This window comes from Lynx rufus, unplaced genomic scaffold (genome assembly GCF_022079265.1).
Source record: "Lynx rufus isolate CCGP_SWC_20201006 ecotype Redwood Valley unplaced genomic scaffold, mLynRuf1.p SCAF_3, whole genome shotgun sequence".
Taxonomy (NCBI): domain Eukaryota; kingdom Metazoa; phylum Chordata; class Mammalia; order Carnivora; family Felidae; genus Lynx; species Lynx rufus.
In genome coordinates this window covers 79624184-79685131 of record NW_025814845.1, presented here as the reverse complement: position 1 = coordinate 79685131, position 60948 = coordinate 79624184, and the positions used below count along the sequence as shown (strand labels likewise).

Genomic DNA, 60948 nt, shown 5'->3' with positions numbered 1-60948 from the left:
GTTTCATTACGCTCCATAAAATATCCAAATGTTCCAATCCAAATTATTGAAAAACCCCTCATTCCCTTATAGACTTGCATTGGTATCTGTCACAAAGTGGGTCTTTTCTTCTGATTATTCTGTTCCCTTGGTCCATTTGTGCATCCTTGTGCCAATCCCACACTGTCATACTGCTATAACTTTGCACTAAATCTTGAATTCAATTGTTTTTAAGCTGTTTGTGTTTATTTATTTTGAGAGAGAGGGAGGAGAAAGCGCACGTGCCAGTGAGCAGGGGCACTGAGCTACCAACTGAGCTACCCAGGGGCCTCTCTTTTTCAAGCTCGATGGGTCTCCTCTGGTCTTATTTCTTGATACCTCAAAGCCAAAGTAGTACATCTTTATGGACCCAATGCCAATAAGACCAATTTTAGGTTACTAGTAATCAATTGATAGAGAAAAATATATGATACTTGAAAAGTTTCAGGCGGCAAAATCTCACCAACAGTATTTTAAATGTCCATAGTCCACCTACTCTCATTCCTTCGTTCTCTCCAGTCCAATCATGTGCAGAAAGGTACCAGTTTTTATTTTTTTAATTATTTTTTTTAAGTTTATTTTGAGAGAGAGAGAGATGGGGGGGCGATCATGTGAGCAGGGGAGGGGAAGCGAGAGAAAGAGAGAGAGAATCCTAAGCAGGCCGAGCGCGGTCAGCACAGAGCCTGATGTGGGGCTCGAACTCACAAACTGTGAGATTGTGATCTGAGCTGAAACCAAGAGTTGGATGCTTAACCAAGTCACCCAGGTGCCCCTATTTTATTTTTTATAAAGAGAAAGAGAGGGAGACGCTTGGGTGGCTCAGTCGGTTGAGTGTCCGACTTCAGCTCCGGTGACTATCTCACGGTTCGTGAGTTCAAGCCCCGCACCAGGCTTACTGCTGTCAGCACAGAGCCTGCTTCAGATCCTCTGTCCCAGTCTTTCTCAGTCCCTCCCCTGCTCACACTTGGTTAAAAACGGATAAACATATATATAAGTATAAATATATATAGATAGATAGAGCACAAGCGCCTGAGTGGGGGAGGGGCAGAAGGAGAGAGAGAATCTTAAGCATGTTCCACATTCAGCACAGAGCCTGACATGGGGCTCAATGTCACAACCCGAGCCGAAATCAACAGTTGGATCCTCAACCGACTGAGCCACTCAGGTGCCCCAAGGGACCAGTTTTTATTTATTTTTTACTTAAAAAAAATTTTTTTTTTAACATTTATTTATTTTTGAGACAGAGAGAGAGCATGAACAGGGGAGGGTCAGAGAAAGAGGGAGACACAGAATCGGAAACAGGCTCTAGGCTCTGAGCTGTCAGCACAGAGCCCTACGCGGGGCTTGAACCCGCAGACGGCGAGATCATAACCTGAGCCGAAGTCGGACGCTTAACCGACTGAGCCACCCAGGTGCCCCAGGAGCCAGTTTTTAAAGTGAGGGTTACTGCTTTATACTAGATCCAAAATTTCATTGTGAGAATAGTAGTAAGAAATGGAGGGTTAACAATATCTATTTAAAAAGCATGCAATAAAGATATAGGTAATAAATCCTCAGTTTTATCCCCTGTATAATCATTGGCCATACCAGGATCTATTAATAATGTATTGGGGGCACCTTGGTGGCTCAGTCAGTAAAGCCTCTGACCTCAGGTCATGATCTTGGGGTTCATGAGTTCGAGCCCCACATCTGGCTCCGTGCTGACAGCTCAGAGCCTGGAGCCTGCTTCAGATTCTGTGTCTCCCTCTCTCTCTACCTCTCCCCTGCTTGTGCTCTGTCTCTGTCTGTCTCTGTCTCTCTCAAAAATTTAAATTTTTAAACATTTAAAATTAAAAAATTTAAATTTAAATTTAAAATTAAAATTTAAATTTAAAATTTAAATTTAAAAAACATTAAAATTAAAAAAAATTAATAACATATTGAAGAATTTTGCATTTTTTCCCCCTGTGGTCACAACTGGGGCAGGAGGCTGTAGGAAGAGGACAGTGCTACTGACTTCTAGTGGGTAAAGGCCAAGAATGTTGCTCAACACCTTACCATGCACCAGATAACACTGAACCACAACAAAGAATTATCCAACTCCAAATGTCATACTGCAGAGGTTAAGAAACCCTGATCTAGATGATTACATTTTCTCTCACAGAAAGATCAGATCATCAGGCAAATAACCCACCCATTTAATTCTGCTATGGTACTTGCAAAATAAAAGAGAACAGCCAGCATGTGCCTGGCTGAGTGAATATGAAGTGGGAGGTGGGAGAGGTAGGATTTAAATGTTGGATAAACTGCATCCAGTTTACCAGAGATTAAAATCAAAAACTCAAAGGAATGGTGGTAATGTAGGCTAGGGGTCAACAGCACCTCTCCCATGGAGAGTAGAGAAAAGGTTCACAAACCGCCACTCTCTTCTGTGGGACACCGTTCTCTCCAGACACGTAATTGTAGCATTTACTATGTGGAAGAGGATGAAAACATGCCACCCCACTCTCCAGCTTTCCACAGGGAAATGGTTTTTTGGTGGCTCCAGTTTGATGCTAGTGTCTACATAAAAGTCTTCTCAGTGACTCTTTCTTCAATACCTCCTTATTTTGTTTCTGATCTTCCCCTCCCTCTCTTTCACTGGTTTCTTGTCTCTTCTAGCGTTTAGGCTCCAAGTTTTGGGAACCACCCATGCTTTTCTTTGTATTGTGTCATTTCTTTTAGCATACAGATACACCGTTACGTGTGCCATCTTAAAAAATAAAACCTTTGCTTGAATAATTTGTTTCCCTTTTCAGCAAAGCTCAGAAAGTTTTGTTTACTCATTATATCCAACTTGTTTCAATGTTTGCTTAAAGTTACTTCAATAAGGCTTAGCTTACCTTCTAACTTGTTTCCCTCCTTCCACCCTTGCTCCACAAACAGCCAGAACGATCCCTTAAAAATGCAATGCCTCTGTTCAAAACACTGCAATAGCTCTTCATTTCTTTTTTTTTTTTTTAATTTTTTTTTTTTTACGTTTATTTTTGAGACAGAGAGAGACAGAGCATGAACGGGGGAGGGGCAGAGAGAGAGGGAGACACAGAATCGGAAGCAGGCTCCAGGCTCCGAGCTGTCAGCACAGAGCCCGACGCGGGGCTCGAACTCACGGACCGCGAGATCGTGACCTGAGCTGAAGTCGGACGCTCAACCGACTGAGCCACCCAGGCGCCCCGCTCTTCATTTCTTTTTGAGGGCAGACCCTCATTCAGGCTCTTCCACGTGGCTGTTGGCAGGAGGCCTTAGTTCTTCACTGTGTAAGCCTCTCTTTAGGGCTGCTTGCGTGACCTTACAACATGTCAGCTGGCTTCCCAGAGAACAAGTGGTCCAAGGTGAGCCTGGGTGGCTCAGTCGGTTCGATGTCTGACTTCAGCTCAGGTCATGGTCTCACAGTTTGTGGGTTTGAGCCCTGCGTCGGGTTCTGTGCTGACAGCTTGGAGCCTGGAGCTTGCTTCAGATTCCCTGTCTCCCTCTCTCTCTGCCCCTCCCCTGTGTGCTCTGTCGGTCTGTCTCTCTCTCAAAAATAAATAAACATTAAAAAAAAAAAAAAAAGAACAAGTGGTCCAAGAGCAAAAAGGATAGAAGTCTTTTATGAATTAGGCTCAGAAATCACTGGACAGTGAGTTCCTTCACTGTGCAGAAGCTTTTTATCTTAATGAGGTCCCAATAGTTCATTTTTGCTTTTGTTTCCCTTCCCTCTGGAGACATGTCAAGTAAGAAGTTGCTGTGGCTGAAGTGAAAGAGGTTGTTCCCTGTTTTCTCTTCTAGGATTTTGATGGCTTCCTGTCTTATGTTTAGGTCTTTATCTATTCTGAATTTATTTTTCCAGCACTATTTGCTGAAGAGACCATCTTTTTTCCATCGGATATTCTTTTCTGCTTTGTTGAAAATCAGTTGACCGTGCATTGGTGAGTCCATTTCTGGATTCTCTGTTCCGTTCCATTGATCTATATGTCTGTTTTTGTGCCAGTACAACACTGTCTTGATGATTATGGCTTTGTAATACATCTTGAAGTCTGGAATTGAGATGCCTCCAGCTTTGGTTTTCTTTTTCAACATTACTTTGGCTATTTGGGCTCTTTTTGTTCCATACAAATTTTAAAATTGTTTGTTCTGTGAGGAATGCTGGTGTTATTTTGATAGGGATTGAATTGAATGTGTAGATTGCTTTGAGTAGTATAGACATTTCAACAATATTTGTTCTTCCAATCCATGAGCATGGGATGTTTTTCCATTTCTTTGTGTCTTCTTCATGGTGAATGGCTCTTTTAATGTACTGTTGGATTGATTTCCTAGTATCTTGTTGAGAATTTTTGCATCCATGTTCATCAAGGATGTTGGCCTGTAATTCTCCTTTTTAGTGGGGTTTTTGTCTGGTTTTGGAATCAAGGTAATGTTGGCCTCATAGTATGAGTTTGGAAGTTTTCCTCTTATTTCTATTTTTTGGAAGAGTTTGAGAAGAATAGGTAGTAAATCTTCCTTAAGTGTTTGGTAGAATTTGCCTGGGAAGTCATCTGGTCCTGGACTTTTGTTTATTGGGAGTTTTTTTGATTACCAATTCAATTTCATTGCTAGTAATTGGTCTGTTCAAATTTTCTATTTCTTTTTGACTTAGTTTTGGAAGGTTATGTGTTTCTAGGGTTTTAGCTATTTCTTCTAGGTTGTCCAATTTGCTGGCATGTAGTTTTTAATAATATTCTCATAATTCTTTGTATTTTTGTGGTGGTGGTTGTTATTTCTCCTCCATTTCTGATTTTGTTTATTTGAGATTTGAGTCCTCTGTCTTTCTCTCTCTCACTTTTTTTTTAAAATAAATCTGGCTAAAGGTTTATCAATTTTCTTGATCTTTTCAAAGAACCAGCTCCTGGTTTTATTGATCTGTTCTGTGAGTTTTTAGTAATAATATTTCATTTTTTACATTTCATTTTTTCTCTGCTCTATTTATTATTTCCTTACTTCTACTGGAATTCAGGTTTGTTCTTTTTTCCAGCTCCATTAGGTGTAGAGTTAGATTGCTTATTTGAGCTTTTTCTTGCTTCTTGAGGTAGACCTATATTACTATAATCTTCCCTCTGAGAATAGCTTTTGCTGCATTCCAAAGATTTTGGACCATTGTGTTTTTGTTTTCATTTTATCTCCATACATTTTTTGGGGGGGGGGATTCCTTTTTAGTGTCTTGGTTGACCCATTCATTGTTTAGTAGTATGCTATTTAGCTGCCATGTGTTTGTGTCCTTTCCAGATTTTTTTTTCCTGTAATTGATTTCTAGTTTCATACCATTGTGGTTGGAAAAGATGTATGATATAATTTCAATCTTTTTGAACTTATTGAGACTTGTTTTATGGCCCAGCATGTGATCTATTCTGGAGAATGTTACATGTGCGCTTGAAAAGAACGTGTGTTTTGCTGTTTTTGGATGGAATATTCTTTTTTTTTAAATTTTTTATTTTTTTTAATGTTTATTTATTTTTGACAGACAGAGAGAGACAGAACACAAGCGGGGGAGGGTCAGAGAGACACGGAGACACACAATCCGAAGCAGGCTCCAGGCTCTGAACTGACAGCACTGAGCCTGATGTGGGGCTCGAACCCACAAACCGCGAGATCATGACCCCAGCCGAAGTTGGACGCTCAACTGACTGAGCCACCCAGGTGCCCCTAGATGGAATATTCTGAATATATCTGTTAAGTCCACCTGGTCCAATGTTTCATTTAAAGCAATTGTTTTCTTGCTGATTTTCTGTGTGGATGATCTACCCATTTATGTAAGTGGAGTGTTAAAGTCCCCTACTATTATTGCATTACTGTCAATTTCTTCCTTTATGTCGGTTAATAGTTGCTTTATATATTTATGTACTCCTATATTGGGTGTGTAAATATTTATAATTGTTTTATCCCCTTGTTGGATTGTTTCCTTTATCATTATGTTGTGTGTATCTTTGTCTCATGTTACAGTCTTTGTTTTAAAGTCTATTTTGTCTGATACAGGTATTGTTATCCCATCTTTCTTTTCACTGCCATTTGCATGATACATGTTTTTCCTTCCCTTCACTTTCAATTTGTACGTGTCTTTAGGTCTGAAGTGAGTCTCTCATAGGCAGTTTATAAGTAAGTCTCGCTTTTTATTTATTTTTAATTCATTCATTCATTAAAGTAATTAATTAATTACAATTAATTAATTAATTAATTAAAATAAGCTTCACACCCAGCATGGGGCCCAATGTGGGGCTTGAACTCACGACCCTGAGATCAAGACCTGAGCTAAGATCAAGAGTTGGATGCTTAACCAACTGAGCCACCCAGGCGCCCTGGGTTTTGCTTTTATATCCATTTAGTCACCCTATGTCTTTTGATTTGAGCATTTAGTCCATTTACATTCAAAGTAATTATTGATAGGTATGTACTTATTGCCATTTTGTAACTTGTTTTATAGTTTTTGTAGTTCTTCTGTTTCTTCTCTTGTTCTATTCCCTTGTGGTTTGCTGGCTTTCTTTAGTGATATGCTTGGATTCCTTTCTCTTTATTTTTTGCATATCTAATACAGGTTTTTGATTTGTGATTACCATCAGGTTTACATATAACTTCTTATGCACATAGCCGTCTATATTAAGTTGACAGTTGCTCAAGTTTGAATCCATTCTAAAAGCACTAAATTTTTACTCCCCTCATGTTTTATGTATATGATGTCATACTTTTCATTCTTTTATTTTTTAACCCCTTGACTGATTTTTATAAATATAATTGATCTTGCTGCTTTTGTGCTTTAACTACCACACTGATTTTATAAGTGATTAATCTACTGCTTTTATTATGTTTGCATTTACCTGCAAATTTTTTCCTTTCATAAGTTTCTTACCCCTAATTATGGCCATTCTTTCCACTCAAAGAGTTCCCTTTAACATTTCTTGTAAGGCTGGTTCAGTAGTGATGAACTCCTTTCTTTTTGTTTGTCCAGTAGACTATTCTTATTTGTAGATTGTTTTCCTCTTAGCACTTTGAATATATCATGCTACTGCCTTCTGGACTTCTGCTGAAAAATCAGCTAATATACTTATGGAATTTCTTTTGTATATAGATTATCTTTTCTCTGCTGCATTTAAAATTCTCTATCACTACGTCTTGCCATTTTAGTTATTATGTGTCTTGGTGTGGAAATCCTTGGGTTGATTTTGTTGGGGGCTTTCTGTGCTTCTGGGATTTGTTTCCTTCCCCAGATTAGGAAAGTTTTCGGCTATTATTTCTTCAAATAAATTTTCTACCCTCTTTTCTTTCTCTTCTCCTTTTGGGCTCCTTATAATGTGAGTGTTATTATGTTTTTAAAATTTTTTTTTTCAACGTTTATTTATTTTTGGGACAGAGAGAGACAGAGCATGAACGGGGGAGGGGCAGAGAGAGAGGGAGACACAGAATCGGAAACGGGCTCCAGGCTCTGAGCTGTCAGCCCAGAGCCCGACACGGGGCTCGAACTCACGGACCGTGAGATCGTGACCTGGCTGAAGTCGGACGCTTAACCGACTGCGCCACCCAGGCGCCCCTTTTTTTTTTTTTTTTAATTTTTTTTGAGTGTTATTATGTTTGATGATGTTGCTAAGTTTCCTTTACTTATTCCCATTTTTTATTATTTTATTTTCTTTTTCCTGTTCAGATTGGTTGCTTTCCATTTGACCATTACTCTGAATTCCTTATCAGGAATTCTGCTTATCTCCATTTCATGGAGCTCTCTTGCTATGATTTTGTCTTGTTCTTTTATTTTGGACATATTCTTCTGTCTCTCATTTTGTGTAACTCTCTGTGTGCCTATGTATTAGGGAAGTCAATTACATCTCCTGATCTTGAAAGTAGTGGCCTTATGAAGACGAGGCCCTGTGATGCCTTCTAGCTCACTGTCCCCTGTTCACCAGAACCAGGCACTTCAGGGCTGTCTCCTATGTGGGTTGCATGTGCTCTCCTATTGTGACTGAGCAGCATTTGCCTTCTGTCCAGTTGGTTGCAATGGCCCACTTTGCATGTTGTGAGCATACTGGGGAGGGTTTGTTCTCTGAGCTGGTAAGAGGTCAGTCTGGGGCTTGTAGTTGGATATAGCCTATAGTCTACCAGATGCCTGCCCCCAGTCCATCTGTTGGACCTTCAGGGTTCTCTCCCTGCTTTATCATGAGACACTTTTGTTGGTGGGTAGGGTGGGCAGTCAGACCAGATGTCTGCCCCCGTCCACTGCTGAGGCCACAATCAAACAGGTGTGTGTGGTTATCTTCCCCTCTCCTTGGGGCTTGAGTCACTTTGAAGGGACTCTTGCTGATGGGATGGTTTGGATGGGGTGGATCTGCAGGAGAACATGGGCATAGGGTACATAGTGTTAGCAAAGTAGGTTGTAGGATGTTTGGGCCAGTTCCTGCAATTGTCTGGCTATCTAGTTTGGGCAAGGGAGAGAAATGTCACCCGCCAGCTCTTTTGTTCTTAGAGAAGTATTCTAAAGATCCTTGCCCCTCCAGTGCATGTTCTGAGATCAATAAATAAATCTTCTTCATGCATACCCCAGGCACTTTTTAAGTTGCTGCTTCTTAGCTGTAGCTCAGTGGGGTTATTTGTTATGCTGGCTTTTTAGAGGCTGGGACTCAGTTTCCCTATCGCTCTCCAGTTCTCTTAGAGCTAAGTCCATGATTTTCAATGTACCTGGAGTTAAGCTTTGCTGACTGTAAATACAAAGTTAAGTGCCACTGGTTTTCAAAGCCAAATGTTATGGGGACTCATTTTCCCCTGCAAGGCTTCCTTGCCTGGTGTGCCTGGTGTGGAGTCTGCTCCTCTCCTCCATGCCTGTAATGTTCCTCTCGTTTGTGGTTAATCTGGTTCTTGACTGCATCTCCAGACCTCCACTCTTTCTATATGACCTCCACTCTACTATTAATTGTGGAAAGTCGGTTCTGTCATTCCCTGGATTGCTTTCTGGGTTGGCTGCACTGATGTGGCTATTATCTAGGTGTGTCCATGAGATGGGATGAGTTTGTGATCCAACTGCTCCTCATCTTCCCAGGTTGGGTCCAAGATACATATTTAAAAATAGTTTTGGGGCTAAAGAAGAAATCAAAATCCAAGTTAGAAAGTACTTAAATTTGATTGTGGAAATACTATATTTTTAAATTTGTGGGATGTAGCTAAAATACTACTTAGAGGGAACCCTATATTAGAAGAGAAACAGGCTGAAAATTAATAAGCTAAATAGCCATCTTAAGATGTTAGAAAAGAAGTAAAAAGAGGTGTTATACATGAGAGCAGAAATTAATGAAACAGAAAGCAAACATACGAAATATAAGATTGACAAGCTAAAAGTTGGTTCTTTATAAAGATTAGTAAAATTGATTAATCTCAGTCTGATTAAGAAAGAAAACACTAATATTCAAGATCAGGAATTCAAAGGAGGATATCATTTTAGATCTTACAAACACTAAAAAGATAAGTAGATATTTTTGACAACTTTGTACCAATAAAATTGAAAATTTGATTGACACAGACAAATTCCAGTAAAAATGCAACTTGATAAACTTGTAGTAGGAAAGGAAATCTGAAGAGTCATATTACTATAAAGGACTGAATTTATCATTAAAAACCTATCACACACACACACACACACACACACACACACACACAGAGAAATATCCAGGCCCAAATGTAATAAAATATGAATTTTGCCCAATATTTAGGTAGAAAAAATCCAAATCTTGTAAACTCTTCCAGAAAATAGAAAACGGGGGGCGCCTGGGTGGCTCAGTCGGTTAAGCGGCCGACTTCGGCTCAGGTCATGATCTCACGGTCAGTGAGTTCAAGCCCCGCGTCGGGCTCTGTGCTGACAGCTCAGAGCCTGGAGCCTGTTTCAGATTCTGTGTCTCCTTCTCTCTGACCCTCCCCCGTTCATGCTCTGTCTCTCTCTGTCTCAAAAATAAATAAACGTTAAAAAAAAAATTAAAAAAAAAAAAGAAAATAGGGAGAAACTTTCAAACTTGTTTTATAAGTCTAGCAAAATCTTGAAAAAGTTGAAAATTTAGAAAACTCCAACAAGGACAAAATGGGAAAAGAAAATTAAGGTCAGCTTCAATTATGAACATGGATGCAAATATCCTAAACAAAATAATTTTAAAACAATTCAGGAAAATATAAAAAGATAATATATCATGGTCAAATTGGATGTATGTGAGGATTTCAAGGTTGGTTTAACATCAGAAAATGTGTTAACATAACTTACCAATTAGTAGATAGAAGGAGAAAAATCATAAGATTGTCACAAAAGATGCAGAAAAAGAATTTGATTAAATTCAATATCCATGATTTAAAAAGTCCTCTTAGTAAATTAGGAAGCAGGCAGCTGCCCCAATCTATCAAAATCTATCAAAATTTACAACAGGTTTAAGTTTAACTGGAAAAAGTGAAAAGATTTTCCTTTTCAGGTGGGAGAAAGAAAAGGGTGTCCACTTCTGTTCAACATTATATTGGACATCCTAGAAAGAGCAGTAAGTCTAGAAATAGAAATGTGTAGGAGTGGGGGGAAAATGTCATTATTCACTAATATTAATATTATGAACTTAGAGTTTGGCAAAGCTCCTGGGTTCATAAGCAGTTTATGAAGATCAGATTATATTTCCATATATCATTAACAAGCAGTTAGAAAATGGAATCTAAAATGGGCAATATTAGCATTAGCATGAAAAATATCTACTAAAACAGATCTTATAAAAAAATGTGTAAGACCTTTATGCAGAAACCTAAAAACACTACTGAGAGAAATTTTAACAGACCTAAATAAGTAAAGAGATGTATTATTTTATGGAATGGAAGATCCAATACTGTAAAGCTACTAATTTACCCAAATTGGCTTATAGATCTATAAATTTAATGCAGTCTTAGTCAAAATAATAACAAAAATTGTGTGTGTGAATTGACAAGGTAATTTAAATTGATACAGAAATAAAAAGCTAAGAATAGATGAGACACTCATAAAGAAGAATTTGTTGAGAGAACAATCAAGACATCTTTAAGTATTAGAAAATTTTAAAATATGGTATTTTGGCACAAGGATCAGAGAATAAACCAATGGAATAGAATAAAAAACCCAGAATAGACTCATGCATATGTGAGCACTTTATTCATGACAAAAGTGACACTGTATATCAGTGGGGGAAAGATGGTCTTTCAATAAATGTGTACGAAAAATTGATTATTGTTATGGAAAAAAAGAAATTTAGGCCCAAACTCATATCCACACACAAATATAACTCCAGATGGAATAAATACCTAAATGAAAAGCCAAGTAATGAAGTTTTGAAAATAATATCTTCATGGTCTCTGGCAATGGAGAAAGTTTTCTTAAAACACAAAAGCACTGAGGTTAAGAAAAGGATTAATTTGACCACATTAAAATTAAGAGTCTGTGTTGATAAGAAAAAACCTTTAAGATAGTAAAAAGGCAGTATTGAGTGGAAGAAGAAAGCAGCAACATATTTAACTAAGAACTCATAACCAGAATATGTAAAGAACCCTACAAAATTAATAAGGAAAAGGAAGGATAACCCAACAGAAAAGTGGGCAAAAGACCTGACCAAATCCACAGAAGGGATATCTGCATAGTTAAACCTATACAAAAGTGGAGAATCTCATTAATAATTAGGAAAATGCTGAGTAAAACAATGAGATAACACCAAATGAGATAACACTCATTATCCAAAAATGAGATAATCTTTGTCACTAGATTGACAAAGAGAATCCTGAATAATTAAAAAGTTCAAGAAAAAATGGAAGAGTAAAACAAAAAAAAATATTACATTGATAGAGCTAAATCCTACCACATTAATAATTACATTAAATATCAATGGACTAAACACTGCAGGTAAAGGATAGAGATTATCAGACTGGATTAATAAAGCAAGATTTACTCAATTATATACCATCTGTAAGAGATTAACTTTAAATATAAAGACAGATAGGTTGAAAAGAAATGGATAGGAGACATACCATACAAACAATAATTATAAGCAGGTTGGAATGGGTATATTAATATCAGTTAATATACCTGACAAAACTAGCATCACAAAGGAAGGCTACAGGGTAATTTCACACATCATTGAACAGACCTTAAAGAGAATAATGACAGTTAGAATCCAGTAGCACATTAATGCAGTAATAGTTCATACCCTCTTGGATTCATACCAGGAACACAAGTACAGATTAATAGATGAAGGGAGAGAAATGATAGGAGTATTTCTAGGTGCATATGGGTATTTTACAAATTTTAACATCTATTCTTTATTTAAAGAAAAAAATACCTTGTCTGGGAGAAGAATCCATTTCCAAGCTTCTTCAGGCTGTTAACATTCAGTTCCTTGTGATTGTAGGGCTGTGGTTCCCATTTCCTTGCTGGCTATCAGCTGGGAGCAGCTCTCAGCTCCCAGAGGCTGTTCATATTCCTCAACATATGGCCCACTCCATCTTCAAAGGTAAAAATGGCATGCCAGATCCCCCATAATACTTGGAATCTCACTGCCTTGCATTTCTGCTATCAACTGGAAAAAACTGTATGCTTTTATATGGCTCATGTGGTTAGGTTGGGTCCATCTAGATAGTCTCTCTTAAGGTCACTGATTTGTATCCTTAATTACATCTGAAAAATCCTTTTGCCATGTAGCCAATATGATCACAGGAATAACATTATGGGACAGAGAGCAATGAAGCTATTAGGATTCTGCCTGGAACTGAAGTTCAGAGGATCAAGGACAAGACTGGAAGATGGCATATGTACAAGTCAGCAGAGAGGTACCATGAAGCTGTGAAGAAATGTTAACAACACATGATTCTTTCTCTGTAATCAATCTGAGTGGAAAAAAATTGTTCTCACAAAGAAAAAGAGTTAAAAGATGAAAAAAAATGGGGGATGGCTGTAAGTTACAAATACTAAATTGCACATTTTTTGAACAAATCAATAATTATATTAATTATATGAAGACTATTCCAAAATTCTAGTCTCTCACCAAGATTTTTATGTGGGATAATTTGGAGATGTATATCTTAAAAACCTATAAAGCTTTCTTAAGTATCTCTCAAAAGTGGTTTCTACACAATAAGAAAACCCATCAAATTGGCAGTATGTTTGTTTTTCTTTTTCATAACCCATTGGTACAAAATGGGTCACTGAGGCTTTTTTCAAGGGACCAATGGAAGTCATTCTGCTACTCTATAATTAACCATTTCACAATATTAAACTAATAGGAAGTACTTGACTAATTTTATTCTGATACAGGACAATAATGCTACACAACACTTATTTTAAAACGTTAAAGCGTATTTTTTTTAAAGTAAGGTTTAATAAATTAAGGCTTAGATAAGTTTCTATGTGAAAAAAATCCATTTTATAGTATTAGGATTTACTAAGTAAGCACAGACATGTTTTGTGGAGAGCTTACATTGTATAGTGTATTATTTTGCATTTTAAGGATCAGTTGTCAGACACACGCCCAAAATAATCTCTGACACATAGTACCCAGTTCACAGTAGTCCAACCCATTATAATTTGATCCTTAGACACTGAGGATGTCAGTTTGTTACTTAGAAGCTATCATCTTTTTTTTCAACTTTTCATACATATAAACATAATCTGAATAACAATAGCCTGAGGAAAAGGCAATTTTCCCACTCCATCTATCAATTACAAGCCTCCCTTCCTTATTTATACACCTCCAAGATTTTAAAAAATGTTTTGATAATATCAGCTGGAAAAGCATGGAAATTAATAAGAACATACTCGTATCTACTTGGGTTTTCTCGGTTTCATTTTCATAACAGACTTTCCGTAATAATTTCCAAGGTTTCTATGAGGTGGAAGAAAGGCAGAGTGTGATCATAGAAAGCGCCCTATATTGGACCCAGGAGGTCTGCATTCTGGGACTGACTGCTACTACCTATTTGGGTAATCTTGAACAAGTCTCTTAAACTTTTTCTGGCCCTAGTTTTTCAATGCATAAAATAGGTTGTCTTAGATCATTGTTTCCCAAAGTGTGTTTCATTCATGAATGGTTGTGCTAAAGAAAGTTTGGGAAAATTGGATTAAACTGAGTTAAAGAGATTTCTGTAGTTCAAGACTTTGCAGAACTTTTAATATGCCAATGTGTATTGTGAATTTCCAGGGGGAAATAGATTATTTAGGATCTTTAAACTTGCCTAACTATATAACTCTTTTATTGAAAAGCATGTAATAGAAACACTGTTGAGAAATGGTGAACCGAGTTATTTCTGGATTACTTTCCAATACCCTGGTTCTATAATGATATCCAGACCATTGTTGTAAGCCTTTAGGGACACTCACATCTCAGTATTAGACTTTAGGTCTGTTTTCTTAGAAATTTGTCCAGGAAGCAAGAGTTGCACGTAATTGGGTTTGCAATTAGTAACATAGAATTGAATCCTAAAATATATTAGAAGGAAAGTATAGAGATGTATGCCATTACTGACATTACTAACACTTGTGGGTAAAGTAGCTTTTTGACTACAAGAATGAAGAGTTTTAAACTTGGTATTAATATTTTGCTCTGACTTTTTATTGAAGTTGTTGAAATAAAAGAAAATTGCTATTTTAGCTTTTTAAAGGGTGATTATTACAACTATTAAAGGAAGAAAAAGATTTATGAAGCCAGCAATCCTTAATAGCAAATAGACTTTTCTCAGCCATAAAAAAGAATGAAATCTTGCCATTTGCAACAATGTGGACGGAACTAGAGAGTATTATGCTAAGTGAAATAAGTCAGTCAGAGAAAGATAAGTACCATATGATTTCATTCGTATATGGAATTTAAGAAACAAAGAGATGAACAAAGGTTAAAAAAAAGAGAGAGAGAGAGGGAAACCAGAAGACAGACTCTTTTAACTATGGAGAACAAACTGATGGTTACTGGAGGGGAGGTAGGTGGGGGGATGGGTTAAATGGGTGATGGAGATTGAGAAGGCACTTGTGGTAAGCACTGGGTGTTATATATAAGTGATGAATCACTAAATGTTACACCCGAAACTAATATTAAACTGTATGTTAACTAACTGGAATTTATTTATTTATTTATTTATTTTAAATGTTTATTTTCTTTTGAGAGAGAGAGAGCACTAGCAAGGGAGGGGCAGGGAGAGAAGTGGACACAGAATGTGAAGCAGGCTTCAGGCTCTGAACTGTCAGCACCGATCTTGATGCGGGGCTTGAACGCACGAACCATGAGATCATGACCTGTGCTGAGGTTGGGCACTTAACCACTTGAGCCACCCAGGTGCCCCAACTAACTGGAATTTAAATAAAAACTTGAAAAAAGAAAAAATTCAGCATATAAAAATAACAAATAGACTTTAAGTAACAAATAGATTTTTCATTAACTATTCCTATCTAATTTTTCAAGGAGTGATATGTTTGCACATTATTTGCAATTGAAAATGATTATTTTTACACCTGCTAAGTGGCTCCACTGTTATTTTTGAGATATCTGTTTTTTTTTTCTTTTTGTATCATGGAAACTTGTAGTCATTAAAAAATTTTTCGACAGTGATACCTGTTTTGAACACATTTTACTGACATTGGATTTGACTTCTTGTGGTACCCCTTTGGCAGACATTTTAGACAAATGTCCCCCGGGTTATCATTGTATTTCACAGGTCAGTAAGATATATATTTCTAAAATTGGGCAAGGGAGTTTCCCAACTTATAAATTTTGTCAAGTGAGCAAAATAAAAGCAAATAGCGAAAACTGTTAATAGAAAAATGTTAATAGAAAAATAGTTTTTATTAAGTGCTTTTCAATAAAAGAGTTGTATAGTCAGGCAAGTTTTGAAAATCTTGAATATTGTAGTTCCCATTTGGAAATTTAAAAGGACCTAGCAAAAACCTCAAATGACAAACAAACAAACAAAAAGCAACCAGCATCTACTATCTCCAAAAGATAAAAAAAAAAAAAAAGAGAGAGAGAACATTCTAACACCATGATTTTGGAAAGGATATAACATCAGAATAAATGGGTTATTTCCATTTTATTTTCATAAAATATTAACTGTGTTGCTCCCCTTTTCCTCAGTCTCACATGGAGAAGGGAAAATCCTACTACAAAATTTCTTTGGTCCAGGGAACAGCTATTGTTTCCAATGGAGCGTGAGGAGCTTCCTCCCTGGAGCTGGCTGAGATCCTGGTCTGTACACGACAGGCCCAAGTCAGTACTCTGCCTCCACTAGTTCAGAAGCCACTTCTATGCTATGGTGTTTGAGAGAGGAGGTAGCTTTTGTTTGTTTGCTTGTTTTAACATCCCTCTTTATTTCTTTTACACTTTCTTTTTCTTTTATCACCACTTTTCTTCTCCTTTTGCCCCCTTCATTGACACACAGTTTGTTCCCCTGGTTCCTTTATCCTAACTGGAAAACTCAGAATCAGAATTACATAACACTCCTTCAACTACAGCAAAGCAATTCAGACGCTGATTTCTCCATGGGAGGAAGTCAAAGGACTGGTGGTTGGGCAGGATTGATGGTTGTCCTAAATGCCCATTTTGAATTGGGTACCTTAAACTACTTTCACTGTTGCCTCAGCCTTTGCATTCCCAGCAAGGAAGCACTTTGAGTCAATTATTCTTTGAAACATTACTTTTAGTGCCACTGAGAGTTGGTGACATTTTCCTTGGTTGCCTCTCATGACCTATTTATAATAACTGCTTTAAAAATATGCCTAGTTTGACACTTCAGAGTCTATCAGAAATATGGGAGCATGAGTAGAAAAGAGTATGGGCACTAACAAAAAAATAAATAAGCCCAAGGTATATTTGTTAGCATACAGGAATAATCTTGAAATCTAGACCTCTAAATAGCAGTCAAGGTGAGAACAATTGAACTGTATCTCCATTTCACCATATGGTTAGTGTCCAAAAGGCCAAGAAGAGGTCAGTCTGAAGGGGCACAAAATGGGGAACAGCACAAGTCCATTTGTGTTTGGATTGGCTGACACAGCTATCTGGGACCAATCCCAGTCCGTAAGGTGAGGATAAGTGCCCCTGAGAGCATGGAAAAAACATTCCTTAAACATTATACTATTGATCCACATGACCTCTTCACCCAGAACATCCACAAGTCTATTTGTTCATCCTGTGTGAGTCCCAGGTGCTGGAAAGTTGTTCCCTGCATCACTCTCTAGATCCATGATTCTTCACACGTCAAGTCTGCAGTGGCCCTCTGGAACATCGTGTATGATCCCTTCATGGAAAAACAGTGTGTTTCATGCGCAAGGTCCAAAAATGGCTGGAGAGGTAATCCTTTCTGAATAGCTTAACTGTTATGAGGAAAAATTTTCTAACTATACCAAATTAGGTAAAATTCCATTCATTGTATTATACATGATTGTACATGAGAATTCTGTATGTTCAAGGGTCTTTATGTTTGTGTTCATTGTATTGTGTTCTGTCCTAATTCAACAAAACAGTTTTGAGCATCTACAATATGGCAGGCACATTGTCCTATAATTTAAGAGGAATTACTGGTGCCTACCTACCCCTTCCTCCTAAAAATTCTGAGAACTGTGCCTGAACTTGGACTTCATGGTCTCTGGCTCCATACATTATGATCATTCTCTAAATCTATATGGAATGAATCTTTCTGAATAAAAACCTTTAAAAAACCTTTCCAGTAAAGAGAATGTTTAAAACTGTCAGATGGTAATTTTAAGGGGGGGGGGCAAGTAGAGGTGGGTTAGTTTATTTCAACATTTGAGTTACTTCTTATGGAAACACTGTGGGTTTTAGCATTCATTAATATTGTTATAGTGTTGCCTACTTGTACATCTGCATAAAAGAGACTCAGTATACAAGAGAATCATCTATCTCTATCTATCTATCTATCTATCTATCTATCTATCTATAGTCTATCATTTTTTAAAGCTTATAAGCTCTGCTACCAATTATATGGCTTAATAAGATGATAAAATTATAGCGCCTGGTGGTACCTTAGAAATGCTCCAGTCCAGTGCTTCTAAATCATTGTTGAGGGACCCAAGGCTCTGAGCCACTGGGATTTGCTGTGGGCTACTGCCCTTCGTGTGTGTGGGGTCCATTGTGCCTACTCGCCTTTCTTTTTAAAATTGCAACAACATGGCATTATAAAGGCATTTGTGGGGATGCCTGGGTGCCTCAGTCGGTCAAGCGTCCAACTCTTGACTTCAGCTCAGGTCTTGATCTCAAGGTCTTGATCTCAGGGTGGTGAGGTCAAGCCTCTCACTGGGCTCTACAGGAGCCTACTTAAAAATAAATAAAAAGACAGAAAGAAGAAAGAAAGAAAGAAAGAAAGAAAGAAAGAAAGAAAGAAAGAAAGAAAAGAAAGAAATATATTTGTGATGAGTGCTTCCAGGTTTTCTACCAGAAGAAGCTTTGGTGAGGAAACAGGATAGACATGGGGGATTGCAGTTACATTTTTTGTTGTTGTTGTTCACCTTAGAAGATACATGAATATACTTGGAAATACAGGGTGTTTTAAATTTTTGTGGTGTTTTAAAGATGAATAGTTACACTGTTTTAGAAGCTGAGCCCTTCCCTTACAGAGAGCGCACAAAGGGCTACTGGTCCATGTTTCTGCTTGGCTCAAAGGCATTCCTGTCCTGCTGTTGCAGCTTTGGTCATTTCTAATTTTCCCTCTGAATCTAGTCTCTTTTCTCTCAACACTATACCTTTGAGTTAAGAAAAAACTTAAAAGAACTTACCTTGTATGCTGACCACACTGAGAAGGCAGGAGTGTTGCAGTGTCCTCAGCAGGCCGGGGCGCTCATACCTTTGAGAGCCTTGGCTCCCTGGAGGCGCTGAGAGGACACAGAGCCAGAGAGCTTCACAGTCACGTGCAATGCTGTGCTCCCAAGTTCACACTGTCACCTTTTGAAAAGCATAGGTAACTTTTCTTTGTGAAAATAAGCATATATAGTACATTCATTTGTTGTTCTTTCTTTATGGTTTATCAGAGATTTTATTTAATCAGAGATTCAGTCATCTATGGATCTTTTAAAAAATCATCCTCCCCCCAAAAAAATCAGTTTGCTTATGGCAAATACAGAGTAACTAACCTCTAGTCACAGGGAATAACTCGGCCTTGAACCATAATCTAGAGAAAGGAGATTTTCCTTTTCCAGTACTGAATACCTCTGTAACTATTTGCATGTCTTTTCTTGTTTACCCAAACACTTCTGCCTGATTTTAAGAAGAGGGGACTAATATTTAAGGGACATTTGTAGCTCCTGTTGTTCTTAGCCAAGCAGAGAGTCACATAGACTAACTTACTTCTGCTTTTCTTCTTACACACACACACACACACACACACACACACACACACACACAAAACATCAACATTTTGAGATGAGCAGAGGAAGAAGAGCTTAGAGAAGGAGGTGGAAATGGAGAAGAGAAGAAGAGTCCACGAAGTCCCAGTATGTCTGAGCATGAAAAAGACAGTAAAGGAGAGAGGGTAGGGTGGGAGAGATGGTCACGGCAAAAGAGGAGAGATTGCAGAGATAAGAAAAGAGCAGGAGAGAAGAAAAAAACATACAGGAAAACAAATTAGACAAGCCCTTGATTTGATTTGGAGTCATTGACACAATGACTGTTTCCTCTGGCTCTCTCCCCTCCCTTGAGAATGCAGGTCAGACACGTGATGGTCTCTCCCTGCACTGTGAGGGAAGCTTCGTGCTGTCATCATGTGCATTTTCTTCATTGCTTTAATGACTGCTCATGGGGATAGGGTTTCTTTTGGGGGCAATGAAAATTTCCTGGAATCAGATAGTGGCACAACTTTGTGAATAAATAAAATCTACTGAGTCGTACACTTAAAAATCAATAAAGAAGAAAAATGAGATTCAAGCCATACGTTTTTTTTTAATTTTTTTACATTTATTTTATTTTTGAGAGGCAGAGAGAGACAGAGCACAAGTGAGGGAGGGGCAGAGAGAGAGGGAGACACAGAATCTGAAACAGGCTCCAGGCTCTCAGCTGTCATCACAGAGCCTGACGCGGGGCTTGAACTCACAGACCATGAGATCATGACCCGAGCCGAGGTTGGATGCTCAACCAACTGAGCCACCCAGGTGCTCCTACTTCTTTTCTAATACTGTTTTCCTCAGAAATGGGAGACCAGGTAGCCTCCCTTCTCTCCCCAGTTAAAAAAGACTCATGCTTGAAACATTGATTCTTTGACCTTGACAAACAAACAAACAAACAAACAAACAAACAAAAAAGCATCATTTGTTGTAGGTGTTTGTTGCTCAAGCCTGACTTCTGGGATTTTATTCCATTTGCCCATAGAAGTGGGGGCTACTCTATGCAGCTATATAAATGGTGAGTACAGAGTAGATCTAATGTTTTCAGCTGCATTGACAGACAATTCTGATATGAGAAATCACAATGAGCTTGCAGTTTTCTAAATAAGTGGTCAAAGTCAACCGAGCTTCCATTAGTTGTTTATTTTAATAGAAATGACCTCTGTGTTAATCCTAGAACCCCCAATCGAGGAAGGGAAAGAATGTCTTTTCCTGCGTTACTTTCCGTAAGAACATGGTTCATCCATGTCCTACCTAAAGCAGGAGCCCAGTAATTTCTGATCGAGATGATGACAGCACAGCTATCCACTTGGTGCCTTCATTTCTCTGTAAATAACATATGTATCATGTGTCTTCCTCCTTTCTTTGGAGGAAAATGGTCAGGACAATTCATAGTACAGCTTGAAACTTGTCTTTCTTAGTTGATCAATTTTAAGTGTATAACTCTTTAGATTTCAGTGTATTTTAGTATGTTCACAAAATTTTGCCACTACTGAATTCCAGAAAATTTTCATCACCCCCCCAAAAAAGCTCTGTATCCACTAATAGTTATTCCTCATTTCCCACTCCTCCAGCCTCTGGAAACTATTAATCTGCTCTCTGTCTCTATGGATTTGTTTGCTCTGGACATTTCATAACAGTGGAATCATACAGTATATAGTTTTTTTATCTCTGGCTTCTTTCACTTAGCATAATGTTTTCAAGATTCATTAATGTATTAGCATATATTAATATTTTATTCCTTTTAAATGCAAATCAAATCCACAATGAGATATCACCTCATACCTGTTTAAATGGCTAAAATCAAAACCACAAGAAATAACAAGGGTTGGTGAGGATGCAGAGAAAATGAAAACTTTGTGCACTGTTGCTGGGAATGCAAACTGGTGCAGCCACTGGGGAAAACAGTATGGAGGTTCCTCAAAAAATTTAAAAATGGAATTACCATATAATCCAGTAATTCCACTACTGAATATTTGCCCAAAGAATATGAAAATCCTAATTCAAAAGGATATATTTACTCCTATGTTTATTTCAGCATTATTTACAATAACCAAAATTATGGAAGCATCCCAAGTGTCCATTAACACATGAATGGAAAGAGAAAAAGCGGTACATGGATACAATTGAATATTACTCAGCCATAAAAAAGAATGAAATCTTGCCATTTGCAACAACATGGATGGACCTAGAAGGTATAATGCTAAGTGAAATAAGTCAGATAAAGACAAATATCATGTGACTTCACCCATGTGTGGAATTTAAGAAACCAAACAAAGAAAAAAAGAGGCAAACCAAAAAACAGACTCTTACCTCTAGAGAGCAAACTGATGATTACCATAAGGGATGGTAGGGATGGATGAAAGAGGTGGTAAGAGAGAGGGAGACACAGAATCTGAAGCAGGTCCCAGGCTGTCAGCACAGAGCCTGACACAGGGCTTGAACCCACAAACTGTAAGATCATGACCTGAGCCAAAGTCAGACACTTAACCGACTGAACCACGCAGGCGCCCCTATGTTGCAGGATTTTAATTTTTACCAGAAATGTATGAGAGTTCCGTTTCCTCTGCATCCTTTTCAACACTTGATATTGTCTACCTTTTTGATTATATAGTCATCCTAGTGGGAGTGATGTGATATCTCATTGTGGTTTTAATTAGCATTTCCCTATACACAAATGGTGTTGAACATCTTTTCATGTGCTTATTGGTCATTTGTGTACTCTTTCTGCCAAATGTCTTTTCAGATCTTTGCCCGTTTTTAAACTGCGTTGTTTCTAAACTTTGTATATTGTGTCTTTTTAAAATAAACTTTTAAAGGACAGTTTTAGATTTACAGAAAAATTGTGAAGATTCTACAGAGAGTCCTGTATACCCTCTACCTAGTTTTCCCTTTTATTAACATCTTATGATACATTTGTTACAATCAGGCAACCAATACTGATGCATTATTATTGACTAAATCTGTATTTTATTCAGATTTCCTTAGCTTTTACCTAATGTCCTTTTTCTATCCCAGGATCCCATCCAGGACGCCACACTGCATTTAGTTGTCATATCTCAGACTCCTCTTGTCTGTGGCAGTTTCTGAGATGTTCCTTGGTTTTGATGACCTCAACACTTTGGAGAAATACTGGTCAAATGTTTCAGGGGATGTACTTTTATTGGGATTTTCTGATATTTTTTCTCATGATTGGACTGGGATAATGTGTTTTGCAGGGTAAGTTCACAGAGGTGAAGTGCTATTTTCATCATATTCTATGACATGGCTTATCATTGTTGATGCTAATTAATGTTGAGACCTGCCTGAGATAGTGTTTGTACAGTTTCTTTCCTCTCCGTTTCCATACTATACTCTTTGCAAGGAAGTCACTATGCACAACCCACATCTAAGGAGTAGGGAGATATGCATCACCTCTTGAGGGAAGAATATCTACATAAATTATTTGGTATTCCTCTGTGCATGAGATTTGTCTCTTCTTATCATCTATCTAGCTATCTAGCTATCATCTATTTATAGTTATATGAACTCATAGATATTTACTTTATATTTTGGTTTATAATGCAATACTACTTTATCTCTCGTATTGCTCAACTGTTCCAACTTAAGCCATTGAGAGCCTTTTCAGTTGGTTCCTGGGTCCCTCTGACATATCCCCATCATTGTGTGTGTGTGTGTGTGTGAGCACTTCCTTACTTTCTGGCACTATAATATGCTCCAGGGCCATTTTGTGTACGGTATTTCTTGCAGTTGTAGAAGCAACCATTCCTCCAAGGAGTCCTGTTCGTTTTATTGATGCCACCGAAGAATGGTATTAAAAACCAAGATTTGGGTTCAAGAATGTTTTTCTTTAAGTTTATTTATTTATTTTTGAGAAGGGGGTGCTGGAGGGGCAGAGAGAGAGGGAGAAAATCCCAAACAGGCTGCATTGTCAGCACAGAGCCAGACATGGAGCTTGAATTCACGAACCGTGAGATCATGACCTGAGCCAAAATCAAGAATCAGACATTTAACTGACTGAGCCACCCAGGTGGCCCTCAAGGATTATTTTTATTTTGTTGCTGAATTATAAGACTTCTTTATGCATTCATTATGCAATTCTTTAATTGTATATAAATGATTTATAAATATATATCTTTTTCCACTCCTTGTGTTTTATTGTTCTTTATTTTTCTTTATTTATTTTTAATGTTTATTTGTTTAAGAGAGAGAGAGAGACAGAGTGCACGTGGGGGAGGGGCAGAGAGGGAAACACAGAATCCGAAGCAGGCTCCAGGCTCTGAGCTGTTAGCACAGAGCCAGATGTGGGTCTCGAAGTCACGGACCATGAGATCATGACATCAACCAAAGTCGAAAGCTTAACAACTGGGTCACCCTGGCTCCCCTCTTTTTATTTTCTTGATTGTATCCTTTGAAACATACAAGTTCTGATTTTTTTCTAATGTTTATTTATTTTTGAGAAAGAGGGAGAGACAGAGCACAAGTTGGGGAGGGACAGAGAGAGAGAGAGACACAGAATCTGAAGCAGGCTCCAGGCTCTGAGCTGTTAGCCCAGGGCCCAAGGTGGGGGTGGGGCTCAAACTCACAAACTGTGAGATCATGACCTGAGCCTAAGTCAGACACTTAACCGACTGAGCCCTTAGGCGCCCCTACAAGTTTCAATTTTTGATAAAGTCTATTATTCTTTTGTCACTTGTGCTTTTTGGTATATCTAAGAAATGACTGCCTAATCCAAGGTGATGAAGATTTATGCCTAGGTTTTCTTCTAAGAGTTTTACAGCTTTAGCTTTTACATTTAAGTCTTTAATGTTGTGTTAATTTTGTGTTAATTTTTTATTTTGTATTTTGTGAAATAATGGCCCGACTTTATTCTTTTGCATCTGAACATCCAGTTGTCCCAGCATTATTTGTTGAAAAGACTATTCTTTCCCCACTGAATTGTCTTGACATCCTTATGGAAACATAAGGGTTTATTTGTGGATTCTTAGTTCTATTCCATTGATCTATATGTCTTTCCTTAAGCCAGTACCTCACTGTCTGGATTACTGTTGTTTTGTTGTGGCTTGAATCTTGCAGTAATATAATTAGCACAATGCACTTAGTTGTCCTATTGGTGAGTGGTGAGAGGCTGTTCAGTCGACTTCACTCAGAGCTGTCCTGATTCTTACTGTGCTCTCTAAACTGGACTGGAATCTTTCTTCACTTGCTGCAGTCAGAAGGTAGGAGGTATACACAGGAACCGTGAAATTCTTTTATGGCATAATGACATGGTGTGACATTGGCTAGATCTGTAAACTGAGTAGCTTGAAATAGATACAGACAAAGCCACAAGCAGGATAAAGGGAGGGTGCTTTGGTATAAGAAATAAAATTCATGCTTAGTTTGCTGTTTTTTGAGAAGCTCTTAGAGCTAGCTGCTCTCCCCAGATGCATAGCTCAAACGGCTGCAGGAAAGGCCACTCTGCTTTGCAAATCACTTCTGCTTGGCTCTCTGCTCCCAGGACTTGGCTCTGTGAGGTCTTCTGTAAGTGTAAAGTGGAGGCAAAGTGTTTCTTAGTGTCCATAGAAACAAATCTATTTTATAGGGATGCTTCATAGAGACTTGTTAGATGCAATGCTTATACCACAGTTCTGTATCTGAAAACAAATGATCTTTTTGGTGTTGAGTCATTATCTCCTTGTCTAAATTTCCATTGACATTGATCAATTATGAGTTGTATATTTAGGGTACCTGGGTGGCTCAGTCGGTTAAGCGTCTAACTTCAGCTCAGGTCATGATCTCACGGTTCGTGAGTTTGAGCCCCACGTTGGGCTCTGTGCTGACAGCTCAGAGCCCTGGAGTCTCTTCGAATTCTGTACCTCCCTCTCTCTCAGCCCCTCCCCCTACTTGTGCTCTGTCTCTCTCTGTCAAAAATAAACTTAAAAAAAAAAAAGAATTATACAGTTAAATGGTAATTTTGAATGAGTTTCCAGAGGCTGAATTGTGGACTAATATGAGTGAGAAAATCCTGGGGACCACAGTTTGGGGGGAAGCCCCCACATTTTGGTGGTCTTTATCTCCAGGAACCCTACTACACTTTTACTTTGAAAGTCTGAATATTAATTCACCAATTTAATTCACCAATTAAAGACAGAGATGGTCAATGTGGCTTAAAAAAATAAGACCTAACTATAAGAAACCTATTTTATGTGTAAACATTCAGATAGATTATAAGTAAAGGATGAAGAAAGACATACCATGCTAACATTAATCAAAGAAAGCTGGAGTATCTCTATTAATTTCAGGCAAAGCCAACTTATGAGCAAGGAAGGTTATCAGGAATAAAATGGGGCCTTATATACATGATATTATACACATGATAAAGGGTTTAATTCTCCAAGAAGACAGTACAACCCTAAACATACATATACCTAACAATGAGCATCAAAACACAGGAGTCAAAAACTGATAGAACTGAGAAGAGCAATAGACAAATCCACGATTAGAGTTGGACACTTCAATGCCCCTCTGCTAGTAACTCATATATCAAGCAGGCAGTGAATCAGTAAGGATACAGATAACCTAAGCAGGGCTATCAATCAACCAGATCTAATTGACATGTACAGAATACTCCATCCAACACCAACAGAATGCGCATTCTTCTCAAGCTTACAGGGATCGTTCACCAATATGAACCATATTTTTGGTCATAAAACACACCTTCATAAATTTAGAATCATAGAAATCATACAAAGAATATGCCCAGATAAGAATTAAATTAAACTAGAAATCAATAACATAAAGATAGCTGGATAATCCCCCAAATATTTGGATATCAAAAAACATTCATATAATTAATCCATGAGTTAAAGAAGAAGTCTCAAAGAAATTCAAAAATATTTTGAATTCTACTTGAAAGAAACCACAAAGGAAAAGATTGAAAAAGTTGACCACACAAACAATAGAAACAATAAAAGCTTTGGTTGTCAAAAATTGTAACAGAGAAAATGGAAAAAAACCAAAAACAGCCAGCTGAGAAAAATATCTACAGCAAATATAAATAGAATATACAGTTTTTTAAAAATCACTCAGACCTCAATAGATAAATGGCATGAGCCACCAGTTCACAAAAGAGTCTAATAAGCATAACAAAACATTTAACTTTACTAGAAATAAAAGCAATACAATTTTTCTTATTAAATTATCAAATATTTAAAAGATAATACTATTCTAGTAAGCTATACCTTTGAGATTAGAGCACTATACTGAATGTATGCTGAAATCCATCAAAATTCTATGCAATGTTGATAGGCATTTTGTTATAAAGACACTTTTATACCATGCTAGTGATAATTTAAATTATTGCAACCTTTCTAGAAGATATGGCTAGTTGTCAAGAGCATTAATAGTGTTCATATACTTTAAAAAATGTTTATTTACTTATTTTTAGGGAGAGAGAGAGTGCGTGCATGCATGAGAAGGGGAGGGGCAGAGAGAGAGGGAGAGAGAATCCCAAGCAGGATCCCCACTGTCAGCTCCCCACTGTCAGCCCCAACCCAATTTGGGGCTCAAACCCATGAAATGTGAGATCATGACCTGAGCCAAAACCAAGAGTCGGTCACTCAACTGACAGAGCCACCCAGGCGCCCCCATCTGTTTTGTTTCTTTAAATGGATTTCAGCATACATTCAGTAAAGTGCCTAATCTCAAATGTATAGCTTACTAGAATAGTATAATTTTAAAAATATTTGATAATTTAATAGGAAAAATTGTATTTCTTTTATTTCTAGTAAAGTTAAATGTTTTATTATGCTCTTTCGTGAACTGGTGGTTCATGCCATTTATCTATTGAGGTCTGAGTGATTTTTAAATATCTGTGTGTTTTATTTATATTTGCTATACTTATTTTTTGTTTCTTAAATTCCACATGTGAGTGACATCATACGATATTTGTCTTTCTCTGACTTATTTCACTTAGCATAATACACTCTAGTTCCATGCACATTGTGGCAAATGGCAAGATTTCATTCTTTCTGATTGCCAAGCGATATTCCATAGTATATATATACCACATCTTCTTTATCCTTCATCAGTCAAGGGCATGTGGGCTCTTTCCATAATTTGGCTATTGTTGATAGTGCTGCTATAAGCATTGGGGTACACGTGCCCCTTCAAATCAGTATTTTTGTATCCTTTAATGTTCATATACTTTAATCCAGGATTTCCACTTCTAAAATGTGAAAAAATTGACACACAATAACATGCTTTATATAAATGAAAATTTGGAGCACAAAAATCCATAATAGATTAATGCTTACACAATTATGGTAAATCCAGTGAGATTTTAAGAAACTATCAAATATTGGTATAACAAGTTTTTTGGTGATAGTATATGTTTTTAAGAATGAACAGGGGTGCCTGGGTGGCTCAGTCAGTTAAGCAGTTAAGCGTCTGACTTCAGTTCAGGTCATGATCTCATGGTTTGTGAGTTAGAGCCTCAAATTGAGCTCTGTGCTGACAGCATGGAACCTGGAGCCCACTTCGGATTCTGTGTCTCCCTCTCTCTCTGCCCCTCTTCCACTCACGGTCTGTCTCTCTCTCTCTTTCTCTCTCAAAAGTAAATATTTTTTAAAAAAGAATGAACAATATACAAAGTTATAAATATACTGTAAACACAATTTTATATTAAAATGTATAGAAAAAGAAAATAAGGAATTATGGCAAAGTAATTACTGCTATAGTATTGCCTCTAGATATCAGAGTTATAGGTCATTTTTTTGAGTCATTGTTTTTGGCTTCTTTAAAATTTTTTGGCACATTGCATATTTTCTAAGTGAATATTCAGTACTTCAATAATCAATAATAAAATGAGTAAACAAAAAATAAACTCCAAGTTTCTGGAATCCTCTCTTTCCTCTTCTTTTTTTTTTTTTAATGTTTATTTATTTTTGAGAAAGAAAGAGAAAGAGGGACAGAGGATCCAAAGCAGGCTCTGCACTGAAAACAGAGAGCCCGATATGGGACTTGAACTCATAAACTGTGAGATCACGACCTAAGCCAAAGTCAGGTGCTTAACCAACTGAGCCACCCAGACACACTTCAAATGCTGTTTCCTGTTACTCCTCTTGCTGGGCTTTAAAGCATCTTCCAAGGTGAAGGTCAAAGGCCATCTCCTCTGTGAAACCCTTCTAGACCCTCAGACAGTCATATATCCCTTTGTGTTTGTTAACTCTTTCCATGTAGTTCTCTCACTCATTGCTCTCACTAGACTGAGGAGCAAGGGCCATGTTTTGTCATCTTGTCTTCCTGGTACTCAGAACGGCATCTAGTAAAAAACATCTAGTACAAAACAGATATTTAATTAATCATCATTATGATTATCAAATGGCTCAGTTCACTATTTTCCTGATTGTTTTGCTGGAGATTCATATCCTTTCCCAGCTGATATTCCTGAGAAACCAGAGAACTAGAAAGCCATGAGGGCAAAGACATTTATCAGCCCCATGAAAGACTGGCTTTCATTTTCCTGCTCATGGCTTCATGATTAGAAGTTGGATCCAAGATATGAGTGTCATTTCTGTCCCTGGAAGAAGAAACAGCATCATGCTCTGACACAGAATGAGTAGTTTGTGGTTATTTCTGCCACGGCTGAACTCTGATCTTTCTTTTCTATTGTGAATGGACTAGACTGTTCGAAGTAAAATCAGCTGAAAACCTTTAGGCAAAGATGTCTTCACATCTTAGTTCTCTTCATTAGCTCCCTTAAGACCTGGTCCTGAGAGTAGCCTTTCTCGATTCAGGTCTGTAAAAGAAGATGGGCCTACATTTTCTTCCTCCATGAATGCCTAGGAAAAAACCTTTCCTACACACCTGTATGCTAATGAGGTAATTACAAAATGCATTAGTCACTGTGGCAAAAAGAGCCCAAACTTTGATGATGCTCAAGGCTGTTTTTCCTCCTAAAAATGAAAACGAGGTTAAAAAAAAAACAACCACCATGAGCTAAAAGTATATACATCACTGCATATACTTTTCATGCCTAGTACAGTTGTGGCTCATGGTCCCAAGCAGCATCTGAAGCGCATAGCACCTCCAAAGCATTAGGCGTTGGATAAACTGACTGGTGTATTTGTGCCTCATCCATCTACTGGTTTCCATTAAGATGAGAGAATATCTCCCTCTTATCATTTTCCTAAGGAACAAACTTAAGTATGTGCTAACAGGAGATGAAGTAAAGTAGATCTGCATACAGTGTTTTATTGAGACTGATGGCAAGTCCAAACTGATATAACCTATCCTGCTGGTTTTATGGATGTCATCAGCATTGACAAGACTGGGGAGAGTTTCCATATGATCTGTGACACCAAGGGTCACTTTGCTGTTTGTTGGATTACACCTCAGGAGGCCAAGTGTAAGTTTTGCAAAGTGAGAAAGATCTTTGTGGGGACAAAAGGAATCCCTCATCCAGTGACCCATGATGCTCTCACCATCCTTTAAACTGATCCCCTCATCAAGGAGAATGACACCATTCAGATTGATTTGGAGACTGAAGAAATTACAGATTTCATCAAGTTTGACATGGGTAATCTGTATATGGTGACCAGAGGTGCTGACCTGGGAAGAATTGGTGTGATCACCAACAGAGAGAGACTACATCTGTTGATGTAGTTCATGTGAAAGATGCCAATGGCAACAGCTTTGCCACCTGGCTCTCCAACATTTTTGTTATTGGTAAAGGGGAAAAAAACATGGATTTCTCTTCCCCATGGAAAGGGTATCTGCCTCACCATTGCTGAAAAGAGAGACAAGAGACTGGTGGCTACACAGAGCAGTGGGTAAAACAGTCTCTAGGTGACATAATTGGAAGTCTTTATACTTAATTATAGATAATACAGCATGAAAAAAAAAGTATATGTATCACTGAATGACATGAGACCAAAGCGAATGACCTTGAATCCAAAGTGATGCGGTCTTATTCTACACATATGTCCAGAACAATAACAGTGGTTCTTTTTTCCCTGGGTGATAGTTAATGTGTCAACTTGGCTAGGCATTGGGACTCAGATATTTGATAAAACATTTTTCTAGATGTTTCTGTGAAGGTATCTTTCAGTGAGATTAACATTTAAGTCAGTAGAGTTTAAATTAAGCAGATTAACTCTATAGTGTGGGTGGGCCTCATCTGATCAGATGAAGGTTTTAATAGAAAAAGACCAACCTCCCCAAGCAAGAAAGAATTCTGCCAGCGACTGCCTTTGGACTCAAATTGCAATTTCTTCCAGAGTTTCAAGACTACAGGCTTACCCTGAAGATTTTGGACTTGCCAAGCCTCCAAATCATGTGAGTCAATTCCTTAAAATAAATCTTTTTCTCTCTAACTCCCTCTCTCTCTCTCTCATCTCCATCTCCACATCCTGTTGCTTTTGTTTTTCTGGAGAACCCTATTACCTCCTGCTATAGTTGAATTATTAGATCAAGTGATACCCCTATGCCATGCTACCCTTGGGAAATAAATGTAATAAAGCTGTATAAAACCACTTAGAACTGTGGATGAAAAGAGAGTATAATCCTTAATTAACAAGGAAATCTACCTCTTCATGAATATGAAGTATTTTATTGTTAACCTTCTTTTTGAAGATGAAGCCACTTTAATAGTGATTTTGTTTGGACCTTCAAGCGTGACAGATGGGTCATTTTATAGAATATCCTTCAGTTTGGGTTTGTCTGATACCTCCCCATGAGTAGATCTGGATTACATTTCTTTGGCAGGGATATCATGGAAGTGGTCCTGTGGCTCATGGTGGTCTGTCAGCAGACACATTTTGCTTTGTTTCATTACTGGTGATGTTAGCTTAGATCACTTGATCCTGAAGGTGTTTGCTGGACTTCTCCAGTGTAAATTTAGTGTGTTTTCCTTAGTAATTAGTGAATATTTTGAGGGGATGTACTTTAAGATTATGTAAATGTTCTGTTCCTCATCAAACCTTCAATTTCTCCATTTATCTATCTAAATATTTATGTATTTATATAATGGATTTCTCTGTTGTTTCATAGGTTTTAATTCATTCCTCTATTTTAGTACTCTAATTGTCTCAGATTTAGCCAGTGGGAACCTCTTCAAACTGGCTTCCTTTTGACATGTGACTTTTTTTTTTTTTTTGGAGCCCTTCCTTAGTTATGACTGAACAACATGTTCCAGGCTCATCATTTACTTTTTCCGTCTGAGCTCTGGAATCAGCTGTTTTCCCAAGGATCTCTGATTTCTTCAGTGGGGAATGGTACTGAGAAGGAAGACCTGGGTGTTGGGTGTGGTCATTTCTATTAGGGAGTTGCTATCCCTTTCCAGGGACAGAGTTAAGAAATTTGTATACACACACACACACACACACACACACACACACTTGCAATTGTATTTGTTGATCTATTTACATATATTAAAAACCATGTGTTCATATATTAAAAACCATGTGTTTAATATTTTCCATTCTAATCCAAAAATATAGGGTTCATTATAATTTTCTCCCTTTCCCTATTTGTAACTCCCTTCTCTGGTAAGGGGAAATTTGACTCCCATTATCCATAGTATATTTTCTTATTTGATCTTCTCACCCTGTTCAGTCTCTGGCACCCTGCTCTGGGCCACTGCATCTGTTCACATTTCAACCAAACACCTACCTTCCATGGCCCCTCATAATGGCTTCTGGACTAAATTGTTCAGAAAGGAAAGAGAGACGAAAGAGAACAATTCTTTTCAGCCAATTTTTTTTGAATGTGTACTACACAAAAGTACTAATCAAAAGATTATGCTGGGTGCTGTTTGGGACATGGAGGGAAATAAGATGCTTTGGAGTTTATAGACTTAGCAGGCAGCTGGGCTAGGTTGTATAGAGCAGTAACAAATGACTCCCAAATCTCAGGGGCTTAAGACCACAACAGTTTATTTTTCACTCATGTTTTATGTTCCTTGTCTCTCTGTTCTGTGTCATTTTTATTCCAGGACCCAGGCTGAAGGAACAAGCCCTTTTTAGGATGTACTGATCTGGGGATGATCTTGCAGCAGAGGAAAAAATGAGAGGAAGGAATTAGATGGCGATGTGTGAGTAGTATGTGAATGAATGGATGTGCTGTCCTATCTTGGGTATGATGGGTCTTGAGGTTTCTGAGTGGAAGTAGCCTATGTCACTTGGGCTTGTATGTCACTGACCAATGCAAGTTACAAAACCAAGCTTGACATGATCGGAATGAAAAGGTGCAATCCTTCTAAGAGACAGGAGGTGAATATCTGGGGGAGAAATGCAATAAACCACTTGGATCTGTGAGAAAACAGACATGTATGTATCTAACTAGCAGGCACAGCGTGAGAGAGGAAAATACATAGTCCGTTTAATTCCACTTTGCAGTAAGACAGGTAGAAAAAATATGACCATCTGAAGGGCATGGTCCATTTTGTGGCGTTAAAGAGAGAAAGACTTCAGGCAAAAGTGGGAAATTGAAGGAAAAGGAAAACAGCAGGTTCTTTAAGACCTGCTTTAAGACCTCTCTTTAAGAGAAGGAACATGATATAACATGTAATGTTTCTGACGAGGTAGATGGTCAGGTTAATAATTAAGGTTTGCAGTCTCCTTTCACCCACAGCCCTACAGGGTTTTGTAGAGCTTTATCAGTTTCATTTCCCAACAGGGGAACTCTGCAGAGCTATTTCTTGGACTAACACTTCATTTGTAACAGCATACAAAGAACCCACTATCACTGGACTGGATATATGGACAGAATGAAAACTTTTATTTTGAACGTTTCCCAGTGTAACGGTTTAAAAATAGTATCTCATTGTAGTTTTAACTCATATTTCACTTATTATGAGTGAGGACAAGCATCTGTTAAGTTTCATGTCTCTATCTCCATTTTATTGGGCAGTTTTTATTAATACTCTATGCCTAGTTTTCTATTGGGTTGTGGCTTTTTTTCTAATGATTTCTAGAAAAGGTTGAGGAGGATTTTGTTGGTCAGAGTTGAGATGAGGAATTCCGCGAGAACTGTGCCAGGTGCTAGGGATGGATGGGATCCAGTCTGTGGACTGAGTATCTCTCTCTAGATTACCGCAAGTGAAAAGACTCACCTGTTTCAAGTATCCAGGAAATAGCAATGAGTTCAAGTGGTAGGGCTTAGGGCTCATGATGTGCTTTGGCAGGAGCACAGTCCCATTCTGGGCAAAGAGAAGTTCTTAGTATCTTAGGTTGCACTTTCTAAAAGCAGCCTCTGAGATGGAGGTTTTTTTCAAGTGATTTTTTTTCTGGAGTCCTCTCAGGAGAAGATGAGTGAGAGAACCAGGACAAGTTAAAGGAGGAAAACTAAGCAAGGAGGTGGTCTCCTCGGGAGACTAGCTTCAGCCTGGCCCCCTGGGGAAGCTCTGGAGCATGAACCACATCACAGAGATGGCCATCCCTCCCTTGACAGAAGTGACTTGCCATTTGTGCTTCATGTCAGTAAGTCATTGGTGGAGGTCTGGGGAGGGGAGGGAGGGGAGAGCATAGCTTCCAGGTCAAGATGGTTCCAGCTGGGTGGAGGGCAGTTCTCTAGAGAAGGGAGCAGCTGCAAGTTGTTAGTAGTCACCACTTACAGCAGCTGAGGGACAGGTGCACCTGCCTTTAAAAGGAATCTGGGCGGGGCACTAACAGCTTCCATCGCATTTAGTAGGATCCAGAGTTCCCCCAGGAATCCTGCAGCATCTGCCAATGTATGGTTCCAACTGTACTTGAATGTCCCCTAAAAATGTCCGCAAATAGCAAGTGAAAAAGCTTTCAACAAAAGCTAATGGATATAGCCTAGAAACATAATTGTGAAACTCATGAATCAGAGTTTGACTTGTAGTTGCATTGCCTAGGATAATCATTTGTCATCTTGAGCAAGACACTCTCCTGGGACCCGAGTGTTAGTTTATGAACATTTTGATTATTCTTGAGTCCCAGCTGCAAAATGCCAGAAGCTCGACTCTTCAAATATATCACTTAGTTACAGGTGGTAATGGCTCCAATGATGGTGGCAGAGGTTATCCCAAGCAAATATTTATAATTGACAATGAATGTGTGAGCAGGATGCTAACGAATGGATGTGCTGATTACTTTCCCCTGCCACAAACATTAGCTCTTGTTTGGTTTAACTGGCAAACTGACACTAGATTAGAGATGACAGAATGCTGGCAAAGATCCACAGTGGGGAAGAATATTAAGAAAATTAGTAAATTGTGTAACTTTTGATTCTTCTAGTTCCAAATCTAAATCATTTCTGGGTGTTAGGAGGTTATAGCTTAATTATAGGCCTAAAAGAGAAGCAATTAGATTTACAAGTATGTTTGGATTTTTGAAGTCTTTTCATTTTAGCACAGGAAGTCAAGCTGATGACATCTGGTTGGATTCAGGTGGATATATTCGAGATTAGATATATACATAAAACAAACATTTTGTTCTTTCCAGTTGTTCTTTCCTGTTATATGCATTAGTATTGAGTTTTTGATTATAATGTATAATGTAGTTTTGTATATCCATGAATATATTTGCTTGGCTTGTCAGTAACATTGTTCTATGTTTTCATGGTGGTCTTGGCTGGTGGTATTATCATTCATAAAGGTGACCACTCTTTCCAGCAGAGTGTTGGTGGCTTTATGTTTTGATATTTTTTGCATCTGAACCTCTCAGCTGCTGAATATGCCTTTCAGTGTCATACATTAGCTCTTACTGACAAGGCTCCACATGCGGAGGCATGGGGGTGTGCCTTCCAGGCAGGAGTGTCTTGTATTTATGGCATGACAGGTTCTGAGCTTAGCCTATACCTTGGGGGTGCCTTGGTGGGCACTTTGTCTTCTGGTGATCCACCAACATTTTGACCTGCTCATTCTGTGGGATGTCTATTGTATATCAGTGAGTCACAAAGTAGAAGTGAATGCCAGGGGAGCAGATGTGGTGACCCAGTGTGCATGAAGTGTCTTGGAAAGAGTGACTCTGTAGAGTATTGTTTTTCCAATGAATCTGCCATGTCCCCATTTGGGCCTCCTTAATCTAGCAGTTGGACTTTTCTTTAAGGCATTTTAAAAGCTCCCAGATCAAGAGTGAGAAGAGGGGAGAGGGAATCAGCAGGTGTGTCCACTGATGGGGTAAAGTGGGCTTTTGATCACAGCCTTTCCTAGAAGCATAGCCATATAGGGATGTGTATACCCTGCTGTTTTAAATTTCTGACACAGCAATGCAGAATGAGGGCACTGCCTCCTCCTTCAGTTACTGTGTGAGTTTCTCCAGGAGTCAGAATAGCAATGACGGGGTGACAGTTCACGTGTGGCAGCTCAAGGCTCGTTTACTGAGAACTTACTATATTCCAGGTACTGTGCTAAGGAAAACACACATGCTATCTTATCAAGGTTCTTCTAACCACCCACTGTTATACTAAAGGTACTAAGAGTAATTACCCTTATTATCCTAATTTTGCAGTCAAGAAAACTGAAGTCTGAGGAATTTAAATAAGTTTGTAGATTACACAGTTAGCAACAGAGGAGCTAGGCTTCCTACCCCAACCCTCCTGGCATCAAGACGCATGGTCTGAACCATCAGGTTAAATTGCCTCCAGGGCCAGTGCTTGCAAGGCCAGGCAACAGCTTGATTCTGAGAACTGGGTGTCCACAGCACAGGTGAGTTCCTGTTTTTGCAGTTACCTGGTGACCTGTCCTGGATAGGGGAGCATTTAAAAATTTTTTAAAAGCTTATTTATTTTGTGTGTGTGTGTGAGAGAGAGAGAGCAAACACAGAGGGAGGGCCAGAGAGAGAGAGGGAGAGAGAGAATCCCAAGTAGGGTCTGTGCTGTTAGTGCAGAGCCTGATGCAGGACTCGATCTCACTAACGATGAGATCATGACCTGAGCCGAAATCATGAGTTGGACGCTTAACTGACTGAGCCCCAGGAGCCCCAGGAGCCCCAGTTTTTTAGTAATTTTTAATCCTAACCACTTGGACTAACATATTTATTCATGTGAGTTTCTCTGATCACTTTAAGCAAAGAAAGGTGTTCTTGACTTGTCACCATTGTCATTTGCTCTGCAAATTCAGGCTGATGCCACATCCTGTCACCTTCACTTTTCTGGCTCCTTAAATCAGCTTGCAACCCCTGCCACGCAGTCCTAGATAAGGCTCAGGTCAGGCCATTTCCTTAGACTTCTTGTACCCATAACTTTCCATAGGAGTCAGTGTCAAAATCCTTCTAGAACTGTCCTTTCCATCTGTCACTGCAAACATGCTGTTCCACTGGGAAGCTTGATGGTTGTTGTCCACTGAGTGCAAATCAGGGCCTTGGCTTTTGCTTTCTTTCTCCAGGTCACAAAGAGCATGTTGCTTTCCTTATTTCCATTGTCTGTCCTGCCCAGACCCACTTATTTTTTTTTTTAATTTTTTAATGTTTATTTATTTTTGACAGAGAGAGACAGAGCATGAGCAGGGGAAGGGCAGAGAGAGAGGGAAACACAGAATCTGAAGCAGGATCCAGGCTCTGAGCTGTCAGAACAGAGCCCGACGTGGGGGTCAAACTCACAGACTGTGAGATCATGACCTGAGCCAAAGTCGAGTCAGGCACTTAACCGACTGAGCCACCCAGGTGCCCCAGGAAACCCAGAGCAGTTTAGTTGGGTGCCTCTGGCTCAAAGATCCTTGCGAAGTAATAGTCCACTTGTTGATCAGGGCTGCAGTCATCTGAAGATTTGGCTAGGGCACGAGGATCTACTTCCAAGATCAGTCATGTGGCTGTCACAGGCTTCGGCTCCTCATGGGCCTTGGACTGCAGGTCCTCATTCCTTGTCATAGCCTGTGGACCTCTTCATAAGGTGGCTCACAATATGGCAGCTGGCTTCCCCAAGAGTGAGTGACCTAAGAGAGAGCGAGAGAGGAAATGTAAGAGAGAGTGTTCAAGATGGAAGCCATAGTCTTGTTGTATTCTAATCTCAAAAGTGACACCCTGTTACTTCTGTCATATTCTATTCATTATAAGTGAGTCAGTGAGTGCGGCCTGTACTCAAGGGAAATATAGAGGGGCAGGAACACCAGAAGATGAGAATCAGTGGGGGCCATCTTAGAGTTGGCCTATTATATCCCCAATAGTCTACTCTCCACCCAGTAACCAGAGATATAATTTTTAAAAACTTTTTATTTTGAGATAGAGATTCCAAAGATGTGAGTTTAACATATATATCAAATCATGTCACCTGCTCAAAACCTTTCAATGGCTTCCCCATGTCCAAAGTCCTTATCATGACCTACGGTCTCCTTCAGGAATCTTAGCTATTTTTCTGACCCCTTTTCTTTCCTTCCACTCTTCCTTTGCCTCCTTCATCCTCCCTACGTAGACCTCCACTATTTCTGCCAAACCCACTCCTGTCTTGAGACCTTGAACTTGCTGTTCCCTCCTCATTGGACTCTCTTCTCAGGATAGCTACAGGCTTCATTCAGGTGTCTTTGGAAGTGGCCCCTCCTCAGAGACACCTCCCGTGGCCCCCCTAACCAGAATGTACCCCTCGTTAGTTTCTACTCCCTTATTTGGTTTAATTTTTGTCTGTGTCACGTATCACTTACCTGACAAATTATTTGTAATTACTTGTGTATTTCTGTATCATCCAGTAGAATATTAAACTCCTTGGAGGCAGGGACTTGGTTTTGTGTTTGCCTGTATCCTTGAGGGCTAAGACGATGCCTTGCTGTAAATAGGTGATTATACCATGTCTCATCAGATTGAATCACGTGGAAACAATAAACCAAACCCAAAGGGAAAATAAAATGTTTTCTTCTTTTTTTTTTTATTCTTTTTTATGTACATTTCTTAAACTTAATTAATTAGTTTATTTTTTTATATATATATATGAAATTTATTGACAAATTGGTTTCCATACAACACCCAGTGCTCATCCCAAAAGGTGCCCTCCTCAATACCCATCACCCACCCTCCCCTCCCTCCCACCCCCCATCAACCCTCAGTTTGTTCTCAGTTTTTAACAGTCTCTTATGCTTTGGCTCTCTCCCACTCTAACCTCTTTTTTTTTTTTTCCTTCCCCTCCCCCATGGGTTCCTGTTAAGTTTCTCAGGATCCACATAAGAGTGAAACCATATGGTATCTGTCTTTCTCTGTATGGCTTATTTCACTTAGCATCACACTCTCCAGTTCCATCCACGTTGCTACAAAAGGCCATATTTCATTTTTTCTCATTGCCACGTAGTATTCCATTGTGTATATAAACCACAATTTCTTTATCCATTCATCAGTTGATGGACATTTAGGCTCTTTCCATAATTTGGCTATTGTTGACAGTGCTGCTATGAACATTGGGGTACAAGTGCCCCTATGCATCAGTACTCCTGTATCCCTTGGATAAATTCCTAGCAGTGCTATTGCTGGGTCATAGGGTAGGTCTATTTTTAATTTTCTGAGGAACCTCCACACTGTTTTCCAGAGCGGCTGCACCAATTTGCATTCCCACCAACAGTGCAAGAGGGTTCCCGTTTCTCCACATCCTCTCCAGCATCTATAGTTTCCTGATTTGTTCATTTTGGCCACTCTGACTGGCGTGAGGTGATACCTGAGTGTGGTTTTGATTTGTATTTCCCTGATAAGGAGCGATGCTGAACATCTTTTCATGTGCCTGTTGGCCATCTGGATGTCTTCTTTAGAGAAGTGTCTATTCATGTTTTCTGCTCATTTCTTCACTGGGTTATTTGTTTTTCGGGTGTGGAGTTTGGTGAGCTCTTTATAGATTTTAGATACTAGCCCTTTGTCCGATATGTCATTTGCAAATATCTTTTCCCATTCCGTTGGTTGCCTTTTAGTTTTGTTGGTTGTTTCCTTTGCTGTGCAGAAGCTTTTTATCTTCATAAGGTCCCAGTAATTCACTTTTGCTTTTAATTCCCTTGCCTTTGGGGATGTGTCGAGTAAGAGATTGCTACGGCTGAGGTCAGAGAGGTCTTTTCCTGCTTTCTCCTGTAAAGGATCTGTATGCTGAAAACTATAGAAAGCTTATGAAGGTAATTGAAGAAGATTTAAAGAAATGGAAAGACATTCCCTGCTCATGGATTGGAAAAATAAATATTGTCAAAATGTCAATACTACCCAAAGCTATCTACACATTCAATGCAATCCCAATCAAAATTGCACCAGCATTCTTCTTGAAACTAGAACAAGCATCCTAAAATTCATATGGAACCACAAAAGGCCCCGAATAGCCAAAGGAATTTTGAAGAAGAAGACCAAAGCAGGAGGCATCACAATCCCAGACTTTAGCCTCTACTACAAAGCTGTAATCATCAAGACAGCATGGTATTGGCACAAAAACAGACACACAGACCAATGGAATAGAATAGAAACCCCAGAACTAGACCCACAAACGTATGGCCAACTCATCTTTGACAAAGCAGGAAAGAACATCCAATGGAAAAAAGACAGCCTCTTTAACAAATGGTGCTGGGAGAACTGGACAGCAACATGCAGAAGGTTGAAACTAGACCACTTTCTCACACCATTTACAAAAATAAACTCAAAATGGATAAAGGACCTAAATGTGAGACAGGAAACCATAAAATGTTTTCTATGACGTCCCTATCCTGTGCTCCACACCCCACCTCCTGCCCTCAGAGTAGCACCAATAGCAGCTAGGAGTTTTTATCCTCAAGAAGTTTGAATTCGAACGCAATCCTCATAGCACACTGGAAACCCACCGAGAGCCCAAATGGCAACTTGATGGGACGTCTCTTTGCAGTCTCCTTTGCCTTTGAATGTGAACACAGCAGCCCTTCTCCTGGGAGCCTGTAGTGAGGTGTGATGCAATTCATGGCTAAGAGCGAGGAGGCTGGAGAGCGTGGGCTGACTGAGGTAGCAGCCGGGGCAACAGGGAATTGGAGAACCGATTTGTAAGTGCTTCTCGCCAGCGTGGTAACTTCAGTTCAAGCCTCCTCTGCAGTGACGGGGGACAAGCCCAAGGCTGAATGATTGATTCTGTTGTCTTTACTTCAATAACAAACTATCAAGGATATTGTGGTGGAAAGTTTCTGAAGTACCTTTTAACATGTCAGACTTTTATCCTGAACTCCATAACTTGCTAGGAGATGCTCGAGGCTAGTGCAAGGGATGGGGAAGGGGATATGCTGGGAGATTTTTATCATCGTGTGGTGAGAGCAGAATCTGGTGCTTTTTGTGTTAAAAGAGGAGCACTTGCTTTTTGTGTTAAAAGAGTACACGGCAGCTGGGGAATCACCGGGACTGTGAACGGAGTCTCTGGCTGCTGGAGTTTTATGGGATTTTTCCTGCTTTAAAACATTAGAATCTCTTGTATAATCCACAGACTATTTTTACTGAGTAGCACTTGAATGTGAGAAGAGTCCTTTCGAATAATTTCTGGGCAACAAATTCGGTGGCATAATCTTTATTTCTGTGTGGCATGGTGGATCCTAAAAGGCCTTTCAAAGAAAATTCTTTTGCCTCTCAAAGTCATACGTATTGGGGAACAGTTGCTTCATACTATCTAGAAATCAATTAAAAGAGACAGTACTCATTTATCCAAGTCTGTATTTTCTCCCCTTTAAAATGGTGCTGGGGTGCCTGGGTAGCTCAGTTGGTTGAGTGTCCAACTCTTGATTTCGGCTCAGGTCATGATCCCAGGGTTGTGGCATAGAGCCTGCTTAAGATTCTCTCTGTCTCTGGGGCACCTGGGTGGCTCAGTCCATTAAGTGTCTGACTTCAGCTCAGGTCACCTTCTTGCACCATCTTGTTTCTGAGTTCAAATCCCACAATGGGCTCTGTGCTATCAGTGCAGAGCCCTCTTCCGATCCTTTGTCTCTCTCTCTCTGCCCCTCCCCTGCTTGCAGTCTCTCTCTGTCTCTCTCAAAATAAATAAATAAACTTAAAAAAATTAATCTTTCAGAATCTCTCTCTCCCTCCTTCTCTCCCGGACATGCTCTCTCTCTCTCTCTCTCTCTCTCTCTCAAAAACAAAAATTAAAAAAGAAAATGGGGCTGATAGTCCTGCCGTATAGGGTTATCAGGAAGATTAAATGAAACGATAGAACCACAGCTCTCAATTCTGAGTTTTACAGAGAGTAGCCCTTCCATAAATTGTTGTCATCCTTGTTATAACATTATTATTTCAAGAAAGAAAGAAAGTAAAGCATCCAACTCATAGCCTTAACAGCAGTTTAAGGAAGTAGTTCCCAAGACGTGACCAGCCAGAGAGCAAGCTCAATGCTGGTGACTTTATATCAACTTGCACAACTTTCAGGTTTAAACTGGTTTAGCACCAGCGCCTTGCTTCTATCATTCAGAGTTAAACATGGTGTTCTTGATGACAACTAATTTGTATCCTTTTTAATTTGTAATTTTTACTTTAAAAAATAGGTTACACACTTGTTTCAAAATGCGAACGGCACAAATCTGCCCTTCTTCCCCGCCACCAGCTCCCTCTTGGAGGCATCCATGGTTAATAATGTCTTAATAGTCTAGTTAAATACAAAGACTTGCATATATTTCCCCCTTCACACAAATGGAAGCACGTGGTACTTGTTCTGCACCTTCCTTTTCACTTAGTAACTTACATCAACAACAATCCTCATTTTTTTAATGGTTGTATAGAATTCTTTGTGTGAATGACCGTAATTTATAAGTCTCCTATTAATGAAAATCAGGCTGTTTCAGTCCTTTGCTATTCCAGTTGCAGTGAATAATCTTTCTTGTGCATACGTTATTTTTCACAAATGCAAGTATACCTGAAGGGTAAAATGGAAGAAGAGTCATTTGGTGGGAATCGCCAAGGGGCCCTTGGAACGGTGCTCATCATCTGCACTGTCACCCACAGTGCACGAGCAAGCCTGTTTCCCCACAGCTCACCGCCACAGGGTGACATCGAATGTTTTGCAGCTCTGATACATTGATAAGTGAAGTTTTAATTTGCATTTCTCTGATGAGTATAAATGAACACTTAGAAAAATACGCTTAAGAGCTTTTCTGCAAACTGGTGGTTCTTTGCACATTCCTCTCTTGGGCTGTTGGTAAATTGGGATGTTAAAGATTGGAGTCTATTGGATGGTTGAAAGAAACAGGTCTTAACATTGATAGATCAGTATTCATGTTCTGGTTCAGTCTTTTATTCGTTATGCAAATACGTTTGTGCTTCAGTGTTGTCATCTTTAAAACAATGACAGTGCTTACTTCACAGGGCTCCAGGGAGTATAGTTGGGGAGTGAGGGTATAAGAGCTCCTGGCTTTGGGGGTCCCAAACAGACCAGGTTCAGCCGCTCGCTGCTGACCAATCCAAAGGCAGTGAAATGAGTGGAGGTGAAACAAGAAAGGAATTTAGTTCAATGAGGCCCACACCAGGAAGATAGCTGACTAGTGTCTCAAAGACTGTCTCCAAAGTGCCAAAAATTCTGCAGGGTTTATGTTAGGGAAAAAGTGGGGCAAAGCTTGGCGGGTATGCATAGGTGGGCAGTGAGGGTCAAGTCAATCACTTTCTTGCAGTCAATCATGGGTAGGGGCTTGCTGACTCAGGGCTGCCCTTATTGTTTGAGGGGTAGTTTCCTTTCCTATCAGGGGATGCTTTGCCTGAAGGGTCTTTTGCCTGAGTTCAGAGATAAGCTGGAAAGGAGATCTTAATCAATTAGAAAGTTTGAGGTCTATATGGAGGTCGTTGAAAGTCCTCTTTCAGGAGGATTAAAAGAGATAACTTATGTAACAGTATAATAGCTAGCCCTTTGTAGGGAGGGGCTCAATAAGTTAAAAAGTGTTTTTCTTTTCCTCCTCCGTGATTTTCTAAAGATCGCAACAAAACTTTTCCATATTCCTAAGGAGCCACACATAATTTATAGGAAAAAGAAAAAAAAAAAAAGAATGAAAGGAAAAAGGTCCAGGAGAGGAAGAAATAAAGGGTGGGACAGAGAAGCCTTGTTGGCTTAGGTATCTTGACTCCTTTTTTATCTTGCTGCCCAGCATGCTTCTAAAGCCCCTTCTTCCTCTGAAGGTGGTCAGGGAATACAGGCTAATTTTAATATTAGCATAAGCGAAACATAATTAGGGAAGTAAATCTGCTGTGTCTGGATGCACATTATGAATTACAAAGTCAATAATGTAATATGGCTTTAAAAAGCCCTTTGCTGCTCAGCATTATTGGGGGGTTATCAGGGCTTTGCCCAAGACCTTAACATGAGCTCTCCAGAATGTTTACTGAACTGACTTGGTGCAATGTTTCTTTCTGCTAGCAAAATAGCAAAAATGTCATCTTCCAGTCCTTTCCCTGGGCAGATGTGTGTTATTACTCTCTGTATCACCGGTGCCTAGCCCAGTGCCAAGCACATAGAAGAGGCTGAATCTAACTGAATCATGGGCTGAGACATGAGCTTTTGAAATTCAACATGAATCACTGTTAAAACCCCAAAGAATGAAAACATCTCTGACTTTCAAAAAGGACATTGATGCGTTTTTCTGCTCTACATCCATTTAATAAGCCAGAGTTATCTACAGAGCCATGCTTTTCAACCTTTTTTTTTTTTTAGTTCACAAGATCCTATTTTTATTTTATGTCAAATTTCCTCTCTGACTCACCAAATGTGATATGCTATATATTCATAAGAAATAAAAATAATTGTAAATCTGTTTTGTGAATTACTTAATATCTCGTGGGAGAGATGGAAAGATGGTAAAGTGCTGTAAAGCCATGATGGAAAATTCATGCTCTGGAGATTCCAGGATGTGATATTTTAATAGCCTCTTAGAAGGGTGAATGCTGGGGATGACTTTCTCATATTTTTTCTCTTTCTAACTATTTAAAACTCTGCTCTCTATAGGCCCAGGTTGCAATTTATTATGCATAAACGTGGCTCTTGCTTCAGCGTGGATTTCACCAAGCTAAGAATGAGAGTTTCTCACAAGCCCCACCTTTATCTGCTGATATTGGAGGGTCTGATCCCTGTAGTTCCCTTCAGAGAAGGTGTGCAGATTACTGCAACCGTCTGCATGTTTCCTTCTGGCAATTTGCGGACTTTACCTAGATTAATAAATTCTTCTCTGCATGTGCTTGAAAAGCCATTTAAACACTCCTCCTCCTTCACAGTGTCTGCACCCATACCCTGGGGTGGGGACCCGGAGGCTCTTTTAGTGGCCAGTGCACTCAGCAATCTGACATCTAGGAAGACTGCAGGAACGAACACCCCAATACCTTTCTACGTTTTAACACATTTTAGCCTCAGGATTATTTTTTGGACGTGGCACTAAGGTCAAGTGTTTCTAAAACATTTCTGCAAGGGCTTGGAGTCTGGAGGTGGACCCTAAAGTGCCAGATGAGATTATAGACAGTTCAAGCTCTCTGGAGATTTCTGTTTACTTGTTGGACACTTTCCCTCTCTTTATTCCCTTCACCATGTTTATCCATCTTCCTTATCACTGATGTCTTCTTCAGAGAATGTGCACAGAATGAGCAAATGCAGCACATCTTGATTAAGTCTATCAGTTGATCTGGTAAGGGAGGGTCAGTCTCATAGGCAGACTCTCATTTGTGGTCCAGCATCAAGATCCGCCTGTTCCTGAGACCTGTGACCATGGATAGTTGAAAGTTGCCAACATGCAATCTTGTAAGTGAAGACTTCAGGAAGAGACCCAGTTAGGCTTCTAGGTTTGAACATACACTCCAGGGTAGGAACCCGATAACTTAGCAGGAACTCTCGCAAGTAAGGGCTTGCCAAGAATGGGAGAGTGACTCAACAGGGACTCAGGGGGCAAGATAGGAACAGTGAAGACCTTCCTGGTTAGTCTCAGAAAAGATCATCTGAAGGGTATGAGGAGCTACAGGAATTGAGGTAAAGAACGAGGAAGTTCAGGCTGACAAACTGCTTCAGTCACCATGTGCTCCCTTATTTCCCTCCTGCTAATTGTAGTTTGAAAATCAGCAACAACTACCCCTCACAGTAATCAGTGTTTATAAGTGCATGGGCACACATTTGAGAGTTATACATGTAATACTTAGGCGCTCTACAGCTAAAATTATTGTGTTTGTGTAATTTGTTTCTCGAAAGATGACCTCAGTAGGATATAATCGAGAAGCAGCTCTATTTTTCTCCTGCCACTGCCTATAAACACACTGGGTCAGACCTCTGTTCAAAGCTTCTTGAACGCAACCAGGTGTACAGACAGTTCTTTGGACTCTTGTCACCTTACTGAATTCTCTTATCATTCACAATGGTTTTCAATAGTTTCTCCTGTGTTTTTCGAAATATTCATTACATCAAATGAACATAGTGGAGATTTAAGTTGTTCTTCTCATTTACACCTAAAAAAAATTGTTTTAATGATTATTTATCTTTGAGAGACAGTGAAAGAGCATGAGCAGGAGAGGGGCAGAGAGGGGGAGAGGGAGACACAGAATCTGAAGCAGGATCCATCCAAGCTCTGAGCTGTCAGCACAGAGCCCGACGCGGGGCTCAAACTCATGGAGCGTGAGATCATGACCTGAGTGGAAGTCAGATGCTCAATCAGCTGAGCCACCCAGGCGCCCCATAATGTTTATTTATTCTTGAGAGAGAGAGAGACAGAGTGTGAGGAGGGGAGGGGCAGAAAGAGAGGGAGACATAGAAGCTGAAGCAGGCTCCAGGATCCAAGCTGTCAGCACAGAGCCCGACGCGGGGCTCAAACCCATGGACTGTGAGATCACGGCCTGAACCAAAGTGGGACTTTGAGCCACCCAGATGCCCCTCATTTACACTTTTAATTTCATTTTCTTTTCTAAGTATGTTTACTCCAGTAAATAAGAATAGTGATAGTGGGTATTTCTTATCTTTTGATTCTTAAAAACATAGCTGAGCCTACAAAGAAATGCATACTTTTGTATAATGCAGCTGGGAACATACATGGTTCATACCTGGTGATGCCGCTTCTAAGCAGTTAGAAGCATTCTAAGAGATTAATAAATAACAATGTACTATTATTTTTTATTTTTTTTAATGTTTATTTATTTTTGAGAGAGAGAGAGAGACAGAGTGTGAGCAGGGGAGGGGCAGAGAGAGAAGGAGACACAGAATCCGAAGCAGGCTTCAGGCTCTGAGCTGTCAGCACAGAGCCAGACGCGGGGCTTGAACCCATGAGCTGTGAGATCATGACCTGAGTCAAAGTCAGACGCTTAATCGACTGAGCCACTCAGGCACCCCAATAGCAATGTATTATTTATCAATTTTATTTCATAGTAGTATTATTTGTAATGATGAAAAATTAGAAGCAATCTAAATGTTCAACACAGAGAATGGTTAAATATATTATGTTATATCTACCCATATAAAATCAGGCTGTGTTATTTATTAATACATAACAAAGCACCCCAAAACTTAGTGGTTTAAAACAATAAACATTTACTAATTTTGAAATTTATTTTGAGAGAGAGAGAGTGAAAGAGAGAGCGCACACATGAATGAGTGCCCAAGGAGAGGAGGGGCCGAAAGAGAGAGGGAGGAGAATCCCAAGCAGGCTCCTTGCTGTCAGCACGGCCCAATGCGGGGCTTGATCTCACCAACTGTAAGATCGTGACCCAAATTGAAATCAAGAGTTAGATGCTGGGGCGCCTGGGTGGCGCAGTCGGTTAAGCGTCCGACTTCAGCCAGGTCACGATCTCGCGGTCCGGGAGTTCGAGCCCCGCGTCGGGCTCTGCGCTGATGGCTCAGAGCCTGGAGCCTGTTTCCGATTCTGTGTCTCCCTCTCTCTCTGCCCCTCCCCCGTTCATGCTCTGTCTCTCTCTGTCCCAAAAATAAATAAAAACGTTGAAAGGAAAAAAAAAAATTAAAAAAAAAAAAAAAAAAGAGTCAGTTGCTTAAACAACTGAGCCACCCAGGTGCCCCAACAATGAACATCATCTCACCCAATATCTGTGGGAACCCAGGAGAAACTTAACTGGATAGTCGTGCCTCAGGATATATCTTGAGGTTTCTGTCAGGAAGTCGGCCTGGGCTGTGGTCATCTGCTGCTTGATCGGGGCTGCGGGTTCTGCTTCCAAGGTAGCTCACACACTGGGTAAGATAGTGCTGGTTTCTGGCAGGAGGTCTCGAGTCCTCACGACACGGACCTCCCCATAGGACTGGAGCATCTTCTCATGACGTGGTAGCTGGTTTCTCCCATAGTGAATGATCTAAGAGAAAGCAAAGTGGAAACTGCAATGTCTTCTGTGAAGTCACACTCTGTTATTTTCATAGTATCCTATGAGTCATACAGCTCAGTTGTGTTGTGGGAGGGGCCTAAATGGGGTCATGAACACCAGGAGGTAAGAACTATTGGGGGTCATCAGGGAGGCTGGTTACTGCAGTCTGTGCCTCGACCCCAGTGATTCATCTCCTTCACATATGCAAAATGCACTTAACCTTTCACAAGGCCCCCGAAGTTTTATCCTCTTACAGCATCTATTCCGAGGCCAGAATCTCACCATCTAAAATCAGGTCTAGGCGGGTGCCCGAGTGGCCTAGTTGGTTAAGCATCTGACTTGGGCTCAGGTCATGATCTTGCGGTCCGTGAGTTCAAGTCCCTTGCAGGGCTGTGTGATGAGAGCTCAGAGCCTGGAGCCTGCTTTCGATTCTGTGTCCCCCCCACTCCCTGCCCCTCCGTTGCTCATGCTCTGTCTCCCTCTGTCGCAAAAAATAAATAAGTGTAAAAAAAAATTTTTTTTTAAATCAGGTCTAGGGGCAGATGAAAGTCTTCAGATACAGTCCCTTTGGTATAGAGTTCCAAATACAGTTCAAGTGAAGCTCCTCTTGAACTCAAGGTTATGAATTAAAGAGACAAGTTTCCTGCCCCCTCATGTATCTGGCATTCTGGTGGGACAGGCACAGGATACTGCAGTAGATAATCATGTTCAAAACAAGGAGAACAGAGGCCACTGCTTCACAGCAATTCTAAGACCCTGTCAGGCAGATGTTGGACTCAGGTGGGCTCTTTCCTGGGAGTGATTCTCCATGGCTCTTGGCTCTACACTCTGATCGGTCCTTCCTGTTCCATTGAAGGTAACCAATGTTTTGCAGCTGAGAGATTGTCTCAGCCGCTTTCTGTGTATCAAAGTATGGGAGTCTAAATGCCTCTTTTCATTTTGTATGTTTTCCATCCACTCAGTCCAATCTGGTAGTGTTTCTGTTGATATTAATAAAAAAAAAACCCAACTTTGTAGGTCACTTGCAAAAGAGTTGTAGGGGGCGTTCATTCCATTAGACAAAAACTACACCATTACATCTCTTCAAGATAAGCCATTTTCTATCTTGGGCTTTTGTTGAAGTTGCTGAGGGACAATACCCTTAAGTTTCTTAGAGGTCATGAAGTTCTCTGAATGTTCCCTTAGCTTTTTCTTCATCATTAAAATGGGATTTTATAAGTTATGAGGACTCAGCTTCATCTTTAGACAATGTTTTCTTGAAGAGCTCTGGATCTGATCTTTGCCTGGAAGCCATTTTATAATTTTAGCATTTTCTGTCATCTGGAAAATTTCAGAAGCAGAAAGTCTTAATTCCTTTTTGTTTGATAGTCCTTCCTTCAGCTTATCTCCTCTCTCACATGGTGTTTATAAAGCATCAAGAAGAAATCAAGCACACTTTCAACACTCTGCATGGAAATCTCCTTAGCTAGATCACTTAGTTCATTAGATATATTTTCTTTTTTTTTTTTTGATATTTGTTTGCATGTGACAGTGTTGCTACATTTCCTGTTATATCAAACAGGAATCTCTTATCTTCTAGTTTCCAATATTATTTTCCAGATTTCCCTCCAAGCTGTCACCAGTAGCATCCTTGAAGGTCACCAGGCTTCTACTAACAATGCATTTCATGCTTTCACTCCTCAGAGTCTCGCCCTCATGCTGTTGGGAAGCCACTCCCATGTTTTAGGTTTTTAGTTATGGCTGTGCTACATTTCTGGCACCAAATTCATCACTATTATGAATCCATGTGAAAGTTACTCCAAAATTTAGATATTTAAAACAGTAAATATTTATTAACACACAAATTTCTGTGGGTCAGGAAACCGGGAGCAGATTAGTTTGGTAGTTCTGTTTCAGAGTCTCTCATGAGGTTACACTGAAAGTGTCAGTCAGGATTGCAGTCATCGGAGAACTTGACTGAATGGGAGGGTCTACTTCTGTGGTGACAAACTCAGATACCTGGCCAATTAGTGCTGGTTATTGGCAGAGGACCTCAATTCCTTACCTTGTGGACCTCTCTATAGGAATGCTGGAGTCCTCAGGACTACATGGCTTTTCCTGCAGTGAATAATCCCCAAACAAGCAGGATGGAAGTTATAATGTCTTTTATTCCCTATCTTTGGAAGTCACACTCTATGTCTGGAGTATCTTATTCGTTATTAAGGTCAGCTCTATTCATTGTGGGTGCTGTGCAGGGTCATAAATACCAAAAGGCGACAATCATTGGGGGCCATCTTGGAGGCTGGCCACCACAATGGCAGATAAATAATTATGGCAGGTACCAAAAATAATGTGTTTGAAAGGTCTTTAATAATAGATGAGAGAAAAGACTCAAAACTTTTACTTAAATTAGTATAATCCAAAAGTTAAAAATAACTTTTTATGCTATTAGACAATAGCGTGTATCTATTGATGCAGAAAAGATAGACCAGATGGAAAACAAAAATGTTAACATTGCTTATTTCCAGGTGAGAGGACTGTGAATTTTAAAGTTTTCTTAAATTTTTTTTTTCGTTTCCAGAATACAACAGTACAGTACAGGTGAATAATTTTATAATTAACAAACATTATTTTTGAGGGCACAATTATAACAATTAATTTAGATTTGTATTTATTTTCTTTAAGATACAAACAATATTTCCCCTTAGTTTAAAAATTAAAAATTCTGCACCCTTCAAAAAAACTAATGATAGTTTTAAACGGCAGGAACTGTTAACTCCCAATTTGGCAACTGATGACTTATCTCATTAAAAGATAATCATGCTGCCAAATTTTAAATTAATATTTGTACTAGCACAGATGGAATATGTGTGCATGCATACATGAGTGTGTTCAATGAGAGAAGGGGGAAAGAGTCCTTTAAAGATCATTCCTTTGAGTTACTGCTTAGAAAAATATTCTTTGGGTTATTTAATATTGAATACTAATTAACAAATACAAACTTTTATATTTTCTCTTTTATTTGAACACCTGCCTCCACAATTTCTCCTAAAAAGATGAAATTTAAAGATGAAATATGAAACATTCCCATGAGATTGTTTGAAATAGAAAGACAAAGCAAAGTTTAATCAAACTGGATATGAAACTTCCAAAAATATACCAGGCTTGAGATCCTTTGACATTCTTCCTGAAAATTAAGGCAGGAGTTCTTTTCTTTCCTTTGTATGTGAGGACAGTCCATGTTCCTAAACTCCTTTAATACATAGCTCAGGATCTTGGAAGTTGTTCCTAACTACCTCTCTATCTACTCAGATCAGAACCACTGGGAATGTTCAATTATGCAGTTTCATTGCACAAAGTTGCCCACTGAGGGCTCCTGGGGTTGAAATTCCAGCTCAACACATACATGTCCAAGCATCCACCCTGAGGGGAAACCTGGTTTCCCCCACCTTCCTATTTCACAAAATGTTTGTAGATGGGCTAGAGTGAATTGTATCACTCCTTTGTATTATGAACAGACATTGTATTATGAACAGACATTTTGTCTGTTCTTGTGAATTTCCACTTGTTACTTTGTAATTATTGCAAAGGCATGTCTCTGTTGTGCATTTTGCTTCCCCTTGTAAGTTGAGGTCAATGACCACGTTCTCTATTTCTTTTATTCCTCTGGTTGGCTACTAACATAACAAACGGCAAACTTTAAGCATGATAAATAGGCATTTAAATAAAACAAATGTTAGACACCAGGAATTAAAGCCTTTAAAATGTTTATACTCTTGTACTTTATGTTATTGTTGTTTTATATTCTACATTACACAGATTAACCCCAAATGCAAATGCTTTTATTTTTTTTATTTTAAAGAGTCACTTAGGGGCACCTGGGTGGCTCAGTCGGTTAAGCGTCTGACTTCAGCTCAGATCATGATCTCACAGTATGTGAGTTGGAGCCCTGTGTTGGGCTCTGTGATGACAGCTCACAGCCTGGAGCCCGCTTTGGATTCTGTGACTCCCTTTCTCTCTGCTCCTCCCCTGCTCATGCTCTATCTCTCTCTCCTTCAAAAATAAATAAACATTCAAAAAAAAATTTTTTTACAAATAAATAAAAACATAGTCATTTATGTTTTCATGTAATAAAATGGGAAAAAATCATAGCCTTTTATATATACTAGCTTATATACATTTCTGGTGCTCCTCATTACTTCCTATAGATCTGAGTTTCTATCTAATATTATTTCTTTTTTTTTTAAGTTTATTCATTTATTTTGAGAGAGAGAGAGAGAGAGCGAGAGAGAGCAAGCATGAGTGAGAGGAAGGACAGAGAGAGAAAAAGACAATCCCAAGCAGGTTCCGCGCTGTCAGAGTAGAGCCCGATGTGGGGCTGGAACTCAGGAATCATGAGATCATGACCTGAGCAGAAACCAACAGACACCTAACCGATTGAGCCACCCAGGTGCCTCTATCTGATATCATTTCTATTTAGCCTGAAGAATTCCCCCTGGCATGTCATGTAGTGGTTTTCTTGGTAGTTTTACTCAACTTTCATATACTTGACAATATCTATTTCATGTTTATTTTGGGGGTGTATTTTAGCTCTCTATATAATTTAAGATTGACACCCCTTGCCCCATCTCCCTTGGCCAGCACTTTAAAGATGTCTGTTATCTTCTGGCCTCCATTGTTTCTGATGAGAAATCAGATAGCATTCTTTTTTTAATTTTTAAATGTTTTATTTATTTTTGAGAGAGGGGGAGAGACAGAGTGTGAGCAGGGGAGGGACAGAGAGAGAAGAAGACACAGAATATGAAGCAGGCTCCAGGGTCTGAGCTGTCAGCACAGAGCCCGAGGCAAGGCTTGAACCCATGAACCATGAGATCGTGACTTGAGTGGAAGTCAGACGCTTAACTGACTGAGCTACCCAGGCACCTCAAGAAGTCACATGTCATTCTTACAGTTGTTCCTCTCTAACTTCATTTTTTTTTAATGTTTAATTTTCAGGCAGTTTAATTATAGTGTACTTACAAGTGGATTTCTTTGTATTTATTGTATTTTTGATTTGCTGATCTTCTTGTTTTGTAAGTTGACTTTTTTATAAAATGAGAGAACTATTTGGCTCTTATTTCTTGTAATATTTTTTCTACTGTAAGCTCCTTGTCCTCTTCATTTGAGATTTCAACCACATGTATGTTAGACCACTTGACATTGTTTTATCAATCATTGAGGTGCCCTTTATTCTTTATAATTCCCTCCCCCCCCATTTTGTTACTCAGTTGGGATCATCTCTATTGAATTGTCTTCAAATTCACTGACCCTTTTTTTTCTGTAACATCTATCACTGTTAAACATGTCCAGTGAAATTTTCATTTCAGAGGTTTTATTTTTAAGTTCTAGAATTTCCATTTGTTTTCTTTTTTGTATTTTCATTGCTCTGCTGAGACTCCCATCTGTTTATTCATTACGTATAACTCTTCATTTAATTCTTAAACATATTGATTGTTTTAAAGTTCTGTGATAAGTCCAACATTTGGGTCCTCTTGAGATCTGTTTTTATTGGCTATCTTTTCTCTTTATCATAGGTCATATTTTCTTACTTTTTGGTATGTCTAAAATTTTTATATTGTACACTAAACATTATGGATGTTGCTTTGTAGGGAGTTTAAATTATTTGCTTTTGAAATGATTTGAGTTTTGCTGTGGCAGGTAGGTTAATTATTGGAAGATCCTCTTAGTCGTTTTGAACTTGATTTTAGGCTTTATTAAGGTGTGTCTGCTTTGATATTTCCTTATTCCCAAGGCATAGCCTTTTCTCTAGCACATACAGTAATTATTCCTAAAATGTGGCCTTTTTGGGGTCTCATTGAAATTCCCAAGGTGCTAATATGTTTCCCTCTTCTTGGGCTGGACTAGGATTCCAATGTCTTCCAGCACTGTATACCCATGGTAACCCTCTTCAGCTTAGTCCCCGGGAGCCACTCAAGTCTCATGCTGCCCATGCACAATTAAGAACCTAAGGAGATTGCCTGTGTAGACTTTCATGCCCCAACTTCTGTGCAGCTCCCTCCTCTCTGGTACCCTGCCTGATGAATTCCAGCCACATTGGCAGCTCTGTACTCTTACTTCTGCCTCCTCAGCACCACAAACCCACTTCTTTTCTCTTGGTCGCCATCATTCTTGCACTTGGGTTTGAAATACCTATAGGCAAAAACAGAGGTGAAAATAATGCTAACTTTTAATGTGTTCCCTTACCTCATGGATCTCGTTTCTTTGCTGCCTCTTTCTCCCTGCCTGTTAAGAGTTGCATCATATATTTTGTCCAGTTTTATGGTTATTTACAGTGGGAAGATAAGTTTAATATCAGTTATTCCACCATGACCAAAAGCAGAAGTCATCCAAGTGTAGAATAAAAGCTATAAGAATGCTATTGTATTATTTATTGAATGAATAGGTTATGTAGACCTGAAGTTCATATTTAAAAAAAAAACAATATATATAGTTCTCTGGAAGGAACAAGAAATTATGTGGCAAGAATAGATGATTCCATTAAGTGTGTCAAGCCTCTTTCTGCCATATTTTGAACAAAGTGGAGGAAGAAGGCAGCAGTAATTTTCCAGTCATCTCTGTCAAGGTGAGCTGTACTGTAAAAAAACCCTTCACAAAGAAAAAAAATCATGCATCCTGTGATCCTTATATTTCTTCTGTCATAAATAATCTCCTCCAAACTCATTTTACTCTGAAAAGTAGAATGTGTGGTACAAGTAGACTTTATATCAGAAGATCCTGGTTCAAGTCACTGTTTTGCCACTTACTGTGACCTTCAGCTATCCTCTGAGTCTTAGTTTGTATGACTGGAGAAAGATGTACGATGGAGAAAATAATATATTCCCCATCGATGACACAGGGTATTCCTGATGCTTAAAGGTATGTGAAAAATCATTCTGAAGATTTATATTTCAGACTCTCTATGCTAAATTTAAAAATTGAGTTTGTGATAATACTTATCAGGTTTGTTATAAGGATCAAATGACTTATAAAAGAAGCATAAAAGAGGGCCTGGCATATAGTGAATACTGAATAAATTATTATTTGTATCAGGTTAGTTATTACTTTGTAACAAGTCATACCACATACTTCAAACAATTGTTTCTCAGAAGGCTACAGGCAATCTGGCAGTTCTGATCAGAGACAGGCTCATCTAGGCTCCCTCACATGTGTGGGGGGTCACCTGGTTTTCATCTAATTGATGATGGCCTCAGCTATCATGATGGGTCATTGTTGGGTCTACTACGTGAGTTTTATCCATCAGCAGACTAGTTTTCCTGACGATGATGGAGCAAGAGATGAGGTGGAAACATGTGAGAATTTTCTGAATCCCCTGCTTGCATCCACGTTGCTACAACTCTGTCGACCAAAGCAAGTCACATAACGAAGCAGAAAGTCAGGGTCTGGAAGGTACTACCAAAAAAGCACAGATATAGGAAGGCATGAAAGATTGATCCATTAGTGCAACATTACCCTTGATTATCATTCTTATTTTCATTTAATTCTGCAAACAACTCACCAGTAAGTTACAGTAATAACCTTCTTCCACATCTACTTACTCTTAGGATATGTCGGTCATCTTAGAGCCAAACAATCTAGGAATGGCAGACTGTTCATTCTATTTTTTTTCAAATTGGGTCTCATAATAAGGGATACACATCGTAGCTCAGCAAGGAGTGAAGCAAGTGCGTTTTATTTTCTCTCCACCACCTCCATTCTCCACCTGACTCTCATTAGCAAGAGACAACTGCAGAATAATTTAGTATTACTGGAATATTTTGGATATTTTCCTTCATTGTGTATCTAGAGCATTCCCTTAACTACTCCGCTACATAGTTGTGTGTGTTTTGTTTTGTTTTGTTTTGTTTTGTTTTGTTTTGCAGGCAGTAGGAGATTGAGAAAATTTCAAGAACAAGAGCATGATAGGGGAATCACAAGAAATGTATACCAAAATATAGGGAGTAAGTAGAGATTAGCAAGAGATAAAAATGTTAAGAAGGACTTGGTAGCCCATTATAACATGTTTGTGAACTCATATGGAATGTGAAAAAAAATTGGGTTCAAATTTTTCAGTATTGTTTTATTTTTCCCCACTGCTCTCCTTTTGAGTAAAATGTACCGGCAGAATAGGAGGGGACATTTCTTTTTATTTCAGCTACTGTTTGCCTTTACATCTTCTGTTACTAAAGTTGAGCTCATTGCTACAGAAACAGATGGAAGGAAAGTTTCGAAAGAGATGAGATTTAAAAACCACGAACCTGTTAGGAAGTAGCCTTATTTCCTCATTCCCATGGAAACAAAAATTTGTTGGGAAATGCAGACACGACAGAAATCCGCGACTCTTCTGTTTCTGCTGCCCTCTGTCTGTATCCAAGGAAATGGACTTCAGGTCCTGCCTCCATTCGATAAAGGGGACATACCTCACCACTTAGTTTCCATGCCTTTCTTCCCCGCCATTCATTTACTGATCTTGATATTACACCACACCATGTCAATTCCTTTTCACCTTGGAATCTTTGATTGTCCTTAGAATCAGAGAATGTTGTACCTGGAAAGTCCACAGAAATCATCTCGCCCGAACCAATTACATAACACATGAGAAAACAGAAGCCTGGAGAAGGGATGTCAAGGTAAAGATAGGATAGAGTTCAGGCTTGCGGCTCCTAGCCCATGATGTGTCATGTCAACTTTGCTTTCTTCCTGTAGTATGTCCATTTCCCAAAAAAACAGATGTCTCACCAGCTCTCTAGGACACTAACATCATGCTGGCCCTCCATTCCTAGTCTGCACTCCCAGGCTCAATGTGCCACAACCCCTGTTTGCTCCTTCAGCCACAAACAACCCTTCTAGCATAAACTATTAATGCCAAGACCTGCGTACCATCCCACAGTTAAATTTAGATGCATCTGACTCTTATTTGGGCCCGAAGTCAGACATGAGCTAGAGCACTCTGTAATAGTACATAATATTTTACCTGTCTGAAAATCCCATTACAAGAATATTGGGCCTTCCTCTTGACAACCTTTCTCTCATTTTGACTGAATGTTAGTGTGTTTCCATTTATATGAAAATCTCCCAAGTCATATTCAGCAAAGATGTTTTCTCCTCCAGTTAAAAGTGTGACATAAAGTATTATGATTTTCTTGATACTTTTGGAGTTATCCAAAGGTTGTAATTAGTTTTTTAGTGTTTTTTCTTTTTAAAATTTATTTATTTATTTTGAGAGAGACAGAGACAGCACATTTGGGGGAGGGGCAGAGAGAGAGGGAGAGAGAGAGGATCCTAAGCAGGTTCGACACTGCCAGTGCAGAGCCTGATGTGGGGCTCGAACCCACAAAGGCATGAGGTCATGACCCAAGTTAAAACCAAGAGTTGACAGTTAACTGAACCACCCAGGTGCTCCCGATTAGTTTTTAGCTTTTCATGATCAGTTTTTAGGGTGGCCTTAAAATTTTTAAACTTATTTTTTAGGATGTTTCCTGTCACTCTCAGGGAAAGAAACTGCACCAAATACCTGATTTATTAATGACATTGTGCCAAGTAACTTGGAGTTTCTCTCTAGATTAAGGGTTTAGAAGCTTGGCAGGCTTCCAACCCTGTTTTGTTTAGGAACAAACAAATTTCATCATAGAATTAACTGAGAAACTCAGGGGATAGACTAAAAGTGAATTTTTCATTTAGACTCTTTGTTTATGAAAATATAAGCCCATATTCCGATAATTGGGAAGTGTAAGAATCTTAACATGATAGGATTTGGGTTGATTTGGGATCTCACAGAGCCTAACTGACATCATTTCTGGAACCAGTGATCTTTATAGAGCCTTTTAGATATTAATGTAGACAAGGCTGAATGTTTATTGATCTCAGGATATAGCTAGTGGGTTGTTTGGTCTTTAAATATAAATCCTTGATATCAGGTCATTTTTCTTACTTACCTTGTTCTCCTAAACATTCAGGCCCACCCAAGCCTATTTTGGGTGAAGCTAGCCTGTAGTTGTGATGACTCTTAGGGCTCCTACCACATGCAGGAGCCCTGGGTGAGGTCTGAAGTGACAAGAAACCGGTGTCACCTCTCCACTTTAAATAAAGACCACATCAAAAGGGTTAAGGGAGAGCCAAAGCAGACCGTCCTGTAAGCTAGAAAAGGCAGATTGTACCTAGATTACCTTCCACACACACAACTAAACAAGATTTATTCCTTTTGATTTCTAACATTTCTAGAAAACATAAAACTCTGTACTACCCTTTCATCAAGATCAGATTCTATGCAATATGGCAGTCTGCTTTGATCAATGGAGAGCTAGTGAGCAGACACATTACCCATAAATGCCATTGGATGACTAAGGCAACTGAAAGAACCAGGCTCTTTGTAATTAGCTTTGGATCAAATATTGACCAACCTTATTCCTCCATTTATTTATTTGTTCCTTTGTTCAATGAATGAATCATTCATTCAATAAACACTCAGTGAGTGCCTACTTCAGTGATCTTTAGTGAAAGGACCTCAGCTCTCTGAATCACAAACATTTTATAAAGGAGCTGCCAGATTTTGGGCAATGCATTAATTTTATTCTGATACAGATTAGAGTGTTTTATGATTATGGTGATGTCTGAGCAGGTCCTTTAGGACAGTACAGAGGGAGACACAACTTGCTGCAAGGGACAACTAGCACAAGTAAAGTCAATGCCTAAGAGAGACCATTTCCTCGTCAGAGAAGAACTTTGACTTCAGGAGTATATAAAAGAGTGTAATCAGGGATATAAACAATTTTTCTTCAACAGCAATACTGTTCTGAAGGATCATCAAAGGAAGACTGCAATAACTGCAAGGTTTTATAGACACTATAAAAATTGTTATATGTCAGTGGCGCGTGGGTGGCTCAGGTGGTTAAGCGTCCAACTTTGGCGCAGGTCATGATTTCATGGTTTGTGAGTTTGAGCCCTTCATCTGCACTGCGCTGTCACTGCAGATCCTGCTTAGAGTTCTCTCTCTCCCTCTCTCTCTCTCTACCTGTCCCCTACTCATTTTCCCTCTCTCTCAAAATAAATAAATAAGCTTAAAAAATTGTTATATGTCAGGTGTGATTTTGGTAATTTATTGCTGGCTTCTTCACCTCATAGTTTTAAGTCGTACACAGATAATTAAAACAGAACAGTTGATAAAATGCTAGGAGTGGGGAACAGAAGAAATTTCTTTTTAACTAAGTCACAAAGGGCAGGAAGGCAAGTTCAGGGAAGTGATCAAGGTGAGCAAAGGCTGGTCCAGGTGGAGAAAGTAGCAGACAGGTACCATAAATAAGAACCCTCCCTTTCTCCTATTTATTTATGTATTTTTTTAAAATCATCAGTATGGGGGCACCTGGGTGGCTCAGTTGGTTAAGTGACAGACCTTGGCTTAGGTCATGGGCTTAGGTCAAGATCTCACGGTTCACAGGTTCGAGCCCTGCATCGGGTTCTGTGCTGACAGCTCAGAGCCTGGAGCCTGCTTCCGATTCTGTGTCTCCTTCTCTCTCCGCCCCTCCCTTGCTTGTGCTCTATCTCTCTCTCTCTCAAAAATAAATACATATCAAAAAAAAAAAAAGAGAAAATCATCAGTATGGATTGACATATTATTTTTAGTAGTTTATCATTGTACTTAATATTTTGGTGCTCCAATTATACTGATTTGGCCAGTGGGACTCCCAAGTTCTTATAACATGCTCTATTTAGTCTTCCATTTTGTGAAAGAATACCATATCTTTGGGTAGAGCAGAGGAACACCAGGTAGAAACTATGCTCTCCAGCCTCCCTTGCAGCTAAGCATGGCCACATGACTAGGTTCCGGCCAATAGGATGTGAACAAGAGTCATGTGTGCAAGGAGACAAAGTCACTACCCCAGGGATCTCTTTCTGTCAGACATGAGGTTAAGCCCACTTCGACCCCGAGGATGACTGCAATACCCCAGGAGATGGGGAGGTAACAAGGTGTTGGGAACTTGGGTCCTTGAATGATGGTATGAAACAGTGTTGACTTGCCAGCTCTGTGCCACTCACCTCTGGACAGCTTCAGAAGAAAAACTAGTTTCAGGCCCTCTATTTCATTATCTCTTTGTTATATCAATGTCACCCCAAAGTCTAATACAACGCTAAAAGACACAGCGATATGAAGTGGCAGGATGTATGCAGGGAAATCTTGTAACTGGAACATCAAGAAATGGGTTGGGGAGTGGTGGGAGGTGGGGCAGGAAAGGTTGGAAAGGCGAGATTCAGTGCAGCTTTGTGTTCTAGAAAACTGTGGCCAGGTGTGATTTCTTATAACAGAGGAATGATGGGTTGTGTAGAGTCAGCCTTCGTCTTAATAGGCCTGCTGTGAGGTGTCTTCTCTTCTTCATTGTGAGTCCTGCCTCCAAAACAGCTGGCCATGCACTGTCATACGCCATGTGTCTGCTCTTCCTTCTAAGCCCCCAACTTCCCATTTTGTCATTTATCTTCCAGTTGATAGTTTCACCTCATCCCTTGGATTTTCTTTGTGAACCAGCTGTCCTGTCCTGTCAACATCCTGCCTTGTCCCCCCTTTCCTCTCCAGAGAACTCCACTGAATACACCACAGATCCTAGATCACAGTTTGCTGGAGCACTCCAGAAATTTACCACCTTTTTGGCAAATCTGGCAGGTATTCTACTTCTAGGAAAAATTAAAGGAGAATTTTTCTGTCCATATTGAATTTTACTGCTGTGTTGTTAACAAACTCTCCCATACTTACCTTCTTGCGGGCTGTGGTTGACAATTTGGAAAATAATTTGTTCAGAGAAAATAAGGACTTTCAGAAATCCTATTTCCAATAAACAAGAAAGCAGTACTTCCCCCACCCCCCCACCCCAGTTTTCTTATCAAACTCTTTAACCACTTCAATTCCAAGGACGCTCTATATACCAATCAGAACTCTTTCGCTTGGTGATATTGAGCGTCAGCTCTCTGTGCTTCCATAAAACTAAGCATTCACTGCAGCTCTATGTAACTGATTGTTAGATCCATCTTCCCTTCCACATTCACTTTCTGCTCTTCTCTACCCTGCTCTGTGCCCTGGGAGTCTGACCTGTGTGGACTGCATCAATAGGTTCCTTCGCCCTCTGGTTTCCAGGTGGATTTGGCCAATGGGAGATCCTGGTGGGAGATCAGAGGGTGCAGAGAAAGTGTGGTCAGGGTGTTTGTTCTACACATCTCCCTCCCTGCTGGGTGGCCAGGGCTTGACCGCCGAGTTGGGTACATCCCTCTACCAGAGGATCCGTCAGATCTGTACCAGGTGTCCATACAACTCTTCTCTGAACTTCAGGTTCTGGCAAATGCTCCCTCCCTTCATTTTTTTCTGACAGTCCTAGCCTTCCCACTACTACTCTTCATGGGGAGCTGTACCTTCCCTTGTTGGTT

The 60948-nt window shown here is 39.4% G+C and overlaps 1 long non-coding RNA gene and 1 pseudogene across 1 annotated transcript; one reads left to right on the top strand and one right to left on the bottom strand.

Annotated features, from left to right (window-relative positions):
- The first annotated feature begins 3332 nt into the window (after positions 1 to 3332).
- On the top strand, positions 3333 to 30193 carry LOC124521110 (40S ribosomal protein S4, X isoform-like; annotated as a pseudogene).
- A 6729-nt stretch (positions 30194 to 36922) lies between these two features.
- LOC124520325 (uncharacterized) lies at positions 36923 to 47579 on the bottom strand. Its single transcript, XR_006964302.1, has 3 exons — positions 47251 to 47579; positions 37956 to 38077; positions 36923 to 37253 (listed from the first exon to the last, which is right to left on the bottom strand). It is a non-coding gene; the product is annotated as an uncharacterized LOC124520325 (long non-coding RNA).
- Between the last annotated feature and the right edge of the window lie 13369 nt (positions 47580 to 60948).